The sequence below is a fragment of the Lithobates pipiens genome, unplaced genomic scaffold (assembly GCF_037356315.1).
Source record: "Lithobates pipiens isolate NorthernLeopardFrog02 unplaced genomic scaffold, aLitPip1_a1.2 Scaffold_13, whole genome shotgun sequence".
Taxonomy (NCBI): Eukaryota; Metazoa; Chordata; class Amphibia; order Anura; family Ranidae; genus Lithobates; species Lithobates pipiens.
This window is the reverse complement of record NW_027507718.1, coordinates 99,288,387-99,360,475: the sequence shown is the minus strand read 5'-3', so window position 1 is coordinate 99,360,475 and position 72,089 is coordinate 99,288,387. Positions and strand designations below refer to the sequence as shown.

The 72,089-nt window shown below is 45.3% G+C and overlaps 1 protein-coding gene across 2 annotated transcripts; it reads right to left on the bottom strand.

The window, feature by feature from the left end:
• Positions 1-25,974: 25,974 nt before the first annotated feature.
• Positions 25,975-58,394, bottom strand: INIP (INTS3 and NABP interacting protein). Of its 2 annotated transcripts, none has more exons than XM_077475329.1 (4): positions 58,233-58,394; positions 37,495-37,597; positions 33,176-33,266; positions 25,975-26,310 (listed from the first exon to the last, which is right to left on the bottom strand). In XM_077475329.1, exons 1-4 carry the CDS (start codon positions 58,267-58,269, stop codon positions 26,215-26,217), a joined length of 327 nt encoding a protein of 108 aa, XP_077331455.1. In that variant the 5' UTR covers positions 58,270-58,394; the 3' UTR covers positions 25,975-26,214. The 2 variants fall into 2 exon arrangements, with proteins under 2 accessions (XP_077331455.1, XP_077331456.1); XM_077475330.1 differs by having other exon boundaries at positions 58,217-58,297.
• Positions 58,395-72,089: the final 13,695 nt, after the last annotated feature.

Sequence of the window (72,089 nt, the reverse complement as noted above, 5' to 3'; positions counted from 1 at the left end):
TATTCTGTGGACAGATGAAACCAAAGTTGAGTTTGGAAGAAACACACAACACTATGTGTGGAGAAAAAGAGGCACAGCACACCAACATCAAAACCTCATCCCAACTGTGAAGTATGGTGGTGGGGGCATCATGGTTTGGTGCTGCTTTGCTGCGTCAGGGCCTGGACGGATTGCTATCATTGAAGGGAAAATGAATTCAAGTTTGTCAAGACATTTTGCAGGAGAACTTAAGGCCATCTGTCCACCAGCTGTAGCTCAACAGAAGATGGGTGTTGCAACAGGACAACAACTCAAAGCATAGAAGTAAATCAACAACAGAATGGCTTAAACAGAAGAAAATACGCCTTCTGGAGTGACCCAGTCAGAGTCCTGACCTCAACCCGAATGAGATACTGTGGCATGGCCTCAAGAAAGCGAATTCACACCAGACATCCCAAGAATATTGCTGAACTGAAACAGTTCTGTAAAGAGGAGTGGTCAAGAATTACTCCTGACCATTGTGCACGTCTGATCTGCAACTACAGGAAACTTTTGGTTGAAGTTATTGATGCCAAAGGAGGTTCGACCACTTGTTAAATCCAAGGGTTCACATACTTTTTAAACCTGCACTGTGAATGTTTACATGGTATGTTCAATAAAAACATGGTAACATTTTATTCTTTGTGTTATTAGTTTAAGCAGACTGTGATTGTCTATTGTTGTGACTTGAAGATCAGATCACATTTTATGACCAATTTGTGCAGAAATCCATATAATTCCAAAAGGGTTCACATACTTTTTTTTGCAACTGTATATGTATGAACACATAATGAAATTTATCTTTATTTCTATATACTGTTAGTATGCGTGTATCTATAGGGAGACAGGTCTATAAGATCAGATAATTAGAGCAAAAAGACTATACTACATATATATTGTACTTGTCCCTTTTGTAGCAAAGCTTTTTTGACAGTGTGTCTCAAAGCTACAAGTCAGACATTTTAGCTTTTTACATTGGTACGTGCCTTTGATGGATAGAAATGTAAAGGATGGTGTGGGTTTGGTTTTAGCAGTTTTTAGTTTACTGGTTTGCTACAAAAGGGAAAACCTATTCCTTAAATGAATTCTACAATTGTTCTTCTGAATTTGTAGTTTACTGTGTAACCTGTCCATGTGGCCTACTTTATGTAGGACGCACCATCCAGACCTTACGGAAAAGGTTCGGAGAGCACAGAAGGTCCTCTGACCTGACTATCCCCAAACATTTTAAAACCTTTCATCAGGGTTCTGCTGAACTTCCAGTTTGGGTTGCCGAACGGATATCCAGGACTCTCCCTGTGGCAAAGCGATTCAATTGTCTCTGCGAAAGGGAGACATTCTGGATTTATACTCTAGATACCCTGCATGCTGGGTGGATGGACGCCTCCCACTTGTCAGGCGTGGGGGCCACGGGGCAGGGCCCTCTGTAAACATGTGCCTATATAGGCTTGTGTTCTATGCAAGTAAGCAACCATGTATACTATGCTGCACCTGCTCAACTGCACCTGGGCCCATACTAGTTATAGTCAGGATTAGCCAAGTACATAGGCATCCAATGCAACCACTATGCTGCTTCAACAGCCTAATGCCTCTTCCACACCTGCACGACCCGTCCTGCGACCTGGGAGTACTCTTCACATCCATGCGACTTCAAGTCCCAGGGACCTAAAAGCAGCACCTGCACCACTCTGGTCTGACCTTGGCTTGACTTGAGGTCCATAAACCTCAAGATCACACAGCTACTGCTTCACGTTGCAGAAAAATCACATCAAAGTTGCAGCCAAAATGCGTGACTTTCAAGTCGCACAAGTATGAAAAGGGAGCCCAAAACTAAGCTATATAGCATGACTCCAGCATGCTATTCTGGAAACACAACTCCGTCAAGTGCACTAATACCCATGTTCTTCCAAACATGTGCTTATGCCACATGTATGTATGTATGTATGCAACATCTATGCAACACATGTTCAAGCATGCGTTTAGGTAACAAGCTTGCAAGCATGTATAATATGCTGCACCTGCCCAACTGCACTTGGCCCCATACTAGTTTTTACTAGTTTAGCACATATGCATGCCATGCAGCCTTTTGCAGACCAAATGCACATTATTCTGAACTTTGCAAGTATCCACATGTTCAACTGCACCAGGCCCCATTCTGGAAACCCAACACTTTAAAGTGCACTGATAGGGGTGTATCGACTAATGCTGCGTACACACGATCGCACTATCTGGCAGACCAGAGTCCGCTGAACAATCCGCCCGTGTGTGGGCTCCGGCAGACTTTTTGTTCCCAAAAGTCCGGTGGACTTAGAAAGAAGTCTTGACTCAAAATTGTCCCCCGGACAGTCCGGCAGTCCGGCGGACAATCCACCCGTCTGTGTGCTAGTCTGCCGAACTTTTGAACGGACTTGCCCACACACGGAGTAAAGTCCGTTAATTTTGAACGTGGCTCCAGGTAGACAGAACTAGCGAAGGAAGTGAATGTCGCCACCTCCATCGGCGAGATTGACACCTTGCTAGCCCCGTCACCTGATATGGATTTAAAGGGGAACCCCTACACCGAAAAAAACGGCGTGATGGTCCCCCCAAAGTCCATAGCAGACCCTTATCCGAGCACGCAGCGGTCAGGAAAGGGGGTGGGGACGAGCGAGCGCCCCCCCCTTCTGAGCCGTACCAGGCCGCGAGCCCGGAGGATGCTGGGACAGTGACATCATAAGGGGCGGGGTCGCCATGTGACATCACCCTGTGACCCCGCCCCCTATCCCTTTATAAGTCGCCACACAACGCGTCCATGCCATTACGGCCAGACTGGGCCAACACTAGTAAAAGAGCTGGAAGAAGAAAGTGGAAGCCCGGCAAGAAGAACCGAAGAGCGTGACAAGACCCCCGAAGTCGGAAGAAGACCCCTGGACAGCGGCGGCGACAAAGAAGAAAGCCAGGCTCCTCCACTAGTAAAAGAGCTAGCAAAAGAGCAGAAGATAGCAGAGGAGTCTGGCGAGAAGATCCCCGAAGCTGTCTAATAGAGTATTTTAAAAAACGGTGTTGTGTTTTTTAACACTTTTTTCCTCCCAGGTGAATGGGTAGGGGTACATCGTACCCCATACTGATTCACATAGGGTGGGGGGCCGGAATCTGGGGGCCCCTTATTAAAGGGGGCTCCCGGATTCTGATAAGCCCCCCGCCCGCAGACACTGACAACCAACGGCCAGGGTTGTCGGGAAGAGGCCCTTGTCCTCATCAACCTGGGGACAAGGTGCTTTGGGGTGGAGGGGTCGCTTGCTCGTCCCCACCCCCTTTCCTGACCGGCCAGGATGCTCAAAATGAACAGACTTTACTCTGTGTGTGGGCAAGTCCATTCATTTCAAAAGTCCGGAGGACCCCCGCCATAGTCTGGTGGCTTGTCCGCCAGAAAAGTCTGGTCATGTGTGGGCAGGTCCGCTCGTTCGGAAAGTCCGGCAGACCTCCGCTGCAAAGTTCTGCGGGTTGTCCGCCGGATAGTCCGATCGTGTGTACGCAGCATTACAGTTGTACAGGCCTGCCGGATTAAGTAAGTAAGCAGTATATAATCATGACTTGTCTGGTCACACAGTTCTCCCATAGTAAGTACTTACACTTCACTAGTAACCATCGGCTGGTGTTATGTCTCAAGAGGCCCTGCTGAAGCTGTGGACCGCATGGCCACCCTTCCACTTCCTGCCTATATAAAAAAAAAAATCATACTGAGCGAGCCTGTGCCCTCTATTAGCTGGAGGAGAAACTGCAGCCCAGACGACTAAGAAGTACACAGCATGATTAAACCGCGCACTCTCCAGTGGCCACTGGAAGAACAGACAGTCCGATCTCTCTCTTTTTTTTTTAAAAGAGAAAAAATGCAGACTTACCATTCCTGCTGCAGGATTTGGAGCATAACAGGAGTCCAATCTTCACCCATCACGGCGAGCTTTCTCATAAAATACCTTCAGGGACTGGGCCCCCCTTAATGTGGGGTCTACTCCCCATGGGTTGATGTCACATGGCGACAGTCCCAGCATCCTCCGGGACTGTGACATCGTAAGGGGGCGGGGTCACCATGTGACATCAACCCATGTGACATCAACCACTGACCCCGCCCCTTGTCCCTATATAAGTCGCAGCGCATCGTGTTCCTGGCATTGCGGCCGGAGAGAGCGTCGAGTCAACATCTCCAGGAGAAGGAGAAGAAGAAGAAGAAGAACGGAAGGCGGCGGCGGCGGCAGAAGAACCGAAGAGGGGGACAAGACCCCCGAAGTCGGAAGAAGAGGGGGCGGCGAGGAAGAAAGCCGGGCTCCTCCGCTAGCAAAAGAGCTAGAAGAAGATAGCGGAGGAGTTCCGGTGAGAAGACCCCCGAAGACAGAAGACCCCCGGAGCTGTGCAATAAACTATTTTATCTTGTGTGTTGTGTTTTTTTTGTACTTTATTTTACAGGTGAATGGGTAGGGGTACATTGTACCCCATACTCATTCACATAGGATGGGGGGCCGGTATCCGTGGGCCCCCTTATTAAAGGGGGCTCCCGTATTCTGATAAGCCCCGCGCCCGCAGACCCTGACAACCAATGGCCAGGGTTGTCGGGAAGAGGCCCTTGTCCTCATCAACATGGGGACAAGGTGCTTTGGGGTGGGGGGGCGCGAGGCCCCTCCTTCCCCAAGGCACCCCCCATGTTGAGGGCACACGGCCTGGTACGGCTCACGAGGGGGGGGGCGCTCGCTCACCCCCCTTTCCTGGCCGGCCGGGTAGCGTGCTCGGACAAGGGTCTGATGTTGACCTGGGGGACCCTCACGCCGATTTTGGGGTTCCCCTTTAAGTCCATACCAGGTGGCGGGGCCAGCGACGTCTTCTTCGCGGGCCCCGCCTACCGGGAGACCCGCTCCAATGAGCGGACTTTTCTCCGGGCGGGAATAGTCCGTTCATTTCAAAAGTACGGCGGACTGGCACACACACGGCCGGATTGTCCGCCGAGTCCGGCGGGAAGATTGGAGTGCAAAACTACTTTCTAAGTCCGCCGTACTTTCGGGTCAAAAAAGTATGCCGGAGGCTACACACGGGGGGATTGTCCGGCGGACTTGAGTTTGCCGGACTTTTCCACCCGATTGTTTGATCGTGTGTACGCGGCATTAGAAATAGGGATGGCCGAACAGTTCGCCCGGCGGTCGTTTTCGCTGTGAATTTCGGCTGCTCGCGGTCCGCCTGTTCGGCGGACTATTGCCGCTGTTCGCCCGGTGGACTTACATGTTTACTGTGTAAATGAACTTTGACCTATGATGGCACATCCATCATGGGGTACAGGACAGCCAATTGAGACATTACAGCACATGGACACTTGGACATTCCCCCTAACTTATAAATAGACCCGATCCGGTGGCCATTTTACATTCTTTCTTCTGTCACTATAGGGAGAGGTTGCTGTGTGGAGCAGGGAGAGACTGCAGTGACCCAAATCGCTAGCTATTAGGTCCACAAAAGTTCTTTTAAGGACTGGTATGGTATAGGTGTTAGGTGTAGTTCAGGATATAGGTTTGAGGCACTGCTATTCAAGTCATTGTTGCTGCAGCCTGTCTTTTGTCAGTGTAGAGAGAGGGACAGGACGCTGTGTGCAGCAGGGACAGTCAGTTTAATCATTAGCTGTTACTATTAGGTCCACAAAAGTCCTTTTCAGGACTGGTATGGTATAGTAGTACAGGATATAGTTTTGAGTGCTATTCAAGTTCTTGTTGCAGGAGCCTGTGTTTTGTCAGTTTAAATAGGGACAGGCAGGAAGCTGTGTGTGGCAGTGAGGGACAGTCAGTTTAATCAGTAGCTGTTACTATTAGGTACACAAAGGTTCTTTTCAGGACTGGTATGGTAATAGACTTGTACACGTATAATATTCTTTCTTCCAAATATAGAAAGAATATTATACTTGACTGCTGCCCTTCTGCTGCAGTAGTCCTTTATGAGTATAGGGACTGAGGTACAGTCTGCTAATCACAACCTACTAGTTGCACAAAGGTCCTTATAAGGACTGGTAAGGTATAGTGTACTACAGTACATAGGGTTGAGTGAGGTACAGTCTGCTATTCCTTAAGGACTGGGATAGGTCCACAATATATAGGGTTGAGGTGCACTACTACTGACTGCTGCCCTATTCTGCAGCAGTCCTTTATCAGTATAGGGACTGAGGTACAGTCTGCTAATCACAACCTACTAGTTGCACAAAGGTCCTTATAAGGACTGGTAAGGTATAGTGTACTAGAGTACATAGGGTTGAGTGAGGTACAGTCTGCTATTCCTTAAGGACTGGTATAGGTCCACAATATATAGGGTTGAGGTGCACTACTGCTGACTGCTGTCCTATTCTGCAGCAGTCCTTTATCAGTATAGGGACTGAGGTACAGTCTGCTAATCACAACCTACTAGTTGCACAAAGGTCCTTATAAGGACTGGTAAGGTATAGTGTACTACAGTACATAGGGTTGAGTGAGGTACAGTCTGCTATTCCTTAAGGACTGGTATAGGTCCACAATATATAGGGTTGAGGTGCACTACTGCTGACTGCTGCCCTATTCTGCAGCAGTCCTTTATCAGTATAGGGACTGAGGTACAGTCTGCTAATCACAACCTACTAGTTGCACAAAGGTCCTTAGGTCCTTCTAAGGACTGGTAAGGTATAGCGTACTACAGTATATAGGGTTGAGTGTGGTACAGTCTGCTAATCCTTAAGGACTGGTATAGGTCCACAATATATAGGGTTGAGGTGCACTACTGCTGACTGCTGCCCTATTAAGCAGCAGTCCCTTATGAGTATAGGGACCGAGGTACAGTCTGCTAATCACAACCTACTAGTTGCACAAAGGTCCTTATAAGGACTGGTAAAGTATAGTGTACTACAGTACATAGGGTTGAGTGAGGTACAGTCTGCTATTCCTTAAGGACTGGTATATGTCCACAATATATGGGGTTGAGGTGCACTGCTGCTGCCCTATTCTGCAGCAGTCCTTTATCAGTATAGGGACTGAGGTACAGTCTGCTAATCACAACCTATTAGTTGCACAAAGGTCCTTATAAGGACTGGTAAGGTATAGTGTACTACAGTACATAGGGTTGAGTGAGGTACAGTCTGCTATTCCTTAAGGACTGGTATAGGTCCACAATATATAGGGTTGAGGTGCACTACCGCTGACTGCTGCCCTATTCTGCAGCATTCCTTTATCAGTATAGGGACTGAGGTACAGTCTGCTAATCACAACCTACTAGTTCCACAAAGGTCCTTAAAAGGACTGGTAAGGTATAGTGTACTACAGTACATAGGGTTGAGTGAGGTATAGTCTGCTAATCCTTAAGGACTGGTATAGGTCCACAATATATAGGGTTGAGGTGCACTACTGCTGACTGCTGCCCTATTCTGCAGCAGTCCTTTATCAGTATAGGGACTGAGAGTTTTGTCACAGCGTCATTTAAAAAGTGACAGGCAGAGGAAGAGGCAGGCCCTTCCGCAGGGGTGGTAGGGTAGGGCAGGAGCAACAGGCTTGAGCCAAAGTGGGAAGTTGCAGAAGGTGCGTTCAATTACTTTAAAGGACGCACCAGACTTGGTTGAGTGGCTCACTCAGCCTTACTCTTCTGCACCCTCCTCATACTCTCGATCTGCACCCTCTTCTTCACTCTCTGCTATGTGCACCCCCAAAGACACTACCACCAACAACACCACCACCACCACGACCACCACATACCTTCCGCTTAAGTCACAGGAATTATTTTCCGATCCATATGAAGACATTTCTGATGCGCAGCCACTCTTGGCATTGGATCAGGAAGAGGAGGTAGCAAGAACCGCCACTCAGCAGTCTGACGACAGTACCCAGATCAGCCCAAGGAGGAGGTTGGTCCCCGGTGTTGCTGCCTACTCCGAGATCTCTTCTTATAGCGGTGGGGAAGGTGACGTCGATGATGATGTGTCTAGTGATGTCACGTGGGTCCCCACAAGAGAGGAAGAGGAGGGGAGTTCAGAGGGAGATATGGACCAGCAGATAGGGAGGAGAAGCAGGAATAACTTACATTGCAAAGGAGGGACAAAGCAGACTGCTAATGTATCAGGAGCGAGTCATCGACCATGTATGGTCACATCTGGCGCTCCCAGGAACGCCGGAACATGGCTCCGCAGTGTGGGCTTTTTTTAACATGTCCGCTGCTGACAATAGTGTTGCCATCTGCAATCTTTGCAGTCAATGCATTAGTCGCGGTAAGCCCAACACTCACCTAGGGACGACCGCCTTAAGAAGGCACATGAGCAGCCATCACCGAGCCCAGTGGGAGCAACGGAACACACAAAGCCACACTCCAGGCTCTAACCGTCCAGCCTCGTCTTCTACTTCTCCTTCTCCTCTCTCCTCACAATTGTCCTCCACTCCACCTTCCATCACGCCAAGCTCACGTTTTTCTGCAAAAAGGCAGGCTTCCGTGGGCCTAATGTTCGAGCATAAAAAAATGATGATGCCGGATAACCCTCTTGCCCAACGGTTGGCGGCTGGCTTGTCAGAACTGATAGCCCACCAACTACTGCCATATAAACTGGTGGACTCGGAGGCCTTTCGAAAATTTGTGGCCATTGGAACATCACAATGGAAAGTCCCAGGAAGGAAGTATTTCTCAGAGAAGGGCATCCCAGAGCTATATGGCCATGTTCAGCAGCAAGTGAATGTATCTCTGGCACACAGTGTCGGTGCCAAGATACATCTGACCACAGACACGTGGTCTAGCAAACACGGGCAGGGAAGGTATGTCACTTTTACTGCCCACTGGGTGAACCTTCTGACGGCCGTCAAGCATGTAACCTGTGGCACCCGTGTAGATTTGGTTTTACCGCCACGGATTGCATGCAGGCCTGGCTCTTCTTCTCCTCCTCCTCCATCCTCCTCCCTCTCCTCCTCGGCTGACTCCTCCTTTTCCGCTGCTAGCATCTCTTCTGCTGCGCCGCCCAAGCTCCCCAGAACCTATTCGACATGCCAGGTGAGACGTTGCCATGCCGTGCTGCGTCTGTTGTGCCTGGAAGCCAAGAGCCACACTGGCCCGGCACGCCTTTCAGCTTTGCGTTCACAGGCAGATCAGTGGCTAACACTGCTCAATTTGACAGTTGGTAAAGTGGTGTGTGACAACGGTGCCAATCTGCTTAGCGCATTGAAACAGGGCAAAATTACGCACGTGCCATGCATGGCACACGTCTTAAACTTGGTCGTGCAGCGATTCGTTGTCAAATACCCTGGGGTCCAGGACATCTTGCGGCAGGCAAGGAAAATCTCGGCCCATTTCAGAAGATCTTACACGGCCATGGCTCACCTTGCTGACATTCAGCGGCGACACAATCTGCCGGTCAGACGTCTTATTTGCGATTGCCCGACGCGATGGAACTCAACCTTCTATATGCTTGATAGGCTGCTCCAGCAGAAATGTGCAGTTAACGTCTACCTGTATGAACTCTGCGGCAGAACAGGTTCTGGGGAGCTGGGTTTTTTTCACCGCGCCAGTGGCTGCTCATGCGCGATGCATGCAGACTTCTGTGGCCATTTGAGGAGATCACCAAACTGGTCAGTCACAGCCATGGCGCCATCAGTGACATGGTACCTTATGCCTTCTTTATGGAGCGTGCATTGTGTCGTGTCATTGATCAAGCTGTGGAGGAGCAGGAGCGGGAAGATGAGGAAGTCGCAATGCTGGATGAATTCCCAGGGGAGGCTACTCTATCTGAGACAATTGAACAACAGGAGTCTGAAGAGGAGTCAGAGGAGGATGGTATCGGGACGGATGAGGAGGAGCAAGAAGAGCATGCTTTAAACCTTTCTGGGATCCCTGTTGTTGTGCGTGGATGGGGAGAGGAGAATGAAGAGGACGACATTATCCTGGATGATGAGCAGGAGCCAGGCCACCACACCGCTTCCAGTTTAGTGCAAATGGGGGCCTTCATGCTCCAGTGTTTTAATAGGGACCCCCGTATAAAAAGCATAAGGGTCAAAGTCCAGTACTGGGTGGCAACGTACTTAGACCCCCGGTACAAACACAAAATGGCGGAAATGTTACCGTCACAGAGGGCTGTCAGAATGGAGCACTTCTAGGCCTTGCTTCGAAAAATGCTGCATTCTGCTTTTGCGTGCGCTGGCAGAGGAGCAATTCCCAATCCCAGAGAAGGAGTTGCGGGTACCAATCCAACAGCGCCTGCAAGAAGAGGCCAGTTTGAAGATGTGTTGGTGACTTCTGATATGAGGTCATTCTTTCAGCCGACCCATCGACAGGTGCCATCCGGATCCAGCATTAGGGAACGCCTAGACCGTCAGGTGTCCGACTACATCGGGTTAACAGGCGATGTGAACGCTCTGAGAAGTAATGAACCCCTGGACTACTGGGTGGGCAGGCTTGACCTCTGGCCAGAGCTTGCCCAATTTGCAATTAAACTGTTGACAGTGTCCTGTCCGAAAGGACGTTCAGCGCAGCAGGGGGGATCGTGACCGATAAGCGTACTCGCCTAGCTCACCACAGTGTTAACTACCTCACATTTCTAAAAATAAATGAGGCATGGATCTCGGAGGAATTCAACACATGTGACCAATAGACCATGTATATGTCTATGCTGACATCCTCCTGGGGCTGCTTATTATGAGGGGCTCCCATCATCCCTGTGCTGTGCTGACTTCCTCCTGGGGCTGTACCTCTGTGTATATTATGAGGGGCTCCCACCATCCCTGTGCTATGCTCATTATGAGGGGCTCCCACCATCCCTGTGCTATGCTGACTTCCTCCTGGGGCTGCTTACGGTGCAGGTGTCAGTGCTCTCTATCATGGTGCTGGTGTCAGTGCTGTATATCACGGTGCTGGTGTCAGTGCTTTATGTCAGGCTGCTGATGTCAGTGCTCTCTATCACGGTGCTGGTGTCAGATCACTCTATCATGGTGCAGGTGTCATTGCTGTATGTCACGCTGCTGATGTCAGCGCTCTCTATCACGGTGCAGGTGTCATTGCTGTATGTCACGCTGCTGGTGATCATCTCCTGCACCCTCTTCTTTGCCTATCCTGACCTTCCCTCTCCTCCATTGCCTTCTTGCGCTCCACAGTCCTGAATTGTCACAATTTCACATATAAAAAAGGAATGCTTGTAGTTGTCGATCCCAGATTCACCTCATACATGTGTTATGTCATTGGCCATGTGGTGGGACTATTTGCACAGCTAGTAATTATTTTGTGGCTGCAAATTTGACCTGTAGGTTTGCAAAGATCGCCTCCCATTGAAGTCAATGGGGCCCGCCGCGAACGTTACGGTTCGCGAACTATCGGCCGCGCTTGCGGTCCACGTTCACGAAACGTCCCGTCGGAAGTTCGTCCATCACTAGTTAGAAACACCTAAAGGACCAACCTTGAAATATGAAGAATAGGCCCACAGCAAGACACGGGAAGCTGGAAGGATAGAAGAGATCATCGCCAGAGGGGAATGACTCTACTCAAAGGAAACACCAAGCCTAAACCAGCAAGAAGCTCTGAGGTCCTCAGTCTCTATGCGGTCGACATGCTCCTACACCTGGAAGATGCCGGCCTTTCACTCTAAGCTGCTCTGCAGCTTTTTAAACAATTTGGTGCATATTCCTGATTGCATATCAACTTGTCTAAGTCCCAAATTCTACCGCTGGATCTAGATGATCCCACAGCAGACCAAGCTGCAGTCCCCCTGCCAGTAGGATTAGATACCTAGTTGTACAACTTTCACAAACCCCCATGGACTACATAGGCCTAAATTTAGAACCCCTATACAATCTCCTAAAAACTAAACCCCAGACCTGGTCTTGACCACCCCTCGGAATTATGGGACGTATTAATTTGGTGAAAATTATACTTCTCCCCAAATTGTTATACCTTTTCTGGCAAGCTCCCCCTATACAAATCTTCAAATCCATGGAATCTATCCTTAACACATTCGTTTGGGGCCCCTCCAGACATAAATTATCATGGCGAGCTTTGAAGTGTCCTGTCCATTTGGGTGGCACTGCTTTACCTGACCTCGCCCTGTATTATATTGCCTCTCAATTATCCTATTGCTACTACTTTAACCAAGCAGATAGGGAAAGGTACTCCACCTTTGTATGCTCTTCTGTCTCTAGCCCAGTGCTCCATCCCTTTCAGGTTCTATTCTGTGGCAACCGTGAGTTGCCTCATATGGGCAACAGGTGTCGCATGCTATTCCATAACTGTAATATCTTGCAGATGGCTATGTCCAACAATAAAGACCCCATATTCCACATCCACACACCATTGTGGGACAGTCCCCAATTTCCCGAATTGCTGACTGTCCCCGATTATAAGCTATGGATTGCTCGGGGATCAAATTTCTCTAACAGGTCATAGTCAATGGCTCGCTTACATCATTCCAGGCTCTCAAGGATGATTTCGGTTCACCTAAATATATATGCTCTTCAGATACCTCCAACTCTGCCATGCTCTCAATTCCCAATTAAGTGACTCCATCCCAAGTTTTGATTTGCTGTACCTGGTGGAAGTGGTCTTGGTACAGGATCCCAAGAAGTTGATTTCCTCATTTTATAATCACCTGTTACCCTCGGCCACTGCTCAAGCGTACCAACTGAAATCCAAGTGGGAGGCAGACTTGGGAGACGTGGTGGAGGAGTATTGGGACGAGGTATTGGCTTCCTGTAAACTGGTGTCCCCTAAGTTCTATACAATTCTACACAGGTCTTACCTCACACTGATTCAAATACAAACTGGGTCACAGCCCAGCCTGCCCCAAATGTGGAGACCCTGGGGGAACATTCCATCACCTAATACGAGCTTGCCCCTCCCTTCAGGGCTACTGGTTACATTTGGATAAATTGCTTCATGACCGCATGGGTTCCCCCCTCACTCTTTGCCCCAGCCAGTGTCTATTAGGTCTCCTCTCCATCTCTGAAGAGGAAAAATACTTAAGTATATTTTTTCAGGAGTCCTTGTTCTTGGCTAGAATGCAAATAGCTCAGTCCTGAATCAAGGAGTCATCCCCTACTATTCAGCAATGGATTCGGGCCGTTAATGCTATTCCCCCCCTAAAAAAAGTACTGTATTTACACAGGGACTGCCTGACCAAATACAACAAAATATGGGACAGGTGGTTGGAGTACTCCTCCACCTGCATCGATGAGGTGTAAGGTGCAAAACTCTACGTATCCCGTGTCACACACTCCCATATTTACCTTCACTGTTTGCCTGCTGCCCTATGGTGAGGTGTACCAACAACCTTGCTGCACTGTGCTGGGCTGTCTACTGACCCCCCACAGGGGTCATGTCAGGTATGGGTCTTGATTATCCTCAGTAACTAGACCTTTTACTCTTTAAACTTAATACAGTTATGTCAATGCTTTATCCTTTTGAATAGTGCCTGTTGCACTTTGTATTTGTTTATATATACTTTTAATATGCTCAATAAACTTTTTTCATGATTAAAACCAGCAGGAAGCTGTGAAAACAAAAACACACCAAAATAGGTGGAACAACACAATGAAGGAAGAACAGACCCACAGCATGACAAAATCAACAGAAAACAACAGCGGGGCAATCCCCATGAAGAACAGGTCTTCAGAGGGAAGAAATCAGTTGGTCTACATAGAAAGACCTAAGCCTTATAGTCCTAACTCTTAGGAATATGTGAATGAATGCATAAAATCATTGAAGCAGATGAAGGTCTCACTGAATATACAGGTAACGCACAGGAGAAGAGCTGTATGAGACACCATGTACAAGACTTACAATAAATAAAGAATTAAAGGCCAATGGGCTCTGAAACAGAACAGCCAAGGATGAGATTTGCTCTTTTGTGGTACTCAAGGTCAGATGCTGATCTGGAGTAAAGTGTAGAAAAGCCAGGATATGTCCAACAGAGTGTTTTCTAGGATGGCACTTCCTAGCCACCCACAATCCAAAATAGGCTTTCTAGGTGTGATGGTAGACTTTCAAAAAAGTTGATTTCTGAACTTTCAAGAACGTAGGGATAACTGAACCCTATAAGCCACTGGCCCCCTGGACCTGGGCTTCAACAGCCAAGCTGAAAACCAACCACAGAGGTTTGAAAAGGCATAGATCAGGTGGAACTGATTCCAGACATCTATTGAATAGGTCCATTGACCGGGCAAAAAACCTGTCCAGTTTGTTGTTGAATCTGAACACTAAAATATCCATGTCTGGCAGCCCCCACCTGAAGCAAAGGACTGCAACACTTCCAGATGGTGTACCCATTCTCCTGAAATATATGTAAACAATTAATTGTGTACAATTAGTGTGCTGCTGTCACCCTTTGATATTAGCACAGTTGCCACCTATATACAATCAGTGCGCATGTGAATGTACTCAAAACTAGTAAATCAATACGTGCAAAAATAAATAAATAAATGAATGAATGAATGAATGAATAAATATATATCTTCCGTGCCCCAAAAAATGTCCATCCAATAGTGATATCCACCTTAAAAATGCTTATTCACCTTCCACCACACTAGAAACAAAAAAAGTTTTCTATCATATTCACATGCATGTACCGATCAGATTGACTCCAATCAAAGATGGGCAGAGATAAGGTTCTCCCAAACCCCTTTAAATGTCTGTGCTCCTCGCTGCAAGAAAACTCTACTCCTCACTCCGTAGAAGCTGGTTCTCAAAAAAAAAAAAAAAAAAAGGATAAATAATTATTTTTTTGAGAACTGGCTTCTACGGAGTGAGGAGTAGAGTTTTCTTGCAGCAAGGAGTCAATCTGATCGGTACATGCATATGAACATGATAGAAAACTTTTTTTGTTTCTAGTGTGGTGGAAGGTGAATAAGCACTTTTAGGGTGGATATCACTATTGGATGGACATTTTTTGGGGCACGGAAGATATATTCATTCATTTATTTTTATATGTTTATAGCTAACCTAGTTTTGAGTACATTCACATGGGCACTGATTGTAAATAGGTGGCAACTGTGCTAATATCAAAGGGTGACAGCAGCGCACTAATTGTACACAATTAATTGTGTACAGATATTTCATTTAATTCATAGTGAGAGATCACTTTTATTGGTTGCAGCAATGTCATATAGTTAATTTTTATTTCTTATTTGGTATTTTTTCATTGTTTAAATTTTACCAGCGCTTATCAGAAATTTACCCATTCTCCTGGATCCAGATGCTGATTACAGAGGAAGTCTACCTGCCAATTTACCATGGAATGTGGAGGGCAGACAGAGCCATAACACAAAGTTTTGGCAAAAAAGAGTCAAGTCGGCTTGCTTTTGAGTGGTTCAACATCTGGTGCCTGCTTGATATTTGATGTAGGCCATAGCTATGGTATTGTCCATCTGGATTTTTGTCAGGGAGAGCCTGAGCTTGCAGATCATACTCATGGGGCTGTCCTCAAAATTAATCTGCTTGTCCCATGCTGCCAGAATTTGGAGTTGCAATGGTCTGGAGTGAAAATGGTGTAAGGTACTGCCATGAAAGAGGTTACCATCACCTCTGAAACCTTTATACAGGCAGAAAATGAGGGTCAGTACAGGGAATGAAGTGCCTGGGCATGAAAGCAGAGAAGCAGAAGTTTTTCCCTGGGCAGGAAGATCTTGGACAGGACTGAATGTAGGTCTTCTTAATGGCAAGACAGTATTAGTAACGACCTCTGCAGATTGAGGATCTAATGGACGATCTGAAGAGTCTGCACTGTCCACTGGGATAAGGAAAACTGATCTTTAGTAGGAGAGATGACCCACAAGATGCATCCCTGGGAATAGAGCAAAACTAAGACCAGGGCCAGAACCTTGGTGAAAACCCAGGAGGCCATGGAGAGGCCAAAGGGAAGGGGAAAAAAGGTTACACAATCATGGGGAAGACTGACAATTTGACAGTTGTCCAGAAGACAGTTATTTACACCCTCCACGAGAAGGGTAAGTAACAAAGGGTCATTGTTAAAGAAGCTGGCTCTTCACAGAGCGCTGTATCCAAGCATATTTGTGGAAGGAAAAAGTGTGGTAGAAAAAGGTGCACAAGCAACAGGGATAACCACAAGCCTTGACAGGATTGTGAAGCAAAAGCCATTCAAGAAGTTGGGGGAGATTCACAAGGAGCCACCACAAATACAGTAGCTGTATCCAGAACATGGGCTAGAACTATCGTATTCCTTGTGTAAAGCAACTTCTGGACCAGAGACATCTGTGCTAAGGAGGAAAAGGACTGGACTGTTGCTCAGTGGTCCAAAGTCCTCTTTCTGGATGAATGTAAATTTTGCATTTCATTTGGAAATCAAGGTCCCAGAGTCTGGAGAAAAAATAAAGAGGAAAAGAATCCAAGTTGCATGAGGTCCACTGTGATATTTCCATAGTCAGTGATGATTTGGGGAGACGTGTCATCTGCTGGTGTTGGTCCACTGTGTTTTATCAAGTCCAAAGTCAGCGCAGCCCTCTACTATGAAATTCTAGAGCATTTCATGCTTCCCTCTGCTAACCAGCTTTTTGAAGATGCTGATTTCATTTTCCAGCAGGACTTGGCACCTGCCCACACTGCCAAAAGTACCAATACTTGGTTTAATGATCATGGTATAACTGTGCTCGATTGGCCAGCAAACTGGCATGACCAAAACCCCACTGAGAATCTGTAGGGCAGTGATGGCGAACCTTGGCACCCCAGATGTTTTGGAATTACATTTCCCATGATTCTCAAGCACTATGCAGTGTAGTGGAGTATCATGGGAAATGTAGTTCCAAAACATCTGGTGTGCCAAGGTTTGCCATCATTGCTGTAGGGTATTGTCAAGAGAGACACCAAACTCAACAGTGCAGATGAGCTGAAGGCCGCTATCAAAGCAACCTGGGCTTCCATAACATCGCAGCAGTGCCACAGGATGATCGCCTCAATGCCATGTCACATTGACACAGTAAATCATGCAAAAGGTGCCCTGACCAACTATTGAGTGCTTCTGTAATAAAAGTGTTTTATTTTTTTTATTGGGCTTTTGTAATATTTAAATTTTCTGAGATACATTACTAGATTACTAGCTGTAAGCCATAATCATCAAAATTAAAAGAAATAAATGCTTAAAATATAATACTCTGTGTGTAATGAATCTATATAGTATACAAGTTTCACTTTTTTAAATTGAATTACTGAAAAAAATGTACTTTTTGATTAAATAAATTAACTTTTTGATGATATTCAAATTTTTTGAGGTGCACCTGTATATAAAGTGCTCAGCATAGAGTACATGAATACACCCCAACAGATTTGGCAGAAAACTTCTACTCTCCTTTCAAAATCAGCATTTTCTATGGGGCACTATACTACAAAATTCTCCCACAAATGCCCCTTGCTTGCTGGCAACGCTCCTCTGTCCTCAGTCCCTGTCTCTCTGTATAGACCAGGGATATGCAATTAGCGGATTTCCAGCTGTTGCAGAACTACAATTCCCATGAGGCATAGCAAGACTCTGACAGCCACAAGCATGACACCCAGAGGCAGAGGCATGATGGGATTTGTAGTTTTGCAACAGCTGGAGGTCCGCTAATTGCAGATGCGTGGTTTAGACCCTTGATATTTCACCAAAGCTGTCCCCCCCCCCCCAAAAAAAAATATTGTAAACAATAAAAATAAAAACCACTGACACCTTCCACTGCCCTACCTGCACTGATCTCTGCTCTACTGACACCCTCTACTGCTATATACGTGTGTTTGCGCTCTGGGGTGCACACCCTAATGGAATAGGCTGCGCACACCAATGATTTTTTTCTAACAAATTCATTCAAGAATATGTAGAAAACATGAATACACCTCAATAAAAGTCTTAGGAGCAAAGCTAAATTTGAGACAACAAAATCCTAATTAACAAAAATTCAACTACAGATGAGTCTAATTATTCATTAAACAGGTGTCTAGCAGACAGTTAATTATAAAGGGGCGTTACTTAACCACTTGAGATCCGCGCTATTGCCAAATGACGGCATTAGCGCGGATCTACTTTTCTGGGACTACGTCTATTGACGTCGTCCCGGTTACGAGCGGCCTGCGCGCCCCCTGAGGGGCGCGCGCGGCGCGCGCGGCGCGCTCTGTGATCGGCGAGTGCACGAGACTCGCCTGATCACCGATCCGTGCAAGGGGTCGATCCCGACCCCTTATCACGTGATCAGCTGTCAGCCAATGACAGCTGATCATGTGACAGAACGGAGCCGGTAATCGGCTATTATTCCTCCTCGCGCTGACAGCGCGAGGAGAGAAAAAAAAAGCCGATCACCGGCGGCCGTGATCGGGACATCTGTCCCGATCACGGCCAGCAATACAGCTGACCACCTGCCTCCTGCCAGTGCCCACCTGCCCACCGCAGTGCCATCCTGAATGAAAGTAAGTGCCCCCCATCAGTGCCCATAGTGCCCACAGCGCCACCCACAATGCCACCCACAGTGCCATCCAGCAGTGCAACCAACAGTGCCACCCACAGTGCCCACAATCTTCCTTAAAGGTGCTGCACCCCAGTGCCGCCCATCAGTGCCCAGCAGTGCCGCCCATCAGTGCCCAGCAGTGCCACCTATCAGAGCCACCTATCAGTGCCACCTATCAGTGCCCATCAGTCCCATCTATCAGTGGTACCTATCAGTGCCCATCCGTGCCACCCATCCGTGCCACTTATCCGTGCCACCCATCCGTGCCATCTTATCTGTGCCCATCTTTGCCCATCGGTGCCGCCTTATCTGTGCCTATTAGTGCCGCCTTAACTATGCCTATCAGTGCCCACCAGTGCAGCCTATCAGTGCCCACCAATGCAGCCTATCAGTGCCCACCAATGCAGCCCATCAGTGCCCACCAATGCAGCCATCAGTGCCGCCTAATCAGCGCACTTCAATGAAGGAGAAAAATGACCCGTTTGCAAAATTGTATAACAAACTATTAAAACATGATTTTTTTTGCATCTTTTTTTGTTTGTTTAGCAAAAAATAAAACTCCGAGCTGTAACTAAATACCACCAAAAGAAAGCTCTATTTGTGGGAAAAAAATGATAAAAATTTCATTTGGGTACAGTGTTGTATGCCCGCGCAATTGTCATTCAAAGTGCATCAGCGCTGAAAGCTGAAAATTGGTCTGGGACTGAGGGGGGTTTAAGTGCCCAGTAAGCAAGTGGTTAAAGAAAACCCCTTCCCATTTCATGCTGTCAGAAATAGCACCACATGTAAGAGAAATGTCACAAGGCCAGAGAAAGAAAATAATTTCTTTACACACGAAAGGTGAAGGCTACAAGAAGATCAGCAAAGCTTTACTTATCAGTCAGAATACTTTAGCAAAAGTGATACAAAAATTGAATTTAAAGATAGAATTGCAACCATCTCACAGAGACGTGCAGGTTGGCCATGGACGTTATGCCTCGACAGGGGTGTCTTCTGATGAAAAGGGTTGAAGAATATGGTCATGCATGTTCACTGTAGTTGGCTAAAGTAGTAAAAAGCCAAACTGGGGTGATTGTTTCCTGTGACACAATACAGCGTATACTGCAGAGGAATTGAATACATGGGTGTCATCCACAAAAGGAAGACTCTCCTAAAGCCCATGCACAAAAAAGCTTACCCAGAATTTGCCAGGGGTCATGCTGAAAAAGAAGACTACTGGGAATCTGTACTCTGGAGTGATGAGACCAAGATAAATATTTTTGGAACTGATGCCTTCAAAACTGTATGACATTGCAAAAGTGAGGAGTACAAAGAAAAATGCATGGTGCCTACAGGGAAACATGTTGGTGGGAGTGTCCTTCTGTGGGTCTGAATGGGTGCTGCGTTTAATTGATGGTATCATAAATTCAGAGATGTACTGCTCTATATTGAAAGAGAAGATGCTAGCATTACTCTGTGCCCTTGGTTATCTTGCACTAAGGTCACTGTTGAATTTTTGAAGAACAGGGTGAAAGTGATTCAGTGGCCAAGTATGTCTCCTGATCTGAACCCAATCAAACACGTATGGGGATTTTGAAGAGACAACTTAAACATCACTCTTCATCCAGAACTTAGGCTCTAAAAGAGGTCGTTCTTGAAGAATGGAAAAAGATAGATGTTGCAATATGTTGCCAACTTGCTCATTCCATACCTAGAAGACTTGGTGCTTGCTGTCCTTATAAATCATGGAGGTCATACAAAATACTGTATTGTAGTAGTTTTTGTTGTGGGGTGTATTCATTTTTGCATTTACTAATCTGAGTAAAAGATTTTGTAATCTAAATTATATTATTAATCTTACTTTCATGTAATAATCTAAACAAATGTTCTATAAAACTCAGTTTTGTCAAAATTTTGGAAAATGTTCTTGTGCTCATTGAGATATAGATTAAAATCTTACTTCTCAAATGGAGTGTACACATTTATGCTGAGCAATATATATCCCTTTTGCCTTCATCTGGACAACCTGCTGCTGGAGGGTTTCAGTCACTTTAGAATGGCTCACCATCTTGTAAAGTAAGTGAAAACTGGAAGGTTAGGCTGCCAGGGAAATAGGGTTTGTCAGATAATTAAAGAAATTAGCGCAAAGTGCCAGATTAACACCAATAACTGGTATCTGAAAGTGTTTTCTCATTTTGATCAATGTTATTTTTCAAATCTCATTGAAGTTTTTTATTCTGTGCTGCAAAATATATGTAACTCATGAAATATGCTTAAGAAAACTGCTCTTTTACTCCTATTTAGATCATTTCAAATAGGACTAAGCAGTTACCTTGCAACTTAGGAAATTGGAGGTTGTTTTCTAATTTTGATCTCCAGTGTATATATACACACACACATTTACATACATACACACTTTCTGCACTACTACCAATGAAAAAAATAATACATGCTGACAGCACCACTTAAGAAAAGAATAACAGAGATAAGAGGAGCACTGAAATATCTGTGTGTGATCAAGATCTGTGTAAAATACAATTCACATAATTAAAATGAAACACACTCCATGTAATGTAAACACAGCTGAATTCATTATCCCCAACACATGCAAAGTGAATTCATCAAAGTCCATCAATCTTCCTATAGGTGTGCAAGATTTTTAAAAATTCACAATAGGTGCTAACACTCTCTTGAAAGAGTAAAAACAATCTACAAGATACATCTAGAAAACTTCACAAATCCCAGCTTTACGTGTGTTCCCTTAAGAATGAGGCTGTCGGGGGGCTGGGCTCAGCCCTGCCTTCTCAAAGCGTGCCTGCTCAGCTGTCGGCTAATTGCCAGCTCCTATCTCTCCACAGTGACTCACCTGTGTCTGATATCCTGCTCGTCAGTCCTACCTACTTAGGCCCCTTTCACACATGTGGACCGTATGTCCGTATTTCATCCATCCGTTTGTGGATGAAATACGGACATACATGCATTCCTATGGGATAGCGAGTGTCTGCAGATGAACAATTGCAGACACCCGATATAGTCCACCTCCGCTATTGTTCAATTCTGCAGACGGAGGAAAATCCTATTTTTCTATCCGTCTGCAGAGCGGATCGGATGAACACGGACAGACGGTCTGTGTTCATCCGATCCCCCCATAGAGGAGAGCGGAGAGCTGACAGGGTGGTCCCTGCACAGTGTGCAGGGACCGCCCTGTCATCCGTCAAACCTGTCCGTCAAACCGACTGCCCTGTCAAACCTAGCGATCCCCGCTGAGCAAGCGGATCATCACGGGGCAGATCATTACTGATCCGTCCCGCGAGAAAGGGGCCTTAAGCTGTCCAGTCTAGATCCTCTGCCTTCGCCTTGGTCACATCTATAGATGCTCTCCTGTGTTCCTGTTAAAAGACTTGCTTGGCTGAGATTCCTTTGGCTTCAGCGTTTTGGCTTGTCCGACTATCCGTTCTGGTTCCTGAACTCCAGCTATGTTTTGACTTTTACCTTTTTTTATTATTAAACAAGTGTGATTTAACTGTAGTCCTGTCTCAGTCTGATTCATGGTTTGACGGAGGCTCATATTATAGAATGGACCTTAAGCTTACAAATGGCAAGGTCTAACCATGGTTTTGGTCCACACCACAATGAGCCTCAGGGGATATGGTGCAACCAGGAATTTTGATAAAAGAATCGCCCTAGAGAGAAAAAATTTCCATAGAAAGGGAGGTAAGCTTCTCTCTCAGTAGAGAGAAAAGAGGTCCATCGCCCATAGACACTATCAAAGAACTGAAACTAGCTGAGAGTGGGAGGGGTATATAGGGGGATGTTTCTGCAGCTTTCTCTTTTGCCAGTGTCCTCGCAGAAGCTGCATATAACCCATGGTTTAACCGCTTGCGCACCACCTGCTGCAGTTTTACTGGGGCAGGTTGGCAACGCTGCGCAAAATCACGTTATTGTACGCGATCTCACGAGGCTTGGCTAGCGGGCGCATATGGCCTCCACGAGCCCGACCACAGGTTCCACGGAGTCTATGTCCATGGGGGATACCCGTGACCGCCTCACAGAGAGGAAGAACCAGGAAATGCTAATGTGAACAAGCATTTCCCCGTTCTGCCTGGTGACACTGTCACTGATCACTGCTCCCTGTAATTGGGAGCTGTGATCAGTGATGTGTCACACATAGCCCCTACCCCACCAGTTAGAATCCCTCCCTAGGATACACTTAACCCCTGCAGCGCCCCTCCTGGTTAACCCCTTCACTGCCAGTGACATTTAATTTTTTTAATCGCACTGATCGCTGTATGAATGTAAATGGTCCCAAAAAAGCACCAAAAGTGTCATATGTCGCATTCACGATAAAATAAAATAAAAACGCTGATCGCTGCCATTACTGGCAAACCAAAGCTTATTGCGTTGTTTTTTTTTACCAAAAATATGTATTGGCCCAAACTGAAGAAAAAAAAACTTTAATTTTTTTTGGTGATATTTATTATTGCACAAAGTAAAAAATAATGTGTTTTTTTCAAAACTGCCACTTTTTGTTTATAGCGCAAAAAATAAAAACCGCAGGAGGTGATCAAATACCACCAGAAGAAAGCACTGTGTGTGGGGTAATAAAGGACGTAAAAAAATTTTGGGAGCCATATCGCGCGACCGCGCAATTGTCAGTTAAAATGATGCATGGCCGAATCGCAAAAAGTGCTCTGGTCTTTGGCCAGCCAAACGCTCCGGGTCTGAAGTGGTTAAAGTGGAACTTTAGTCAGAAATTAAAGTCCTGGTAGATCACTTCAGGCTGGCTCCTTTTGCAGCTATAGCTAAAACATGAAAAATAAGTGTCTATACTGTTAAAAATCCAGTAATACACAGGTTCATCCTGCTCTGTACATGCTCAGTTGCTCTCTATTTTTAAGCAGAGTTTGTAGAGGCTGATCCGACAGCCCTAAAGCAGAATTAAACCCTCCTTATCCTTTACAGCCAAGGAAGTTGCTTCTGTTTAATCTTCAACTGCCATGGTGCTGCACATATGATCAGTTAGGACACCAGCCATTTGAGAGTTTGACAGTTTGGTTGAGGACACAAGCAAATGTGATAGTTAGCAATCCCGGCATTCCAGGAATGTAACTATTTTTTGAAAACGTTAAGACCCTTTCAAACTGGCACCACTCTGCGTTAGCGGTAAAGTGCTGCTAGCAGGGGAGTATTTAACCTCCACTAGTGGGGGGCAAAGAAAGGGTTAAATGCGCCTGAAAGTGCCACTGTCAAAGCGATTTGCTGGCGCTTCGGCAGCGATACCATTCATTTCAATGGGTAAAGTTTTGCTTTAAGACAAAGATCCTGTGCCCTATACTGCATGACTAGGATATATAGCAACATGATTCAACATGGGAATTTTGTGATGCTCCCTTTAGAAAAGTACTTTGTGCAAACCTTTTTGTATATACTGCACTAAGAGCTAAATTTCTCATTCTGTCCAATATTGTTTCCCCTGCTACTTGAGCTACAATTAAAAGCAAAAAGGGTTTGCAGAACAGGCAGACTATATAACAGTGCACCAATACTGTGATATTTTGGCTGCAAAGAGCAACATTAACTTCTTGCACCTGTACACCCTTTATGGACCAGAGCAATTTTTACATTGCTGCGTTAACTTTGTAGTTATTTAAGAAAACAAAGCAATGCATATATTGTTTTTTCCGCTAAAAACAAGGCTCTCATGGCAACTTGTCTTGGATAAATTATTTTGTTTCATATGCAATCTATAGACAAAAATAATAAAAATGTTTTCCTAGTTTGGCCAATGTTAAGACCAAATACTAGTGTTACTGCAGATGAAAAGTACACACTATTCTCTAATTTGTTCCTATTATAATGAAATAAAAAATTAAGATTCTATTAAAAAGCATTGCAAGCCTATTTTTTTAATTTGATAAAAGCTTTTTTTTGCTTTTAGTGTCTGTTGAATGTGTCACTGAAAAAATAAGGAACAAAACAAATAAATGCGAGAATTGAAATGTGCAAAGTGGAATAGCTCAAACCAGATATGTCAAGTCAGTAAAAGCTTAAACTGAACTGGCTACTAGGGGTTACTGGGCTGCATTCATACCTGCAAAACACTGCTTAGTGAGGGAAAAAAGTATTTGATCCCATGCTGATTTTGTACGTTTGCCCACTGACAAAGAAGTTATCAGTCTACAATTTTAATAGTAGGTTTATTTTAACAATGAGAGACAGAATAACAACAGAAATATCTAGAAAAAAAAAACGCATTTCAAAAAAAGTTATAAATTAATTTGCATTTTAATGAGTGAAATAAGTATTTGACCCCTTTGCAAAACATGACTTAGTACTTGGTGGCAAGACCCTTGTTGGCAATCACAGAGGTCAGTTTCTTGTAGCTGGCCCCCAGGTTTTTGGATTTTGTCCCACTCCTCTTTGCAGATCCTCTCAAAGTCATTAAGGTTTTGAGGCTGACGTTTGGTAACTCGAACCTTCAGCTTCCTCCACATATTTTCTATTGGATTAAGGTCTGGAGACTGGCTAGGCCACTCTAGGATCTTAATGTGCTTTTTCTTGGGCCACTCTGTTTGCCTTGGCTGTGTGTTTTGGGTCATTGTCATGCTGGAATACCCATCCATGACACATTTTCAATGCCCTGGCTGAGGGAAGGAGGTGCTCACCCAAGATTTGACAGTTCATGGCCCTGTCCATTATCCCTTGGATGTGGTGAAGTTGTCCGGTCCCCTGACCCCCAAAGAATAATGTTTCCCCCTCCATGTTTGATAGTGTTCTTGGGGTCATAGGCAGCATTCCTCCTCCTACAAAAGTGGCGAGTTGAGTTGATGTCAAAGAGCTTGATTTTGATCTCATCTGACCACAACTCTTTAACCTCCTTCTCCTATGAATCATTTAGATGTTCATTAAAAGACTTCATACAGGCCTGTACATGTGCTTTCTTGAGCAGGGGGACCTTGCAGGCGCTGCAGGATTTCTGTCCTTCACGAAGTAGTGTGTTACCAATTATTTTCTTGGCGACTATGGTCCCAGCTGCCTTGACAAGATTCTCCAGTGTAGTTCTGTGCTGATTTCTTGGCAATGGTCTTGTAGAGCATTTCAGCCTTGTGCAGGTCTACAATTTTGTCCCCGACATCCTTGGACAGCTCTTTGGTCTTGGTAATGGTGGAGAGATTTGAATCCGATGGATTGATTGCTTCTGTGGATGGGTGTCTTTTATACAGGTAACAAGCTGAAATTAGGAGCACTCCCTTTAAGAGTGTGCTCCCAATCTCAGGTCACTTGGGAGCCAGAAATCTTGCCGATTGATAGGGGATCAAATACTTATTTCACACATTAAAGTGCAAATTAATGTATAACTTTTTTGGAATAATTTTTTTCTAGATATTTTTGTTGTTATTCTGTCTCGCACTGTTAAAATAAACCAACCATTAAAATTATAGACTGATCATTTTTTTGTCAGTGGGCAAATGTACAAAATCAGCAGGGGATCAAATACTTTTTTTCCCCTCAGTGTATATATATGTAATTGTACACAAGCTCTCACAGAATACATGCATATACATACTACAAAACAAAGCAAGTTCATTTTTATTCCAAAAAAACATAGCAAAAATGTGGGTCCTTGCATTCCATTCCCCAGGCTTCTCATAACCTATTGGTTTGTAAGGCAAATTTTGCCATAGTGCCAGTCTCACATGATTAACATGAACAAATATGTACAATTGTTAAACAGAGTCCTCAGCTATTTCATATAATATTTGCTGCAAACGCTGTCTCTGGAAGACCTTGATGACAGCGACTACCGTCACTCAGCTTCCAAACGTGGGATAACTGGGAGAATGAGATTTCCAAAAGCAGAATCTTGAGTTATGAAGTATCCTGAGGAATGTGCATGAGCATGCTGTAGAGAGAGAGAGAGCACAGGGTTAGAAAGTATCCTTTTTATCCTGAAGACAGGTATTAGATTAGGTCACGATAGAGCAGAGACATGAAGTGAACAGTAATAAATTAACAGACATTAACTTCAAGTGACAGTATGCAAAATGTACCCCTGAAACTCAAGCCCAAATTTAACCCAAACCTCCTTTTTAAGAGGGTAAGGAAGGGTTAGAAACTGTTGTTTCTTTATGTCCGAGTTCAAAAGAAAAGGTTATTTTGACAAGGCAGGAAGGTTTCACTTAAAATTTAGATCCACAGATGTGCACGAGAGCAGAAGTGCTCTACTCTCTCTCTCTTCTCATTGAATTAAACACAGCAGTGAGAGCCATTGACTCCCACTGCTGTCAACAGCCAGTAAGGAGGGCAAAGTATCTTATACACACAGAGCTGGCTTGGGAGCAACCCGCTTGCAAACAGTGGGGAGAGGGGGAGCCAGGAGTGCCAGCAATGGACCAAAAAGCAGGATTGGGGCTGCGCTGACCAAAATATTTGCACAAAGCAGACACGTATGACATGTTTATTACTTTTTTTTTTTAAATAAAAAAAGTTTGCCTTTGTAATATCTTTAGAAAACAGAAATTTAGGAAAGTCACAATCATCTCCACAGGACTTGAGGCAGTAAACTGCAATCTGGCCTTGGAACTGGCATGCCACATGACTGCAAACAGGGATGTTGCCTAAAAAAGTTCTATGGTCACAGTATACAATTTGATTTTACAGCATCAACATTGTAATAACAACAGAAACAATACTTTCTAAATACAAGCTGACTTGAAAAATCTCCTTTCATGTTGTGAGTGTTGCCTGCCTTTCCACAACTTCCTGGATTCCCTGCATGCTTTGCAGCTTTTCCTCTGCTGCTTACTTTCAATTTCCAGGGACTGCATAGCCCATGGTACCTTGCTGCCTGCAAGCTGTGATTCCCATACTGACCCTGTCTTCTAAAAACTCCTCTCAGTACTTCTGAAGTTCAGAAGGCAGATTCTCTGAATTCTTTGGTCAGCAGTGCCTGCTTACATGGCATAGTGAATACGTGTCACAGAATTCAAGAAAGTAAATGTGTTGAATAATTCACAAAGTAAGTAAATGTGTTGAATAATTCACAAAGTAAGTTTACAATTTCAAAAATTGTTCAGATTAATAGGAGTAGGTTAGGAATAGTTGAAATTGAATTTGGAAGGGAACATAAATTTATATTTTGAACACAGATACACTTTAACTAACTTCCTCCTTTACAATGTGATCACCATGATTGGCCAATTCATAGAGTGGCACCTGTCCATGCTAGCAATTGTAAATTCATTAACTTAGAATAGGCAAAATGGAAGGAGTTCCTGTAACTAATCACATTCCAGTTGACCTTTTTTTCTGCACAGGGTAGAAAATCAATTTTTAGAATAAAATGTGCCGCTTACAAAACTTCTAGTCCCATTGTATTGATCTTAATATATGCATAGCAAAAACAAGCAATACTTAATAAAAAATAAAAAAATAATAATAATAATAGGATTTTTGTACTCACCGTAGAATCCCTTTCTCTGTAATTCACCGACTGACAAATCCTCTAACAAAATGGGTTGTTAGCCCTATCACTGGAGATTACTAGACAAAGTTGTAATACAATACTTCAGAACTTTTAGTTCCGCCCAGGGGGCGGTCCCTAGGCTACAATCCCCACAGTCTGCCCTAGCAGCCTCAGTATGTCAACAAGCAGTATAACGCAAGAGAAAAAAAAAAGGAGGGACGGGTGCTGTGTCGGTCAGTGAATTACAGAGAAAAGGATTTTACGGCAAGTACAAAAATCCTATTTTCTCTTATATTCACCAACTGACAAAGCTCCTCTCTGTGACAAAATGGGATGTCCCCAAGCAGTGCCAAACGAGGGGTGGGAAAAACGGCATAAAAACGTCATCCACCATGGCAAGTGGGAACTAGTGAAACTAAAACCACAAAAAAACAGCAGTGTGTGGAAAAACCACCACCAAATAACCGGGTATCCTCAACAGGAGTGATCCCCAAGACCGCAACCAACTGCGGAAGTAATGCAACAGTGCATTAACAAAACAATACTTTATTTTTTTTTCGAAAAAAACAAGAAAAAATATTGGATTGCATATTCTATTGCAACTACACGGCCATCTGCAAAACTTTGCGGCCAAAACAGGCATCCGCCGATGCACAGACGTCTACTTTGTAGAACTTGGTAAACGTATGGACAGACGACCAGGTCGCCGCCTTACACACCTGAGCGACCGACGCTCTGTGACGAGAGGCCCATGACGTTACGATTGCCCTTGTGGAGTGGGCCGTGACCGGAAAGGGGGGCACCTGCCCCTTCAAGGCATAGGCTTGTACTACAATCTGTCTGATCCACCTGGAAATGGTGGCCGACGAGAACGCCATGCCCTTCTTTGGACCAGTACCCGAAACAAACAGTGAGTCTGACTTCCTAAAGGGAGCTGTGGCAGACAAATACACCTTCAGGGCCCTAACCACATCCAGAGCGTGAAGGGCCACCTCCTTGGGGTGCTTCAGCTTAGGACACAGCGATGGTAATACAATGTCCTCATTGATATGAAAAGCCGAGACCAACTTCGGTAGAAAGGATGGTTGCGGACGCAACACCACCTTATCCCTGTGGATAACCAGATAGGGCGACTTGCAAGACAAGACCTCCATTTATGAAACCCTCCTGGCCGATGTGATGGTCACTAGAAAGACCACTTTCTGGGAAAGAGTCAAAAGGGGAATCTCCCTGATATTCTCAAACGGCGGTTTCTGAAGCGCCGACAACACCAGGTTCAAATCCCATGGGGGTAACGGTGGACGCACCAGAGGGACTACGCGTCGTACCCCCTGAACGAAGATACTCACTAAGGAGTGCGATGCCAGGGGTCGTTGGAAAAAGACAGCTAAGGCTAAGATTTGCCCTTTGATGGTGCTTAATGCCAATCTCTGGTCCACACCCTGCTGGAGAAACAGCAGGATCCTGGATATGGAAAAGGATTGTGGATGCCATCCTTTCTCCTCACACAGGGAGATGTAGGCCTTCCAGGTACGATGGTATATCTTCCGAGAAGAAGATTTCCGTGCCCTCAAGATAGTTGGAATCACCGAGTCCGACAGACCCCAGTTCCTCAACACCTAGCTCTCAATAGCCATGCCGTTAAAGCCAGCGATGGTAAAGCAGAATGGAAAATTGGACCGTGAGATAGGAGGTCCTTTCGCAACGGCAGTCGCCAGGGAGCGTCTGCCACCAGACGCACCAGGTCTGCGTACCAAGGACGCTGAGGCCAATCTGGGGCAACCAGTATTACTGGGATCCCCTTGGCTTCCACTCTGCGAAGCAGACGTGGCAACAGTTTCAGTGGAGGAAAGGCGTAGATCAGCTGGTACTGATCCCACGGAGCCACCAGCGCGTCTGACGCGTCTGCCTACGGATCTCTTGTCCTGGACACGAATCTTGGCACCTTCCGATTGAAACGGGATGCCAGTAGATCCACATCTGGTGTTTCCCACTTCAGGCACAGCAGCCTGAAAGTCTCCGGATGCAATGCCCATTCTCCTGGGTCCAGCATCTGTCAACTCAGATAGTCCGCCTGCCAGTTCTCCACCCTCGGGATGCAAATGGCCAACAGGGCCGGTACGTGGCGCTCTGCCCACCGAAGTATGTGAGCGACCTCCCGAGCAGCGGCTGAGCTTCTTGTTCCCCCTTGGCGATTTACGTATGCCACAGCCGTGGCGTTGTCCGACTGTATCCTGATCGGAAGCCCTTGAAGACTCACCGCCCATGTGTGGAGACACAGCCTGATCGCTCTCAATTCGAGCAGATTGATCGGCAACTCAGATTCTTTCGTCGACCAGAGGCCCTGAGCCGACTGAACCCCCATCACTCCACCCCAGCCAGATAGACTGGTGTCCGTAGTGATCACCGTCCATTTCAAAGGAAGGAACGATTTTCCCGACAGAATCACCGGGGACCTCAGCGACCAGATCAGAGGGTCCCTGACTGGCTGGCTCACCTGGATCTGTCAATCTAGGGACAACTGAGATTTGTCCCATTTTAACAAGATCTCCTTCTGTAGCACTCTGGTGTGGAACTGGGCGTAGGGTACTGCCTAGGCTACCATGAGTCCCAGTACTCGCATGCAAAACCGGAGCGACGACCACTTGCGGTTCATCAGTAGTTTGACCGTGGATCTCAGAGTCTGCAATTTGTCTGAAGGGAGAAAAACTCTTGCTTCCCTGGAGTCCAACAGCAAACCTAGGTACTCCAGACACTGGGTCTGTACAATCACCGACTTCTTTAGGTTCAACAGCCACCCAAATTCTTGCAGGGTCTGCATGGTGATCGCCATATCCTCCTCTATTTCTGAGGCGGAAGATGCTCTCAGAAGGAGATTGTCTAGGTAGCTCACGATCGCGATCCCACGTTGTATCAGCAACGCCAATACTGGAGCCAGAACTTTGGTAAAGACTCGGGGGGCTGATGCCAGGCCATAGGGAAGAGCCACAAACTGGTAATGGGCTTCCCTGACTGCAAAACGCAGAATTTTTTTATGCCGAAGGCATATGGGTATGTTCAGGTACGCATCCTGGATGTCTAAGGACACCAGGGAGTCCCCTTGATGGAGCGCAGCGACTACTGAGCGAACCTATTCCATTCTGAACCTCTGCACTTTTACAAAGTGATTGAGGGCTTTCAAGTCCAAGATCGGACGTTCCCCTTCCTTCTTGGGAACCACAAACAGATTTGAGAAGAATCCCTGGAAGCGTTCCCATTCCGGAACTGGTACAGTCACCCTGCGATTCAGCAAATCTCTTACCGCCCCCAACAGGGCCTCTCGGCGAATCGGGGATACGGGTATGCTGGAGGGGAAGAATCTGTTTGGCCAAGAGAGAAACTCTATCTTATAGCCTGTGGAAACCACATCGCAGACCTATTGGTCGGATAACCGGGAGGACCACCAGGCTGCAAACTCCCGAAGGCGACCCCCCACCTGAGACATGGGTGGAGGCAAACCTTCACGTGGTAGCAGTTTTATTCGCAGGCTTGTTAGGCTTGCGGTTCCAGGGATGTTTTTGACCGTCCGTGGGCATCCTGTCGGGCTGGGGACGTTTCGTCTAAGCTCCTGGCGGACGAAAAAGCCGCTTGTGAGCGGGAAAAGAGGGCCCTTGCCTATGGTGTGGCTCCTTAGCTTTCCTGGCCTGTGGGAGTAGTGCACGCTTACCACCAGTGGCATTTTTAATAATGTCATCCAACGAGGCTCCAAAGAGCCGGTCGCCAAGGAAAGGAAGGTCCGTCAGGGCTTTTTTGGATGCCTGGTCAGTAGACCAGCATTTTAGCCAAATCAGGCGCCTCAGCACCACAGCTGACACAGTAGCCCTGGATTACAGAGGGAAAGTATCCAGGGCCACGTCACAGATGTACTTAAGGCCTTGCACTAGTTGGTCTGCTAGTTCCACGCAGACAGGGGAGGCCTGTTGCTCTCCCAATTCACAGTGAAAAAGTTTTGCCCACTCAGTCAGTGTCTGCGACACCAGTGGGATGCCAGTACAGGTCACACGGTTGACCCCACAACCCTAAACAAGGAACGAGCCACCGGGGGAGAGAAGAGAGGGGGGTGAGGGGGCCCCCGAATCAACCTCCCAGGTAATGCTCAGCTGCTTAACCCTGCCGAGTCAGGGAGAGCTGTACTTACCAGTCCTGAAGAGCTGGGAGACATTCCATTGTTGCCAACTCCTGACCAGTACAGGGAAGTCTACTGGCCCGGCATACTGTGACATCAGTAGCCCGGTCATATGTATGCCCTGGAGCATAAAAGCTCAAGACCACCTCTGGAGCCGAGGTATGCCGTGGCCTGCCGAGCCGTAGCTGCGACCTGCACACGCTCGATGGCCGGACTCGGGAGACTACAAGGATAAGTGAACCAGCCTGTCACCCAACCGGCTGTTGACAGATCACAGGATCATTCATATTGCTCAAAAGGCCAAGCTTCAGCATCAAAAAACATGGACCTATGGGCCTGCAGGGTTCCTAGGTATATCTCCTACACTAGGCAAAATAAAACTGAGGCTGCTAGGGCAGACTGTGGGGATTATAGCCCCGGGACCGCCCCCTGGGCGGAACTAAAAGTTCTGAAGTGTTGTATTACAACTTTGCCTAGTAATCTCCAGTGATAGGGCTAACAACCCATTTTGTTACAGAGAGGAGCTGTGTCGGTCGGTGAATATAAGAGAAAAAAAACAACACGTTACTCTCACCTGCTTTGTGCAATGGTATTGCAAAAAAATGCCCCAAACCTCCTCTTCTGGGGTCCCTAATCAGCACTCTTGGCTCTTCCTCTTCTCTGTATGCCCCCATAGCAAGTCGCATACTGTACTTGTGGGTGCACTCCCCAACCAGGCTGTGTGCATCCATGGACAAACACAGCAAGGCCCGGCCCAACGCTCACAGGATTTGACTGGTAACAGTAGCGAGAGAGAAAAAGTTTTGGCTTTGGAACCACTTTCAGCAGATTATCCCTCGTTAGTTACGTACTATAAAGGAAAGTTATCAAAAATGGAGCAGACAGAATCTGCAGCAGCTGTGCATAGCAACCATTGCTACTTTTACTAAATAATTTCTGAGATTGCAAAGGCATTTGATTAAACAAAGTGAATTTACATGCAGGTGTTCAATATATTTAAATTGAAAAATGTGTTCCATAAAATGGGGATATAGTATGTAGCACAGAGTTTTTGTGAAGAAAAATTCCCTCCATTAATTACTGATTAATGGAGAGTGTTGACCAAGGCAGTATTATTTCAGATGCTAATATATGTACCTGAAGTGCTGCCTTTTGCTGGGCAGCTATATGCTGTTGCTCTGCATGGTCACGGAAATCCTTGTTGACATTTGGTCTTGAGAGGGCTATGCTGTTGAGAAGGCAAAGTCAAAGCATATTATTATATTTGTCATCTAGACAAGCGATGATAAACTTAACATCAGGTAAACAGCTAAATACAAGTGAAAACTTAAAAGCGAAGTTCCACACAAAAGTTGAGGCACCACTTACCTGCTACCTCCCGCCCCCACATTTGGCACCTTTCGGGGGGGGGGGGGGGGAAGCTTAATTGACGGTTTCCCCTACCACAACTGGCAGGCAGCATTCGAGAACCGGTGGAAACATCAGCTGGGGTGCCAACATCACTGGATTCCAGTACAGGTAAGTGTCCTAATATTAAAATTCTGCAGCTACAGTATGTGTAGCAGCTGAGTTTAAATTTTTTGCTGGGGGGGGGGACTCTGCTTTAAGTGAGACTTTTTTCAGCCAAAGATTTTTTTATTTCTGACCATCCAGTTCTGAGATTTTTACAGCCCTGGCACAAAACACAGCCTTATCTGGAAGGGCAGGAGACCTGACTTTTCACTGCTGCGGTTAAGTAACACTTACAGAATTTTTTTTTCCTATTTCAGACTGTAACTGCATAGTGAAATGGAGATAGAGCACATTGATCAGATCATTAGTGTCACTGTGCTCTTTCCACCTACTATGTACATACTATGTTCCTTGTATGTGCATTGCAACACAACGGATGTCTTTCACCTGAGTTTTTGACCTTAGTTAAATCTTGCTGTCTGCTTTTCCTTTTCCCATTTTTTTTTATATACAAGTTTCAGTTTTTTGAGGGGGGGGGGGGATTGCAATCAGATTCACATGATGCTGGCTCAGAATAGAATAGAGGTGAATTCCAACATCACTTTGGGAGAAGGGCGTTTTTCTTTCTTTCTAGTAAACCAAGCACTTAGAGCAAATTCTGCATATACATATTCAGTGTCTGATTTCATCAGATGTTGTCGTGAAAGCAACATTAAATCCAAAAACAAAATTTTATATACTGCAGCTTACCCATCTGTATATGTGGTGGCTGCATTCGTTTTCTTTTTTAGGCTTTTTGCTTTATGTATTTTCACAAAGTGGTCTTAGCAAGTCTGTTATTTTTCAGATTCCTTTAACAGACCAAATTGTCTAGCAAAAGTGTCAGTTAGAATGTTGAGACAAACCCATGACAGAATGCTTACAAGGGTCAGTATTTATTAACTTATGTAAAACCTTTATCACAATAGGAAGAAAAAAAAAACATTTGCTTAAGACCCCTTTCACACTGCAACGCCCATAGCGTCTGCAGTAAAACGCCGGCGTTTTACCGTCGGATTTGCAGCGCATCTCGGTGCTTTTACCCCCGCTAGTGGCCCCGAAAGGGTTAAAACCGCCAACAATACGCAGCAATAGCGGCATTTTGCCGGTGGTATTGCAGCACTTCCCCATTGATTTATATAGGGAGCAGCGGTAAACACACCGCTCCTTCATCGCTCCAAAGAAGCTGCTGGCAGGACTTTTCCCGACGTCCTGCCAACGCACCGCTCCGGTGTGAAAGCCCTCGGGCTTTCACAATGGAGACAATGGTGCAGCAGTTTGAGGGCTGATTGCACGCGTTATTTCGAACGCTATAGCTCCTGCAAAACGCCCTCTGTGTGAAAGGGGTCTAACTGCTTGTAACATGTTAGATGGAGATAAGCTTTATTTGTTAGTCGTCGATCTAAATCTGCTAGTCTAAGGCCAGTCATACAAGGTTCGAACCCTTAATGAGCAGGCTGAATGTACCAAATTGATAAACTTGGGTACAACCAGCCTGCTGGATTCTCTTGCAAGTATCGCCAACGGCTGCTATAGCCGCTAGCGATAATCACTGCCTTCTCCCACCTGCCCCTGACCCCCCCAAAGACAATGGCCCAACAGGAAGGATACCCACCTCAGGACTGTGTTGATGGGAGAAACTAACAAATTTCCTTTTTTGCAACTCATGGTTGCAGGAAAGAAATTCATTCCGTGTATGGCCAGCCTAAGACTACCCTACCTCAGAATTAGAATGCTGCTGTCCAAAGGTGTCTCCTTTGCTCCTCCATCCAATGTGGAGACACTCTAAGACACGAAGTTTGCTACTAGCGAGATCACCAAAGAAAAACTAAAGCTGGGTATACATGGATAGTTTTTGTTTTTGTTTTTTCGTTTGGCCAGGAAGCTAAACAAAAAAACAAACAAAAAACAAAACAAAAACATACTTCCCCATCCACACAAGTGAGGTGCATGAAGGAATCCTCCCAACTTTATTCTGACAGCATTACTCCTCCTCTGTCAGAATACATTGATCAGTGCTGCAGCTGCTGATTGAAAGAAAGTCTTTCAGTATTATTAACGCATTAATACACAAAAAGGTCAGAATGGGCAGAGTTCCAGATTTAACGTCTATTAAATGAATGGGTTGCCTAATGTGAGAAATATGTTTTTTTACTGCATATGCATTAACATACACTAACACTTTGAATCTGCTATAAGGCAGAATAAGATTTGCCGTAAGAACACATGGCAAACATATCTACAAGAGTTACATGATGCTATTGAGACAACATCCTTAAGAAATGTGTGCAGTACCTTCAATAAGAAAATTTCAAGAGGTAGTTCTCTTGACAGACTTACAGCTTTTGTTGCTCACTACACATCTAAAAAAGGTATGCAAAGGATGTTGTATTTCTGAAATTACCAAAGGAATCTAAAGCCTCATTTACACAGGTTAATTTACTGTATGTGCACAAGTTCAATTTATGCACAAAATTCTGCTGAAACTGTCAGGCAGAAAAGAATGCCCCCAAGTACATGCATTTATGAGTGTATGGTTTTGACTAAATGCATTCTAGTAGACAGAATAATACATTTATTTTGGCCACTGGAATACATTGACACGTGTATGTGTGTCAATTTTGCTCATAAGCTCTTCTCATAATGCAGCTTTGGTGCTTTTAGCTCACACCTTAGTTTCTGCCTGCCTCGAATCTGACCCACTCAACTCATGGTGCTTGCCTGCATTGCGCACTGTTCAGTGTGGCTGGATTTAGGGAGTGATGCGCCTGTCTGCCTCCATGGATGCTGTTCCAGCCCGGTAAGTTCCTTCTCCCATCCCACAGAGCACACAGGCTGGGCAGAGGGCATGCAGGAGAGATCTTTGTCTTGCAGACAGGCTCCAACCGCACATTATTTAGCTGCTTGCTATGTTGCTGTTCTGACCCGTGAAAGCCCCAGACTGGAACAGCAGAACAGCTGCAGTAGCCAGATAAACAATGGCAAGTGGAGGCTGTGTCCGTAAGAGAATCTGATCTAAGCTATGTGCTGTGTGGGGACAAGGAACTTTGCCGAGTGACCTGCTAGCAATGACCTTTGGTCTCTGCCCTGCTGACTTCTATCCTCCACCCTGTTAACCCCATTATCTGCTTTACCAAAGCCTGCACACTGCCCTGCTGACCCTCTTCTCCATCTTGCTGACCCCTGCCCCATGCCCTACTGACCCCTGTACACTGCCCTGTTGACCCGATCATACACCCTGCTGGCACCTGTCCTATTCCCTGCAGGTCCCTCTACACTGCCCTGTTGGCCCTTGTCCTCCTCCTTGCTTGCCCCTATTCACTGCCCTGTACTTTGCCCTGAAAACTGCTTACACCATCCCCTTCCCTGCTGACCTCAGATCCTCTTCCCCCCTGACATTTTTACTGCACCTTCACATCAGACAGGCTTGATCTGGCCCTGGTGTTGTCGTATGCCCCAAGCTGCCTGCTCTCATTTTGGACTGGTAATTAACCAAACTTTTGAGAACTACTAATTGAAAATTGCAGGAAATGGTCTGCAGAAATAGGGACTGATCTGAGGTGTGAAGGTGCAGGAACTGGGGTATGTTTAAGGTATAAAGGTGCAGAAATTGGGGTGGATCTGAAAGAACCCTATTAGGTTGACCCTTATCAACTCACAATTTATTTCCAACTGTATAACTGAACATGTCAGCCGGGTAAGGGTACCAGTTACTATTTACTTTACCACTTACCATTGAGCTCTGAAAACTCAAAGATCATTTTTCATTATCTATATCATTTACATTATAAAAATGTGTTTGTGTGATTGAGTGTGAAGTTGACATTCTTTTTTCTGTAGCTGGCACTCTCAATTTCTTTGAAAAATATTTTTCGGCACACTATGCTCAAAAGGTTGCCCACCCCATGTTTTATAACATAATGTTATGTTGCCATTTAACTACAAAAGCAGCAGATGTGCATTACCTTGCACCTGGGCTGTTGGTTCCAGACTGATTTTGAAGAAGCAATTTCCTCTTCTCTTTGTCGAGTTCTGCTAAAATAGCAACTCTGTTTTTGTTCGGAAAACCTGAAGAACAAACACAAATTCATGGAATGGGCAGGCAATTAAACTTCCTAGAAATTATCTTAGTTTGTTAAATGAAAAAAGAACCAGCGTAATTTGTATTGAAGACAAGATAAAGAACCAATTTAACATTTACAGCTATCGGGTTTAGAAGGGAATGTTATTTTATTAAAGATGCAGAGGACTATAGAAATAAAAATGATTGACAAACCTGACTGCAGTTATACAAAAATTAAATCTATGACAAAGCAATGACATTTATTCTGAACAACTAAATACCTTTGGTAAATGTGTATCAGTAGAATGCCAAATGCTGCAGTCATTATCACTACTGACCTACATAAGCAATGCAGCAAAGCTGGGAAGAAAATTTGTAATCAAGGCAGGTTGCAAAGGGCACTCATGGAAAAGTTAGATAGAGGCTATTATACTTTTACACGTTATAGCGCCAAAAAACATGCATGTATAGGCAATATTTTGTATTCTAGTTTTGGACAAATGTAAGAATAGTTAGCCCACTGTCAGGATATTTTTTGCTTTATCCTTGCTGGAGAGATTAACAGATTGAGGCCGGGGTCACACTGGTACGACACAACAGTCGTACCACTTTGGATCCAACTTTCCTCTGCGACTTGAAGTCTGACATGTGTCCAACTTCAATGAACAGGGATCAGACTTTGATCCCTGACAATACCAGGCACTGTGTCTGGTATGAATCTTTAGGGGGAACTCAACGCCAAATAAAAAAAAAAAAAAAAAAAACAATAAAAAAAAAAAACGGCATGGGTTCCCCCTCCAAGAGCATGGCAGGCCCTTCGGTCTGGCATAGATTTATGGATTTAAAGGGGAACCCCTCACGCTGAAAAGACAGGGTGGGAGTCGTCCCCCCCCCCCCAAAATCCACACCATACCCTTATCTGAGCACACAGCATGGTAGGTCAGAAAAAGGGGGTGGGAAGGAGCAAGCACCCCCCCCCTCCTGAACCCTACCAGGCCACATGCCCTCAACATGGGGGGTTGCTTTGGGGCAGAGGGGCCCTGTGACACCCCACCCCAAAGCACCCTGTGCCCATGCTGATGAGGACAAGCGCCTCTTCCCGACAATCCTGGACGCTGGTTGTCTGTGTCTGCAGATTCTCCCCTCCCCTATGTGAGAGTATGGGGTACCCTAACCATTCACCTGGAAAAAAAGTCTCTAAAATAAAAAGACAGCACAGAGTGTGTTAAAGTAATTAAGGCAGCTCTGGCATCTCTTCCAACTTCTTCCCCGCTGATGTCTTCTAGTCCTCTCCAGTTCTCTACTATCGCTCCGGTTTCTGCGCCCCCCCCCACCACAAAGCACCTTGTCATGTTGATGAGGACAACCCTAGCCGTTTGTTGTTGGTGTCTGCGGGCAGGGGGCTTAACGGAATCTGGAAGCCCCTTTTAACAAGAGGGCCCCCAGATCTCGGCCCCCACATTGTACCCCTACCCATTCACCTAAAAGTGTCAAAAATAAAACACATTACACGTGTTACACAGAGGGTTAGAAGACATCAGGGAAAAAGACCCAGTGAGGGGAGATGAACCGGCAGAAGAGCTGGAGTGGGGAGAAGAGATCGGAAGAGACGACAGAGCTGCTTAATAAATTACTTTAAAAACACGTGTAATGTGTTTTTTTTTTTTTTTTTTTTTTAGGTGAATGGGTAGGGATCTGGGGGCTTCCAGATTCCTCATCAACATGGAGACAAGATACTTTGGGGTGTGGGGGCACAGGGCCTCCTGCCCCAAAGCATCCACCCCCCATGTTGAGGGCATGCCGCCTGGTACGGTTCAGTAGAACTCGCTCGCCCCCACCCCCTTTCCTGACCTGTCGGGCTGTGTGCTTGGATAAGGGTCTGGTATGGATGTTGGGGGGGATCCCCACGCTGTGTTTTCGGCGTGGGGTTTCCCCTTAAAATCCATACCAGACTGGTATGCTCTTGGAGGGGGAAGCCATGCCATTTTTCTTTTTTTATTTGACGTGGAGTTCCCCTTCAAGATCATCAGAGCACAAGTCGCATGCCAAAGTCGAATCAGAGAGATGAGGGCAGTGGAGGAAGATGAGTGCAGAGGCGGGGGGGGATTGCTGCAGAAGCCAGAGTCACTCCCCTAACCCCTACACTGTATGTAGCTCACTCCTCAACCCTGCACACAGCGCACTTCTGAATACTGCACTTTGTATGTAGCTCACCCCTAAACCCTTCACTCTGTATGTAGTGCATTGCTCAACCCTGAACTGTGTACACAACACACCCCTGAACTCTGTAAATCACATACTCCTAAACCCTTCCCTCTGTATGTTGCACACCCCTAAATTATGCACTTTGTGTGTAGTGTGCTTCTGAACTCTACATACATAGTTTTTCAGCTACAACTGGCCCTTTGAGGGCAACCATAATGCTGATTTGTTTGACACCCCTGGTCTAAGGGCTTGTTCATACATGTGTTGATAATGAAAACTTAAGCAATGCTCATTAATGCACCGAAAGCATTTTGACACTTAAAGAAGAAAGCTTGTCAAACGTGCATGAAAGTGTTGTTTTTCTAGGGGGAAAATGCTTAGTGGGAAAGTGATGTAGAGGAAATGATCGCTTTCAGATGTGTTTAGGTTGTGGATGGATAGCAGGCATTTCTGTGATTTCTCTGTAAGGTGGAGTCTCAAAATTTGATCTCTGACACTTGGTTTGGCCCAGCTCATGATGATCATGGAAAGATCGGGTCACTTGCTGAGACACAAAATTGCTGGCCAAAATCAGTGTTTGGCTTCCCTTTGCCCTTTTAACCCAGAAACGTGCATCTTCCTTTCCCGTTGACCCACAAACAATATGCACAGCATTGGGGAGGAGGTGATGTCACCAGAATGAGGAGGAAGTGGAAAAGCACAGAAATTCAGGGCTTCAACTTGCCACTCTTCTGCATGTCCCTGGAAAGGTGACAATAGGGAACAATGTTGGGGTATGCAGTGTCAGAGTTGCTAGCTGACAGAAAGGTACACTGTGTGTGGGGTGTATTGTCAGGGGTGCTTAGTGTAGACCCAAATGAAAAAGCTATCTACTTGTAAGCCTGCAGGGAGGCTTCTCCAACTGAGTGCTACCCAATATGATGCATCAAGTGGACCATATTGCCCACTAAAAGGGGACTTTAGTTAGAATGGGAATAAAGGTCATTAGGATTAGGTTATTTGAAAAAATGTTTGGCCTTTAGGCCTCCTTCAGACCTATGCATTGTAGAAATGTGCATTTTATCACAACAGTAACACAAGGTATGCTGTGTGGTGCATTTTGTTGCCATTTATTTAGAATTGCATCCGAATGGCACATGCCAAACTGCATTTCAAAAATCTGCAGGTCTGTTTTCCCACTGTCACGCAAAGGTGTCCTAAAATGTCACATCTAATAATCGTTAGGAAAATGTATTTCCTAACTTTTTAGGTGGTTCGTTGTAGCAAAATTATACACAGGACTCTATAGACAGCCTGAAATGTTTAGAATAACAATACACTAATCTATAATGTTTGAACTAGGAGTAAGGATTTCTCACCTTTCCCCTAACTACCTTCTTCCTCCAAACATATCCCAATGTTCTTTATCTTTCATCATGTGTTAGCCTTCGTACACACAGTCGGATATTCCGATGGACAATGTCCGATAGGACCGTGTTGTCGGATAATCCGACAGTGTGTGGGCTCCATCGGAGTATCCGACAGACCAAGTTTTCCAACTTGTCTATAAAACTTTCTGACAACATGCTCCGATCGGACTTTGATCATGTGTAGAGAATTCCAATCGGACAAAGTGCCACGCATGCTCAGATCAAATTCCTAGACCAAAGCTATTGGCTACTAGCCTGAACGTAGCCCCATCGTAATGAAATAACGTCATCACGTTAAGTACGATCGGATTTTCTGACAACTTTGTCCGACTGTGTGTATGCAACAATTTCAGACAAAATCCTTTGGGCAAAATCCGGACAAAATCCGACGGATTTGGTTGTTGAAATGTCCAACCATGTGTACAAGGGCTTAAAAGTCTAGAGAACAGGGCCATTGTGTATTGTGGTGTTTTATCCTGAAGGAAAATTCCCTGAACAGTATTGAAAAGTGAGCCTGAGCATTGTGACAGGGGATTAGTCAGGTGCCTAAATACATTTGTTAGGCTTTGGGTGATAAATGGATGAACTCAAGTATGGCTGAATCGATAGAAACCTGCCACATCAAGCATTATCAATATTTCACGTATTGGTACGGTTTTGAGATTAGGATGTGACCAGCCTATATCAGGAATTCTTACTGCTGACCTAAAGAGAAACTTCACCCTTATCTTAAAAATTACAAAAAAGGCACCTTTAGAAATGTTTAGTAATGGTAATCTACAAACCCCCAAGGCCATTATCACTAAGGCTCCTTTCAAACTAGTGGAAAATTGGGCCCATCTCAAAAACTGACAGGGGGACCAAATCTGACTCTCCAGTCTCCTCTAAGGAGCGGTGGGTGTCTGGGTATGTGTCTACTGACACCTGCCGACATCCGATCCACTAAAAACAGACGGATGGGGATTCATACCCCATCCAACTGGAGGATCGGATCAGATGGCATTTGGGTGTAAATGGAAAGGCAGTCAGTTTATATCCGACCGCCCATAAAGAAGTGGCTGTGTCCACTCTGCATAAGTGGAGCGGAAAACGGACCAGCCATCTGCCTGCTTAGCGGGGATCAGCAGACAGATTCCTCGATGAGCAGGCAAACTGCAACGGAGCCCCATTCAGTAAGCAGAATGAATCAAAAATAAAGTCATTAGACACTCTGCACTTAACACAGGAGATAGTCCTTTTTTTACTTTGAGAATTATATACATATTACGGTATATAAAAACCCATGTTGTTGAACCAGTGTGCTAATGGACGTAAAATGAGAAGCCTGCGTCTCTTAATAGCAGTATATTTGTAGCTGAGTGCTGCACAAGTAGATTTAACAGAAACAGAAGAATGTTAATGATATAACATGTCTATTGTATTAAATCACTCATACTGTTGACATTTTGCTCAAATAAGTTTACAGAAATACTTGAAAAAAAAAAAAAAAGTACATAATGCACCTATAAAAACAGTCATGCAATAGTAATATCACAAGATGTACTCTAGCTATATCAGGGAATGTTAAGAGATCCATCACTGAAACCACAAAAACACCATACATATTTAACTGCCAGGTCAAAGTGGCAGGGCAGCAGAAGTGAGGATTGGTCGATATTACCAGACCAGGAGAACACGCAAATACATCTAATAAATACTCTATTTTTCCACTAAAACTAAAGTATTGATTCGTCAAGCACAAAGTGATTGTCAAGTCTATGAGAGAGCGGAGATAGGAGAGCACAGCTCTGGATCGATACAGGACTCAGGTAAGTATAAAAGGGGAGTGGGGGGGTGGACAGACACTAAAAGGTTTTGTACCCTAGTGGCGACATAACACATATAAACAAACATATTCGTTAGTATGGGACCCGGGCTGTGCGGTGCGCTGCGAGTACAAAGGGCAGTATGCATATTTGCGACCCCACTGAAAAAAGCCCAGTGCAGTGGGGCCACATATACAGTGCTGTAGAAAAGTATTTGCCCCCTTCCTGATTTATTTATTTTTTTGCATATTTTTCACACTTAAATGATTCAGATCAAACAAATTTTTATATTACACAAAGATAACCAGAGTAAAGCCAAGATGTAGATTTTAAATTATTTCATTTATTAAGGGTAAAAAAGCCGTTCAAACCTGCCTGGCCCTATGACAAAAAGTAATTGCCCCCTCCCATGCTGAATAATGAATGAACTGTGATTAACCACAATGTTTTGGAAAGCGGAGTTAAACTTCACTTGCCACGCCCAGGCCTGATTACTGTCAGACTTGTTGAATCAAGAAATCACATAAATAGAAGCTGTCTGACAAAGAGAAGCATACTAACAGATCACAAAAAGCCACACATGCCACAATCTAAAAAAATAAAAAATAAAAAAATAAAATCAAGAACAGATTAGAAACAAACATGTATTGGTCTAGGAATGGTTTTAAAGCCATTTCTAATGCTTTGGAACTCCAGTGAACCACAGGGAGAGCCATTATCCACAAATGGAGATAACGTGGAACAGTGGTGAACCTTCCCAGGAGTGGCTGACCTACAAGAATTACTCCAAGAGAATGACGACGACTCATCCAGGAGGTCATAAAAGAACCCAGAACAACATCTAAAAGAACTGAAGGCCTCACTTGCCTCAGGCAAGATCAGCATTCATGATTCAACAATAAGAAAGAGACTGGGCAAAAATGGCATCCATGGCAGAGTTCCAAGACCAAAGAAACTGCTGACCAAAAAGAACACAAAGGCGTATCTCACATTTACCAAAAATCTTGATTATCCCCAAAAATTTTTGCCAAATATTCTGTGGACTAATGAGACAAAATTTTAACTTTTTGGAAGGTGTGTGTCCCGTTACATCTGGCATAAAACTAATACAGCATTTCATAAGAAGAACATCATACCAACAGTCAGACATGGTGGTGGTAGCGTGATGGTCTGGGGCTGCTTTGCAGCTTTAGGACCATCCATACGGCTGGGTTCACACTGCTGCGAATCCGCTGCGGGTTCCCGCATCGCATACCTCCCGGCGGCAGTTCACACTGCCCTATGCGAACTGCTGGGAGTGTCAGTGAAATGTTAATGACACCCCCAGATCAGTTCGCATATCGCAGTGCGATCTGCAAACTTGGACAGGAATCATATGGCATGGTGTGAACACCCATGCGATCCGATTCTGCTGCGGACCAAAAAAAGGGTCCTGTGCGAGTTTGGGCCGAATGCGATGCAAATTCAGCCATACTATCTGTATGGCTGAACTCACATCACACAGAGATCGGATGTGATTTGCACTGCGGTGCGAATCACATCCAATCTCGTCACAGCAGCAGTGTGAACCCAGCCTAATCGATGGAAACAAGAAATCTGAGCACTACCAGAAAATCCTAAAGGAGAATGTCCGGCCATCAGTTTGTGACCTCAAGCTCAAGTGCACTTGGGTTATGCAGCAGGACAATGATCTAAAACACAACAGCAAGTCCACCTCCAAATGGTTCAAACAAACCAAAATTTAGGTTTTGGAGTAGCCTAGTCCAATCCCGGACTTAAATCCAATTGAGATGCTGTATCATGACCTTACACAGACCGTCATTGCTGGAAAACCCTCCAATGTGGCTGAATTAACACAATTCTGCAAAGAAGAGTGGGACAAAATTGCTACCCAGCAATGCGAAAGACTCATTGCCAGTTATCGCAAACGGTTGATTGCAGTTGTTGCGCCAAGGGTGGCACAACCAATTATTAGGTTTAGGGGCAACTACTTTTTCACATAAAGCCAGGCAGGTTTGGACAGCTTTTCTGCCTTAATAAATTAATCTGGATTTGAGTCATTTAACCACTTGCTGACCACCGCATGTAGATTTATGTCAGCAGAATGGCACGGCTGGGCAAATGGGTGTACAGGTACATCCCTTCGAATAAGTCGTCGTGTGCGCACCCCTCAACCCTACCGGGAGCTCCATGAGTAGGATTGCGAGTCCCGTGGACTCAATGTCCACGGGGATACCCACGATCCTCTTACGGAGCTGAAAAAACGGGGAGATGCTAATGTAAACATCTCCCCATTCTGCCTAGTGCCACTGATCATAGCTACCTGTGATCGGTGAGTGGTGATCAGTGAAGTGTCATTCGTAGCCACGCCCTTCCACAGTTAAGATCACGCCCCAGGACACACTTAACCCCTCCCTAGCCCCCTAATGGTTAACCCCTTCACTGCCATTCTTACAGTAATCAGTGCAATTTTATAGCACTGATCGCTGTAAAAATGACAATGGTCCCAAAAATGTGTCAAAATTGTCCGACGTGTCCGCCATAATGTCGCAGTCCCAATAAAAAAAAAAAATAAATAAAAAAAAAAAAAAAAAAAACGCAGATCGCCACCATTACTAGTAAAAGAAAAAATAATTTAATAATAAAAATGCCATAAAACAAACCACTTTATGTAGACGCTATAACTTTTGCGCAAACCAATCAAATGCTTATTGCGATATTTTTTACCAAAAATATGTAGAAGAATACATATTGGCCTAAACTAAGGAAATTTTCTTTTTATATATTTTTGGGGGATATTTATTATAGCAAAAAGTAAAAAATAATGCTTTTTTTTCAAAATTGTCGCTCTATTTTTGTTTATAGCTCAAAAAATAAAAACCGCAGGGGTGATCAAATACCACCAAAAGAAAGCTCTATTTGTGGGGCGGGGGAGGACGCCACGTCGCAAGACCACGCAATTGTCAGTTAAAGCAGTCAGTGCCGAATTGCAAAATGTGCTCTGGTATTTGGCCAACAAAATGGTCCGGGGCTGAAGCGGTTAAGTGTGACTAATATGCAAAAAATAAAAAATAAATATAAATCAGAAAGGGAGCAAATACTTTTTCACAGAATTGTATGCTTATCTCCCTATGTGGTGGGAACCCTCCGCACAGCGCGCTCCCAGCACAGAGACTGGGGTCGCCGAGAACCCTAGCCCTGTGCTTACGATCAGGACCTGGAACTCCCGACTCCGGGTCACCTAATTGCTGTGGTAGCCTCTGATTGGCTACCACAGTGATCGGTCATTGTGAACCCCAGTCCTGTTTCTCTCTCTCTGAATGGAGAGGCAGAGGGGAAAAAAAATGTGTATAAAAGAAAAAAAGAAAAAAAAATACCTAGATCAAGGTTTGATCTAGGTCAGTGCCAGAGTTAGTGCTTGGGTCAAAAGTCAGGGTCAGTATATTTTGGGCAGGAATTTTTTTTTAAATTGGCATTAGTGACATTTATTCTCAGTGTGTTTTAGGTAAGATGAAAAAAAAAAAAAAAAAGAAGTGCACTATTGTTTCTGGCTGTACTACGGGTACAAACAACAAATAACATACATGTAGCGGCCATAACCTGTTGCAGGGCGGCCTTGACTTTATGAGTTTACCAGTTACCTTCTCTTGGCCTGCTCTTCCGCTTCTAGGGGTTCCCAGGGTTGATACTCAACGATTTGAACACTGACACAGATAAAGTCCTCTTTAAAAGGTTTTATTTTGCAGTAAGAACTCTCAATTAACAGTCCCTTAGGGAACAGAGGGCACGGGTGAAGAACTCAGGCACCTTAACCTGGTCACAGGTCCTTGGTATTTTGCCGCTGTGAGAAGGAGATTGCGGTAACATCTCGTTACCGCTTAGTGTACACACCAAACACACTGATTACCCACCCCCCCTAATAAAGAGGAGTACCCAAGTACCTGTCACCAGCCCATCCAAGTACCCGAGTACCTGTCACCAGCCCATGGGGTAATTTTGGGGATAATTCCATTGTGCTGGTGCTCCATGACATTCAAAACTGTGATAGGTAGGAATGAAATGAGATGTGTAATTTATGCTCCTAGAACGCCTGAAGGTACTACTTCAATGTTGGGCCTCATTATATGGCCAGGCTGTGTAAGTCTCACACATGTGGTATCGCCATACTCAGGAGGAGTAGCAGAATGTGTTTTGGGGTGTAATTTTTGAGATATAGATTTATATATATATATATATATATATATATATATAAAATCTTATAAATGGACAACTTTGTGTAAAAAAAAAAAATAATTTTCATTTTCTTTCCATGTTTTCTGAAGATTTGTGTAAAAAAAAAATGAACTGTTCAAAAGACTCATAATGCTTCATAGAATATACTTTGGTGTGTTATTGGGCAATTCCATTGTCCTGGTGCTCCAGGGCCTTCACAAATGTAATAGGTGTCATTTCTGCTCCTAGAACCCCTGACGGTGCTCCCTGCCTGCTGGACCTCTCTGTGTGGCCAGGCTGTATACAAGTCCCGAGTGGTATCGGCATACTCAGGAAGAGTTGCAGAATGTATTTTGGGGTGTAATTGGAAGTATGCATATGCCGTGTGTGAGAAATAACTTGTTATTATGACAATTTTGTAAATAAAAAAAAAAAATAAAAAATTATTTTTCCCAAGAATTGTGGGAAAAAAAATTACAACTTCAAAAAACTCACCATGCCTCTTACTAAATACCTTGGACTGTCTACTTTTCAAAAAGGGGTCATTTGGGGGGGGGGGGGTATTTGTACTTTCCTGACATTTCAGAGCCTCAAGAAGTGAGATCAGTGCATCAGGTGTGATCAATTTTCAATGATTTGCACCATAGATTGTAGACTCTAACTTTCAAAGAGACTAAATAATATCCACTAATTTGGGTTATTTTTACCAAAGAGATGTAGCAGTATAAATTTTGGCCAAAATTTATGAACAAAAATGACTTATTTGCAAAATGTTATCATAGAAACTAAAAAAAAAACTAAACAAAAAGTGTGTTTTTTTCCTAAAATTTTCGCTCTTTTTTCACTTATGTCGCAAAAAATAAAAAAACCCAGTGGTGATTAAATACCACCAAAAGAAATCTCTATTTGTATGAAAAAAAATGATAAAAAAATTTTTTTGGTACAGTCTTGCATAATGAGTAATTACCATTCAAAATGTGAGAACGCTGAAAGCTAAAAATTGGTCTGGGAAGGAAGGGTGTATAAATGCCCTGTATTGAAGTGGTTAAAAAGAAATATGCTTAGGCATTAAGATTTGTTCTACCCTTAGACGTAAAAGGGGTTAAGGTTTAAAAAAAAAAAAAAAAAAAAAAAAGGAATGACTTTAGAACCACTTTAAAGCAGTATTAAACCCAAAAGAAAACATTGATTATTTTGCAGCTTACCAATTCATAGATGTGATAGCTACATTATTTTTGTTAGACTTTTTTTATTTATTTATTTACACCTGATCTGGCCAATAAAGCCGGTGTTCTGACAGATAGTGTCCTGCCATCATATAGTGTCCGCCCCGTACTGCGCATGCGGACGAAGCTTCGGAAAATCTACGAAGATGAACGACGCTTGCGCCGTGAGTGGAGGTGGTAGCCCCACCATCCAAGCGGACATAGGGTTGGGAAAATTAGAGGGCCCCTCGCGGGCTCGCTTCGCTCGGCTCTTTTATATTCCAACTCTATGTCCACTTGGATGGTGGGGATGTCCATCTTCGGGTATTTTCGGAATCTGTGTGTGCTGTGTACTGCGCAGTACACAGCGGACACTATCCGATGGGGGACAGTATATGATAGGACACCGGCCATACATGGGTTGAATTCTGAACGAATTTTCTTTCAAGAATCATAATTATGAATTTTCATTCTAATTTCGCACCATTAGTAGGCCGCAGCAATGGTTGATTTTCACGCGGCCATTAAATTTGGGTGATCGGGCATGTTGGAATTTTTTTTAAAAACAAATTTCTTATCAATGTTGGGAGAATTGTGTGAGAAATATAATTGAAAAAGAAAATGTGCATGAGCTGTGACCTGGAAAGAAAAGAAGATTCCCGGCCATGAAATTTGAAAGGTGAAATTGAAGGCTTGGGTTGGTGGAATTCTAAATCAATGGTAGTACCATCAGATTACAAAACGCATAAAATTTCTGGATTTTTGAAAATTTGTTCGGAATTCAAAAAAAAAAAAAAAAAAGTCAAAATGTCTCAGACGTAAAGATGGGTAGAGGTTCACGAGTATGAAAAACTGTATCTAAAAAACGTCAGAAAAATGTTCCTCAATGTAAAATGACAAAGACTAAGTATATGATCATCTATAGTACATAATATCATCCACAGATTCTGAGAATCTGGAGAAATCTCTGTGCAGGGGACAAGGTTGAAACACAAAATATTGGATGCCCGTGATCTTCAAACCCTCAGACTACACTGCATTAAAAACAGACATGATTGTGAAGGACATCACTGTATGAGCACAGGAATACTTCTAAAAATCATTGTTTGTGAACACATGCCATCCAAAAATGCAAGGCAAAGTTTTTCCCCTCTCTCCTAAACAAAAACAAAGCAACTAACTCTTGCAGCAGGGCTGTAATTTTCCTGGAGTTGGGCTTCATATAGTCGGTATCTGCCCAGAAGCCTGGACCGGCAGCTGGCTCCGCCTTTCAGCAAGCTGCTGAGAGCTTGAGCCAGCCGTTCCCCACCCCCAAGTCTAGTGCTGAGTGATTAGTGGTCTTATGCCCCATACACACTATCCGTTTTTCTGCTGAGTTTTACCATCAGATTTACCAAAACCATATACCGTATTTATTGGCGTATAAAACGCACCCTTTCCCCCTAAAATCAGGGGGAAATTGGGGGTGCGTGTTATGTGCCAACCCCCCCACTATTTTTAACCCTGTCGCTCTCTGTGGCTTCAGGGTATTTTCGGCCGTTCGACGGCTTTCGGAAAGCCAAAAGCCGACGAGAACGGCCGAGTGTGGCCGAAAATAGGCGAGAACGGGCGAAAATAGCCGAGAATGGCCGAAAATACCCGAAAGCCGCCGAGAACTACCGAGCGCCGCCGAGATGCACAGGACATCCGTTCTGTATCTCGGCGGCACCATTTTTAAATGGCAAAGCCACAGACAAAACTGCAAATGACTGACAAGGCTAAATGCAAGGCTGCAAATGACACTGACAAGGCTGCAAATGACACTGACAAGGCTGCAAATGACACTGACAAGGCTGCAAATGACACTGACAAGGCTGCAAATGACACTGACAAGGCTGCAAATGACACTGACAAGGCTGCAAATGACACTGACAAGGCTGCATTGATGGGCATTTAAATGTAAGGTTTTTTTTCCTTAAACTTCCCTCCGAAAAGTTTTTTTCTTTTAAATTCCCTCCTAAACTTGGGGTGCGGGTTATATGCCGATAAATACAGTAATATGAGGTCAAACCTTAGGAGTTTCAATTTGTATGCAATCAGACAGGCCCTTGCACTACATGGTTTCGGTAAATCTGAAGGAAAAAAATCTGCAGAAAATCTGATAGTGTGTATGGGGCTTTAGAGGTAGTGGGGGATTGATGCAACTTGGATCAGTGCTGCAGTCATCTGGGTAAGTATGATTGTTTATTTCTTTCTAATCCCATACTTCTCTTTTAAGTATTAATAAAGAGCATTCATCACCTGTACAATATATTGCATTATTATTGCCAACATATTTTTCTTACTTTGAAAATGTGTACATATCCTGAATTCTATCCCTGTAGCTGCAGGTTGTAGCTGTTGTTTTTTTGGCTCTTTGTACGCACCTCTGTTTTGTTGGACAGCTTCTTTTTTTCAGATGGGCGCCGACACCTGTCTTGCGTGCAGGCTCCCTATATTATTGTACCTGCATCCATCCCAGGCTGCACGCAGGCAGCTTATAGGGGTGAATGCAGATGCAGCAGCTGTAAAGACAGAGTCACATGTCAAACTTTGACATAAGGGCAGTTAAAAATCTATTACTGGGGGACGCTGACAAACAAAGTCGGCTTTGCTAATGCTACGGACAGACTGCATCATACAATGGGGAAAATAATTATTTGATCCCCTGCTGATTTTGTAAGTTTGCCCACTTACAAAGAAATGAAGGGTCTATAATTGTTAGCATATGTGTATTTTAAATGATAGAGACAGAATATCAACCAAAAATCCAGAAACAAAAACATGATACATATGTTATAAATTGAGTTGCAGTTCAGTGAGCAAAATAAGTACTAGATCCCCTATGAACCAACAATAATTCTGGCTCCAGTCTTGCCAACCGGCTCACGCTGATATACGTCGGCAGAAGGGCATGTACAGGCAGATTAACATACCTGTACGTTGCCCTTTAAGAAGCGGTTTGCGGGCACACGTGCCCACCGCAGTGAGTGTGATCGTGGGTATACCGGAAAAATGCTAATGTACAGTCAGGTCCATAAATATTGGGACATCAACACAATTGTAATATTTTTGGCTCTATACACCACCACAATGTATTTGAAACTAAACAAGATGTGCTTTAAAGCGGGAGTCCACCGGGACTCCGCGTTTTTTTTTTTTTTTTTTAAAGCCAGCAGCTACAAATACTGCAGCTGCTGACTTTTAAAATAGTGACACTTACCTGTCCAGCGCGCCCGCGATGTCGGCACCCGAAGCCGATCGCTAGGTCGTCTGTCGGGTCCTGCCGCCGCCATCTTGGGTATGGGAATCAGGAAATGGAGCCTTTCGGCTTCATTTCCCGGTTCCCTACTGCGCATGCGCGAATTGCGCTGCGCAATAAGGACGCTCCCCGCTGCCTCTGGGAGCTGTGTGTTTCCCAGCAGGCAGCGGGCACTTGCGGAAAGGGGCGTAAGTTACGTCCCTTTCCGCAGAGAGCTGTCCCGGAAGTGGGTGCAGTTACCTGGATTATCCAGGTAACTGCCCCCCCCTCCCCCCTGAAAGGTGCCGATTGTGGCACCGGAGGGGGGGAGGGTTCCGATGAGCGGAAGGTCCACTTTAGGGTGGACCTCCGCTTTAACGGCAGACTTTCAGCTTTAGGCTGGGTTCACACTGAAGCGATGCGGGAACGCCGCGAATCCGCCTCCCGGCGGCAGTTCACACTGCCCTATGCGAACTGCTGGGAGTGTCAGTGAAACGTTAATGACACCCCCAGATCAGTTCGCATATCGCAGTGCGATCTGCAAACTCGGACAGGAATCGGATCGCATGGTGTGAACACCCATGCGAGCCGATTCTGCTGCGGACCAAAAAAAGGGTCCTGTGAGAGTTTGGGGCGGGTGCGATGCAAATTCAGCCATACTATCTGTATGGCTGAACTCGGATCGCACAGAGATCGGATGCAATTTGCACTGCAGTGCGGTGCGAATCGCATCCGGGTCTCCCAGCCGCAGCAGTGTGAACCCAGCCTAAATTTGAGGGTATTTACATCCAAATCAGGTGAACGGTGTAGGAATTACAACAGGTTGTATATGTGCCTCCCACTTTTTAAGGGACCAAAAGTAATGGGACAATTGGCTGCTCAGCTGTTCCATGGGCAGGTGTGTGTTATTCCCTCATTATCCCATTTACAAGGATCAGATAAAAGGTCCAGAATTCAAGTGTGCCATTTGCATTTGGAATCTGTTGCCGTCAACTCTCACTATGAGAAAATCAAACCCATCAGAGAGATCGCAAAAACATTAGGTGTGGCTAAATCAACTGTTTGGAACATCCTTAAAGGGATTGTAAAGTGAATTTTTTTTTTTTTTTTTTTTAAATAACAAACATGTTATACTTACCTCCACTGTGCAGCTCGTTTTGCACAGAGTGGCCCCGAACCTGCTCTTCTGGGGTCCCTCGGCGGCTGTCTCGGCTTCCTCCCGCAGGTGCTTCTCACGTTCATGCGAGCTCCCTCACATGGTGAGAAGCATCTGCGGGCGCGCTCCCGTGATACACTTGGCGGCTATAGCCGCTCACTGTATCACACGGCCCCGGCGCTCCACGTCAGTGGATGTGATTGACAGCAGCGCGAGCCAATGGTTGCGCTGCTTTCCATCCATCCACTCCAGCCAATCAGCGACCAGGCTGAACGGTGGAAAGGACGTCGGGGGACGAGCGCGGGACTTTCGAGGGGTGAGGTAAGTAAAACGGGGGGGCTGGGGGCGCAGGCACTGTCAGATGTTTCTTCACCTTAATGCATAGATTGTATGCATTAAGGTGAAAAAACATTTACCTTTACAACTCCTTTAACCGCTTGCCTACTGGGACTTAAACACTCCTCCTGCCCAGACCATTTTTCAGCTTTCGGTGCTCTCACACTTTGAATGACAATTACTCAGTCATGTAACACTGTACACAAATTAATTTCTTCTCCTTTTTTCCCCACAAATAGAGCTTTCTTTTGGTGGTATTTGATCATCTCTGTTTTTTTTATTTTTTGCGCTATAAATGAAAAAAGACCTAAAATTTTGGGGGGGAAAAAACGAATTTTTCTTTGTTTCTCTGATAAAATTATGGAAATTATAAATTTTTCTTCATAAATTTTGGCCACAATTTATACTGCTACATATCTTTGGTAAAAATAACCCAAATTAGTGGATATTATTTGGTCTTTGTGAAAGTTAGAGTCTACAAGCTGCGGTGCGAATCATTCAAAATTGATCACATCTGATGTATTGGTGGCCGATCTCATTTCTTGTGACCCGAACAAGTCAGGAAAGTACAAATACCCCCCAAATTACCCCTTTTTGAAAGTAGACATTCCAAGGTATTTACGGTAGTAAAGAGGCATGGTGAGCTTTTTGATCTTGTCATTTTTTCCCACAATTCTTTGCAAAATGAAGAATTTTTTTTCCCCACAAAATTGTCATTGTAATAGGTTATTTCTCTCACATGGCATGTGTATACCACAAATGACACCCCAAAATAAATTCTGCTACTCCTCCTGAGTATTACAATACCACATGTGTGGGACTTTTTCACAGCTTGGCCACTTAGAGAGGCCCAAAATGCAGGGAGCGCCATCATGTGTTCTAGGAGCATAAATTACACATCTAAATTGTTGACTACCTATTACACTTTTGAAGGCCCTGGAGCACCAGGACAATGGCACTGATGCAGATGGCACTGATACGTGGCACTGATGACAGATACCACTAATATGGGGCACTGATGACAGATGGCACTAATATGTGGCACTGATGACAGATGGCACTTATACGTGGCACCGATGACACGTGACAATTATGACAGATGGCACTAATACGTGGCATTGATGACACGTGACACTGACGGGTGGCACTGATGAAAAATGGCACTGTTTTTTTTATGACCGCTGCAGCCGTTCATCTCTCCCTCCTCACACGCTGTCTGTAAACCATTGGTGAGCCTCAAAAAACAGGAAAGCCAGATTAGAGTTTGCCAAACAACATCTAAAAAAAGCCTTCACAGTTCTGGAACATCATCCTATGGACAAACGAGACCAAGATCAACTTGTACCAGAGTGATGGGAAGAGAAGTGTATGGAGAAGGAAAGGAACTGCTCATGATCCAAAGCATACCACCTCATCAGTGAAGCATGGTGGTGGTAGTGTCAAGGCGTGGGCATGTATGGCTGCCAGTGGAACTGGTTCTCTTATATTTATTGATGATGTGACTGCTGACAAAAGCAGCAGGATGGATTCTGAAGTGTTTCGGGCAACATTATCTGCTCATATTCAGCAAAATGCTTCAGAACTCATTGGACGGCACTTCACAGTGCAGATGGACAATGACCCGAAGCATACTGCGAAAGCAATCAAAGAGTTTAACCACTTGCTTACTAGGCCATTAAACCCCCCTCCTGCCCAGACCAATTTTCAGCGCTGATGCACTTTGAATGACAATTGCGTGGGCATACAACACTGTACCCAAATTAAATTTTTATCATTTTTTTCCCCACAAATAGACCTTTCTTTTGGTGGTATTTAACAGCTGGGAGTTTTATTTTTTGCTAAACAAACAAAAAAGATGCAAAATAAAAAAAAATAAAAAAATCATGTTTAATAGTTTGTTATAAAATTTTGCAAACAGGTCATTTTTCTCCTTCATTGAAGTGCGCTGATGAGGCGGCACTGGTGGTCACTGATAGGCATAGTTAAGGCGGCACTAATAGGCACAGATAAGGCGGCACTGACAGGCACAGATAAGGCGGCACTGATGGGCACAGATAAGGTGGCACTGATGGGCACAGATAAGGTGGCACTGATAGGTACCACTGATAGATGGGACTGATGGGCACTGATAGGTGGCTCTGATAGGTGGCACTGCTGGGCACTGGTAGATGACACTGATGGGCATGGATATGTGGCACTGGGGTGCAGCACCGTTGTTGAGGCAGATTGTGGGCACTGATGGGTGGCACTTATTTATTCCTGAGGTGGCACTGGCAGGGGGCAGGTGGGCACTAGTAAGCTGGCCGTGATCAGTCCCGATCACGGCCGCCGGTGATCGGCTCTTTTTTCTTCTCCTCGCGAGGAAAAATAGCCGATTACCGGCTCCGTTGTATCACATGATCAGCTGTCATTGGCTGACAGCTGATCACGTGGTAAGGGGTCGGGATCGACCCCTTGCTCGGATCCGTGATCAGGCGAGTCTCATAGACTCGCCGATCACAGGGCGTGCAGGCCGCTCGTGCACGGGACGACGTCAATAGACGTAGTCCTGGCAAAGGTGGTCCGCGCTGTAGCCGTCATTTGGCTATCGCGCGGATCTCTAGTGGTTAAGGGAAAGAAGGGGAATGTTATTCAATGGCCAAGTCAATCACCTGACCTGAATCCGATTGAGCATGCATTTCACTTCCTGAAGACAAAACTGAAGGCAAAATGTCCCAAGAACAAGCAGAAACTGAAGACAGTTGCAGAGGTCTGGAAGAGCATCACCAGGGATGAAACCCAGTGTCTGGTGATGTCTATGCGTTCCAGACTTCAGGCTGTAATTGACTGCAAAGAATTTGCAACCAAGTATTAAAAAGTGAAAGTTTGATGGATGATTGTTAATCTGTCAGATTACTTTTGGTCCCTTAAAAAGTGGGAGGCACATACAGTATAAAAACTGTTGTAATTCCTACACTGTTCACCTGATTTGGATGTAAATACCCTCAAAAAAAATAAAATAAATAAATAAATAAAATCGCTGATCGCCACCATTACTAGTAAAAAAAAAATGTATTAATAAAAATGCCATAAAATGATCCCCCGATTTTGTAGACGCCATAACTTTTGTGCTAACTAGGGCTGAAACGATTAATCGACATTATCGATAACAATCGATAATGAAAACCGTTGTCAACGATTTTCATTATCGATTAGTTGGTCCGCACCATGCGATCTGTGGAGCGGTCTGTGGCAGCGGCCTTAGGAAAGACCGCGGCTTCGGCCTACCCCCGGAGATGGCGGCCATCTTGACACACCCGGCGGCGGCGAGCTGCGCGCTGACGTCACCCCCATCCCAAGTTGTTCAGCCTGTGTCAGCCCAAGTGAATTCTGGAGAAGTCCCGCTGGATGCCTTGCCTGGGTTGTAAATTTTTCTGCGACCCATGAAAAAAAAACTAACCCCGTCACTTCTGGTGCGGCTCCGTCACTGAAACAGCTGACGCGCATGCTCCACTTCAATGCCATTTACAGCGCATGCGCAGGATATTTCTTTAGCGGTGGACAAAAATGATGGACTCAAGCGGGCGGAGATAGATGGTTAGAACATCAGCAGCAGCCCCGCCCACCCAATTAACATGCCCCCGAATCGCGCATGCGCGGGATATTTGTTTACTTGTCGAGAAAAATTATGGACGCAAGCTGCTATTAACAATGCATGTGCGGGATATTTGTTTAGCGGTCGAGAAAAATTATGGACTCAAGCGGGCGGAGACTTGCTGGGAAGGAGAGATAGAGCGTAGCTTGGAGAGGGGGGGTGGGGCCCCGTGCATAGCACTGACTACATGTACAGTACATTGTTCTGCCAATAAATACGCCTCACTGTGCCCAGAAAGTACTCTACATGTAGTCAGTGCTATGCACGGGGCCCCGCTCCCCTCTCCAAGCTCCATCTCTCCCTCCCAGTAAGTCTCCGCCCGCTTGAGTCCATAATTTTTCTCAACCGCTAAACAAATATCCCGCGCATGTGCTGTTAATAGCACTTGCGTCCATAATTTTTCTCGACCAGTAAACAAATATCCCGCGCATGCGCGATTCGGGGGCATGTTAGTGGGGTGGGCGGGGGGCTGCTGATGTTCTAACCATCTGTCCAGCTCCGCCCGCAAGTCTCTGCCCACTTGAGTCCATAATTTTTCGCTAAAGGAATATCCTGCGCATGCGCTGTTAATAGCATTGAAGTGGCGCATGCGCGGTAAAGGGCCGCCGTCAGCTGTTTCAGTGACGGAGCCGCACCGGAAGTGACGGGGTTCGTTTTTTTCATGGGTCCCAGAAAAAATGACAACACCTGTCCTCATTCAAAACTTCTTTTAAGCAGGTACCACTACATATATTAGCTAATCTAATCACTAACTACTATCTATTAGATAGTAGTTAGTTATTATCTAATCCTACCCCGGATATCTCCTAAAACTACACGGTTTAGGAGATATCTCCTGTATTTGCATGTGCCGATATCATCGGCACATGCGCACTGACACAAACTGAAGCAAGGGCACATGTGTGGCGTTGCTTCAGTGAGTGTGCCGTTACCGTGCGCATGCATGGGGGTGTGATTGGCCAGAGCCGCGATACCCAGAAGTAACCCCCGGGAGTAACGTCAGCCGCCGAAGCGGTGTACGGGGCACCGCAGCGAGGGCTTCGATCTCAGGTGAGTATTAAATAATGAGCTAGTATGCTAAGCATACTAGCTCATTATGCCTTTGTCTTGCAGGTGTTTACTTTTTGTTTTTAAAGTGGGTTTACAACCACTTTAAAGATGCAGTTTTACCACACTCTTAAACGCAGCCATACAGCCAGAGGGGGTTTTGCATGCTGTGGTGTTTTGCACTTTGGCAAATTTAAATGTCAAGCTGCAAGCACAACCATCTGTCGAACTTGTCCATTCGCGTCAATAGGGGCCCCTTTTGCCTTTACGTTTCAATGTCGCCTGCTGTAGTGTTACCGAACCATCAGAGGAGGGAACACCATGAAGAAGCTTCTATGTAAACAATGAGCACTTACTGCACATCCACATTACCTGCTGCCGGTGGTGGTGGTGGCGCCGCTGCCGCCATATTGTTCAGCCTCTGACTAGAGGAGGGGGCGGGTTTAGGGTTGCTTGGCAACCCGAGAACGCCGCTGCCGACATTGCCCTCTCCCCAAAATGTTCGTGAAGAATTACAACGGATATTAACGATCGGGAAATCACTCTTGGCATGTTTTTTTTAGTAGCGCCCTCTGCTGTAGCATCGTTTGCTTACTACACGTGCGGGATTGATGCCCTGAGCAAAAATGGCCGGCGCCATATTAACGCAGAACTAATTTTGTCATAGAGCTTTACGGAAACGCTCTTTGGTGAAACGAGAAAGTTTGTATTACTAGCGCCCTCTACTGGTAATGTTGACAAATCTGAGTATTACTCAAAATTCTGATCTCGCTTAGTAAATAGTTTTAGCTTTAGGTAGAGGTTTTATCTACTTGCTTGGGCATTTTTTTGAAAATAGATGTAAGTTTTTTTTTTTAACTGTATCCAAACCATTTAAAGCGGGAGTCCACCGGGACTCCGCGTTTTTTTTTTTTTTTTAAAAGCCAGCAGCTACAAATACTGCAGCTGCTGACTTTTAAAATAGTGACACTTACCTGTCCAGCGCGCCCGCGATGTCGGCACCCGAAGCCGATCTGTAGATCGTCACTCGGGTGCTGCCGCCTTTCGGCTTCATTTCCCGGTTCCCTACTGCGCATGCGCGAGTTGCGCTGCGCAATAAGGACGGTCCCCGCTGCCTCTGGGATCTGTGTGTTTCCCAGCAGGCAGCGGGGCACTTGCGGAAGGGGGCGTAATCTACGCCCCTTTCCGCAGAGAGCTATCCCGGAAGTGGGTGCATTTACCTGGATTATCCAGGTAACTGCACCCCCCTCCCCCCTGAAAGGTACCAATTGTGGCGCCGGAGGGGGGGAGGATTCCGTTGAGCGGAAGGTCCATTTTAGGGTGGACCTCCGCTTTAAGCTTTTAATGAGGTGGAGGAATACTATAAACCATACCTCCCAACATTCTGAGATAGGAATAAGGGATACCTATCAGCAAAAGTATGCAAGCATAGGACACACCTCTTGACCCACCCCCTTAAAGGAGACGTGCACAAAAAAAACAAGATTGGTTAAATGCACAAGTGCTTTTTTTTACGACTACTATTGCTTTATATTGGCTTTTGGAAATTACAAATGCAACAATTTAGAAATCAGACGAAAGATTTAGCACTGGGAAACACTTTTTGATAGATAAAAAATAAATTTTATATACATCTTAATAGATCAGACCAAAATGAGGGACAAATGAAGAGGTATGAGGGACAGAGGGACATTGCTCCGAATCAGGGACAGTCCCTCGAAATCAGGGACAGTCGGGAGCTATGTATAAACTCTGCCTGCTTTTTATTGCTTTACAAATCCCCAGTGGGAATATTTCTGCTCACTTCCTTCATATGCGTTGCTCCCTTGTTGGCGGGATGAGCTAGGTGTCACTCCATTCTTGACAAGTGATATCCTGTAGGGATGAGCCTGCGGTTTGAGTCGAATGTAAGTTCGTCTCGAACATCGGGTGTTTGTTTGTCCTATAACAAACCGAACATATGGGGCATCGCAGGAAATTTGAGCGCCGCGGAATGCCCCATGATGCACTGCGAGATCACAGTGCATTGCTGTATGATGTTTGGCCAAAGCATGCACCTGACCTGCATGCTTTGGCCAATCACAGAGCGCTCTGCTGAGAGAGCCATATTTGGCCAAAGGCAAAGTGCCTTTGGGAAAACATGGCTCAGGGGGACTAAGTCCACGCTCAACACTATATAAGGCAACTTACATAGCAGACATGTATTGTATGCGTGGACGGAGATAGATTGAGCTTGATTAAGCAGTCAGGTTAGTTAGTGGCAGTGTATTTGATATATAATATATATATATATATATATATATATATATATATATATATATATATATATATATACAGTATCTCGCAAAAGTGAGTACACCCTCACACTTTTGTAAATATTTTATTATATCTTTTCATGTGACAACACTGAAGAAATGACACTTAACTACAATGTAAAGTAGTGAGTGTACAGCTTGTATAACAGTGTAAACTTGCTGTCCCCTCAAAATAACTCAACACACAGCCATTAATGTCTAAACAGCTGGCAACAAAAGTGAGTACACCCCTAAGTGAAAATTTCCAAATTGGGCCCAAAGTAAATATTTTGTATGGCCGCCATTATTTTCCAGCACTACCTTAACCCTCTTGGGCATGGAGTTCACCAGAGCTTCACAGGTTGCCACTAGAGTCCTCTTCCACTCCTCCATGATGACATCACAGAGCTAGTGGATGTTTGAGACCATGCGCTCCTCCAGCTTCCGTTTGAGAATGCCCCACAGATGCTCAATAGGGTTTAGGTGTTGAGACATGCTCGGCCATTCCATCACCTTTACCCTCAGCTTCTTTAGCAAGGCAGTGATTGTCTTGGAGGTGTGTTTGGGGTCATTGTCATATTGGAATACTGCCCTGCGGCTCAGTCTCTGAAGGGAGGAGATCATGCTCTGCTTTAGTATGTCACAGTACATGTTGGCATTCATGGTTCCCTCAATGAACTGTAGCTCCCCAGCGCCAGCAGCACTCATACAGCCCCAGACCATGACACTCCTACCACCATGCTTGACTGTAGGCAAGACACACCTGTCTTTTTACTCCTCACCTAGTTGCTGCCACACACGCTTGACACAATCTGATACAAATATGTTTATCTTGGTCATATCAGACCACAGGACATGGTTCCCATAATCCATGTCCTTAGTCTGCTTGTCTTCAGCAAACTGCAGGTTTTCTAGTGTATCATCTTTAGAAGACGCTTCCTTTTGCGATAACAGCCATGCAGACCAATTTGATGCAGTGTGCGACGTATGGTCTGATCACTGACAGGCTGTCCCCCAACCCTTCAACCTCTGCAGCAATGCTGACATCACTCATACGTCTATTTCCCAAAGACAACCTCTGGATATGACGCTGAGCACATGCACTCAACTTCTTTAGTCGACCATGGTGAGGCCTGTTCTGAGTGGAACCTGTCCTGTTAAACCGCTGTATGGTCTTGGCCACCATGCTGCAGCTCAGTTTCAGGGTCTTGGCAATCTTCTTATAGCCTAGGCCATCTTTATTTAGAGCAACAATTCTTTTTTTCAGATCCTCAGAGAGGTCTTTGCCATGAGGGGCCATTTTGAACTTCTAGTGAACAGCATGAGAGAGTAAGAGCTATAACAACAAATTTAACACACCTGCTCCCCATTCACACCTGGGACCTTGTAACACTAACAAGTCATATTCTGACTCCGATTATTGTAAAGCGTTTTATCCCTTGTGAGACCTCTATGCCTGGCCTGTATAAGCTATAATCACTGAGGACTATCCTCATCAGATAGTTTGAACTCACCAAATACTGATTACATCCACAGAGGTGCTTTTATTCTGAACATCAGGTTACAGCAGATGACAGGATACAAACAGATGAATAGGTTGTAGGATTTATGCGGTCAAAATATGATATTGTCTGTAGCTTACAATGCAGAATACATGTGCCCTGCTACATGTGGCTTGTAGCTGCATCCATGCCCCAGGAAGTACAAAACTCAGGAAGAAGGGTGGAAAATTACATACAAAGGAAATGTGTCATAACATCGGGAAAGGAAACATGAGAAAAACGAGAAAAACAAGTGCATTAACACAAAAGGTCACTAGATGGCAGCATGTGAACTAAATATAAACGTCCATAGAAAATGGTTAGGAAAAAAGTCTATATAAATTCTATGCCCAGTTGGGGCAGCACACTCCCCATCTGACATGGTAAATGTCACTATATACATCAGAATGGTAGTTATGCAACTGCAAATAACAAACAGTGTAATTTGCTAGATGTCTTAAATACCTGAAAGACATAAAAAAGAATATGCATATAATGCAAAAACAATAACTCTAAATATAAGGCTTCAAGCAGTGGCGCCCCCCCCCCCCCCCCCCTGTAGTCACAGAAAAAAAAAAAAAAAAGTAAAAAAAAAAATAGGCCCTTTAAGACATTTTTTTTAAAAAAAGAAAAAAAGTAATTTAACATAGTGAACTGTGGCGCCGGTTGCAGTGCACTATGGGAAGTGCCACATCAATGCAATCACAAGATTGCATCCATGGCACTTCATTTACGGGTATTTAACCCACCTTGTGGCGCAATGCAGAATGCCAACTAGCTTCCGCCCATAAAATCACTGTGATTCTAGGGGCAGGAGCATTGTTGTTCAAACCCAGGAAGGTCACTTCAGTGTTTCGTGAAGCAGCCGAAAGCCGGAAGTGACGTCGGCGGCTCCGTTCCTCAGCCCAAGCGGAGCTGCAGTAAGGTGAGGTGGTCCTGAAATGTTCTGTCTAAGGGAAAAAAATATTTTTATGCTCAAATCTATTTAAATGCACCCCGGCCTTTACAAAGAAAGAGTCTGAGACATTAGTCACACTGTGCAGGAATGTGAGACATTTTTAATCTTTTTTTAGAATATATAATTGAGCAGAAAAATAACATAATGCCTGCAGTTGCAGGAGGAGATAATGTACATGCCATGCGGTATTCTTATTATCAGCAAAGTCAAGTGCAAACAAAGTAAATGGTCTGCTCTGCTGCTTGTTACTCACAATAATTTGCTGGCAAAGACTAAATGATTTAGCTTGGTAACATAATTTGTGTGGCTTATACAACTAATGCGACACTGCACTGTCCCAAAATAGCAGCCAACACGCTAAAACATGGAATTTTTTTAGCAAAGATACAGTGGATATAGTATAAAGTGCAGCGCTAAATAATAGTGTTTAAAAAACGTGACAAAATCACGAAAAGAATTATATACAAAATACACCATATGATGTTAATTGCAACTAAACAGTTACACAAACATTAACATGTCATATAACAAAGTGAATAATTAAAATGAAATCAAAACAATGTGAATAGTACTTTGTGCATAAATTGAGGTCCCAAATGAAATAAGGATGTGCTAGTTGCCATCCAAATATGATTCCTCTGGAAGCTTCACCAACGTGCTAATTACCACCACCTTAAAAGATGTTGGCTTACCAGATAATATTGACACAATTGAACGTATATTCCAGGGGTCACCAAAGGCTTGCTGCTCCAATTCTGGGGCACTGGCTTTCCAGTCGCTGGTCAATAGATCACACCTCAAAAATAACCCTTCTCCAATTCTTGGGTTTATGTAGTCATAATCATTGAAACGACATCTCCGACGGCAACCAGAATTAACATGAAATGGAAGGATACGGCCAAAATAGCATAATAACGTTTTAATTTTTTTTTAATTAAAAATAAGATAGTGAACTCAGATTTAAGTAGTTATTTCAAGCGCTTAACAGTAAAATCTGAGCAGTAGTGGAGTCTTCCCGGCACGTTTCATCCGCTAGGACATCATCTGGGGTGTCAATAATTATAATTTGTATGGCTTGTTGGGTGCTCTGTGCTAATAGGAGTGTGGAGCATTTTTACAAACCTTTTTTGCATTTTAGTGTAAATATGAGATCTGAGGACTTTTTGACCCCAGATCTCATATTTAAGAGGACCTGTCATGCTTTTTTCTATTACAAGGTATGTTTACATTCCTTGTAATAGGAATAAAAGTGACACCATTTTATAATTTTTTTTAAACTGTGAAAAAATAAATATAATAAATAAGAAAAAATATTTTTTAAAGCACCCAGTCCCAACGAGCTTGCGTACAGAAGCGAACGCATACGTGAGTACTGTGCTCGCATATGAAAACGGTGGTCAAACCACACATGTGAAGTATCGCTGCGATCGTTGTGAGAGAGATCAATAATACTAGCCCTAGACCTTCTCTGTAACATAAAAGATGCAACCTGTAGAATTTTTTTAAACGTTGCCTATGGAGATTTTTGAGGGTAAAAGTTTGACGCCATTCCACGAGTGGGCGCAATTTAGAAGCGTGACAGGTTGGGTATCAATTTACTCGGTGTAACATTATCTTTCACAATATAGAAAAAAATTGGGGTAACTTTACTGATGTCTTATTTTTTTAATTCAAAAAAGTGCATTTAAAAAAAAGAAAAGTGTGCTTGTAAGACCACTGCGCAAATACGGTATGAAAATAAGTATTGCAATGACCGCCATTTTATTCTCTAGGGTGTTAGAAAAAAAAAAAATAATGTTTGGGGGTTTCTAAGTAATTTTCTAGCAAAAAAACCTGTCCTGTGATGTTGGGACTGTATACTCTGTCCTATGATCTGAGCTGTATACTCCTGACACCATGGGTGGAAGGAAGTGGAATACAGGGGACGGATTGGGTGGATTATATAAAGGGTGTGGTTTATGAGAAGTGGGACGGGGCAAAATGATGGGCAGAGTCTGGCGCCCCCCATCCAAAAACTTCACCAGCCGCCACTGGCTTCAAGTTATGTCAACTAAAGTTCAAGACACATTCTTCTTGAAGTCACAGGTAGGATCCAGCAGCGTAGGAAAACAAGTTCATTCTCCAAAGGGCAAGAGCAGATTAAGTTCCGTGATAGGTCTAATGAAAATCTTTACAGTCCCTTGTCTTGAAACCTTCACCTCCACCTTACGTACCTTACCATGATCACTAGGAATGCTCTTTAAAGTAAGTCCCATGGGCCATTCGATTCTTTCAGCTTGCTGGTCCTTAAGCAGAACAAGATCTCCAACTTGTATGTTAGGGTTCAGCCATTGCCATTTCCTGCATCCTTGCAGAGTAGAAACATACTCCATCTTCTAACGATTCCAGAAGCAGTTGGCGAGGTGTTGTACTCATTTCCACTGTTCATAGCACAGATTTTCTGCTTTAAGTTTTCCAGGTGGAAGAGGAACAGACCCAAGCTTCTGGGTAAGAACAGTAGCTGGGGTAAGGATAGTTGGGGTCTCTGGATCTTTGGACAATGGAACAAGTGGTCTTGAATTAATTATGGCAGATGCCTCTGCCAGGAACGTAGTTAGAATCCCGTGGGTAGGTCTTGTGGAATTAAAGTCCATAAGTATAGAATCCAATATTTTATGTGTGATGCCTATCATTCTCTTCCATAAGCCACCCATGTGGGAAGAATGAGGAGGATTGAAAATCCATATACAGCCTTTTTCAGCTAAAAAGTCTTGGATTGAACCTACTCCATATAGCAGTCAATAGCAAAACGTCAAGCATATTCCTGGGAACAGACACCAAGAAGGCATTCGACTGGGTAAACTGGAAGTTTATGTTCAAGATGCTGAAACACATAGGTCTGGGGAATACGGAGACGTTCCCGATCACAATTATTCGCCCTGACCCTGGAACCATTCCTGTGCCACGTCTTACTAAACCCAGACATCACCGGAATAGGAGCCAACGAAACACGGTATATGCGGACGACCTCATGTTCTCCCTTTCAAACCCCGAAACCTCCCTACCAAACCTCCTACGAGAGTTCGACATCTACGGCCACCTCTCTAACCTAAAGATTAATTTACCAAATCAGAGGCTATGGGCATAGGGACATCACAACACCAGCTTAAGCGACTTAAAGGTAGCTTCAACCTGAAATGGACTGACTCAGTGTCAGGTCACCTTGAGGCGAGGTGACAGGTGCACACCATAGGATCAAGAGTGCACCGCAAGGTTGTGGACCCTACGGCTGACTGCTGAAGACGGGGGACAGATCCCACTGGGGTTAGAGCGTAAGATTCCCTGGGGAGCGGAGTCTAAGAGCCAGCAGGTGTTCACCAGCGCCTCTGGTGGTGAGGATGGACTTGGCTGCAACTGGCTCCAGGTCGCGACCCCCAGGGTCCCCCAGCTCCCACCCACAGTAGGCAGTAGGAGGATAGGGATGGTGAGGGACAAAGCCAAGGTCGAGGCCACAAGCAGACAAGAATAGTCGGGGACACGCCAAAAGGTCAGGATCACAGGCAAACAGGGATAGTCAAAACACGCCAACGTCGGTAACGGAAAACAGTAGCAGAGCACACGGCAGGAAACAGAAAGCTAACACACAAAGGAATACACAATGGTTGATCAGCCCTGATGGCCTGCAGTGCACAGGTTAATATAGGGCTCCCTGATAGGGCCTGGGGTGGAGCCATGCTTAGAGGAGAGGTTATAAAAACCACCAGGTGGAAGTGGCTGGCCTCTTAGGCTGAAGACATGAGGGGAGGTAAGCAAACACAGGAAGATCACTGCATAACCATGACAGTACCCTCCCTCTTACGAGGCCTCCCCCTCCCCCGCCTGGGTCCAGGCTTAAAGGGAAACTCCAGATGGAACCTCCTTAACAGACAGGGAGCAAAGACCTCAGATGCAGTGATCCAAGAACTCTCCTCAGGACCCAACCCTTTCCAAAGTACGAGGTATTGAAGAATGCCTTTACGGAGTCGGGAATCCAAAACTTGACTAACCTCATATTTTAGATTATCCTCAGAGACCGAAACAGAGGTAGGGAGAGGACGAGAGGACTTGAGGACAAAAGGCTTTTTAGGAATGGGTAAGGTCATGAGAAGATCAGGAGTCTGAGCAGGGACCCCCACACCCTTAAAGATTAGCTGGGCATCCATAACAGGACCACCAGACTGGGCAGAGGTCAGTGGATCCCTGAGGTCATGTTGGTTAGAAAGTGACATGTCACAAGAGTCAAGCTGGGTAGCTGCAACACAAACAGAATGCAGAGAACCCTGAGAAAAAGATTGAAAACCCCTCCTGGCCGAATGAGGTATTCTATCCAAAGGATGGATTGAGCCTCTTATACGGGTTTGAACGGACATTGTAGCAGTAGGGTGAGGCCAGGTCACCGAAGGTGCTAAACAAGAAGCAGGAAGCTCATTGGGCATGGGCTGGACTGGCATAACTGGTGCAGGGGTCGACTGAAAAGTATTGTCAGGTGTAGCGACCATCTCAATTGCATCACAGGGCATAGCAACTGTGGAACTTGCATACAAGTTAGTCTGGCTGTGCGTCCAAGGGAAATTAGGGACAGGCAAAGGTAAATGGTTATGCGAACTGGAGTGAATGATCGACTTAGGTTCATAGGTGGGCCCCTCATCCAGAGTACCACATGACCTAGAGAGTGCATCAGTCCAATTATGCAGGACGCATCCCAGAGATCGCTATATACAGCGGGAATAGCAGAAGATACTGGGATGGTGGTACCAGGAAGTTTCTCTTTTGGGGTACCCTTGAGTAGGCAGGAAGAGGAACAGGAGGAACCCCAAGCCAGGACCTGACCGGCAGACCAGTCAACGTGTGGAGAATGGAGTCGTAACCAAGGAAGACCTAATATGATAGGAGATGAAGCCTTAGGTAAGACAAGGAAGGATATCCACTCCTGGTGGAGTGTCCCTACTGACATCTTAACAGGAAGAGTCTGGAAGCGGATAGGGCCCCCTGGGAAAACAGTGCCATCAATCGCCAAGACCACCAATGGCGTTGTAAGGGGCAAAAGGGTAAGTCTCATGGAGGATGCAGTTTCCCAATCCATGAAATTGGCAGCGGCTCCGGAATCCAGATGTGCTGAGACCGAACGAGAGGAAGCACCGACATGAAGCAACATGGAAAGGAGAAGACTAGAAGGTGAAGGTGATATTTCAGGGTCTAATACTCCACCTTCCAGATGTATTAGCCCTGAGCGTTTTTCCGGATGAAGAGAACAAGTATCACGGAAATGACCTTTGGCCCCACAATAGAGACATAGGCCCAGAGTTCTGCGCCTAGCACGTTCTTCGGGAGATAACTTTGTCCGGCCCAACTGCATAGGTTCCTCAGCAGGAAGGGGGTGCTCCTCGGATCGAAGAGAAGGGACTGGGGGCTCAGGCTGCCTAAAGAACGGGGAGTGCTGGCGTCTTTTTTCCAGGGCCCTCTCCTGACAGCGAATATCGATCTGGTTACACAAGGTGATGACACTGTCTAGATCAGCAGGAAGGGATCTTCCTGCTAATTCATCCTTCACTCTATCAGAGAGGCCATGTAAAAAGGTTGCAACTAGGGCCTCATTATTCCAGCTCAATTCAGCTGTGAAGATACGGAACTGAAGAGCATACTGTCCCACAGACGTGGACTCTTGACGGAGACGTAAAAGAGCGCTAGCCGCTGAGGAGACACGACCCGGTTCCTCGAAGATATTCCGAAAAAGTTTCAAGAAATCAGACAGGCTAGAAACCACTGGATCATTCAGTTCCCACAGAGGGGCGGCCCAGGCTAACGCCTCGTCGGACAGGAGGGATATGATATATGCGACTTTTGCCCGATCGGACAGGAAGTTTTGGGGCAGAAGTTCAAAATGAATTGTGCACTGGCTAAGGAACCCCCTGCAAGCCTTGGAGTCCCCAGAGAAACGGACCGGAGCTGGTAGTTGTAATGAATGTGTGGCTGCGACTGATGCGATAGGTGCAGCGGCAGATAGCGGTTGAGGTTGTTGAACCGGGGGTCCTAATGAGGCCTGAACCTGTTCAACACGGGATGCCAAATCCTGAAGGAATCGCATCACCTGGGTCTGATGCGATTCTTGGGTCTCAAGTCGCCGAACAAAGCTCTGCAATGGATCATCTGCAGGAAGCGGCACATCAGCCGGGTCCATGGCTGATCAAACTGTCAGGTCACCTTGAGGCGAGGTGACAGGTGCACACCGTAGGATCAGGAGTGCACCGCAAGTTTGTGGACCCTACGGCTGACTGCTGCAGACGGGGCACAGATCCCACTGGGGTTAGAGAGTAAGATTCCCTGGGGCGCGGAGTCTAAGAGCCAGCAGGTGTTCACCAGCGCCTCTGGTGGTGAGGATGGACTTGGCTGCAACTGGCTCCAGGTCGCGACCCCCGGGGTCCCCCAGCTCAAACCCACAGTAGGCAACAGGAGGATAGGGATGGTGAGGGACAAAGCCAAGGTCGGGGCCACAAGCAGACAAAAATAGTCGGGGACACGCCAAAAGGTCAGGATCACAGGCAAACAGGGATAGTCAAAACACGCCAAAGTCGGTAACGGAAAACAGTAGCAGAGCACACGGCAGGAAACAGGAAGCTAACACACAAAGGAATACACAATGGTTGATCAGCCCTGATGGCCTGCAGTGCACAGGTTAATATAGGGCTCCCTGATAGGGCCTGGGGTGGAGCCATGCTTAAAGGAGAGGTTATAAAAACCACCAGGTGGAAGTGGCTGGCCCCTTAGGCTGAAGACATGAGGGGAAGTAAGCAAACACAGGAAGATCACTGCGTAACCATGACACTCTGCTCTGAAGTATCTAGGCACCTACATACCCACCTCAACATCCCAATTGTTTAAGCTCATCTCCCCCCCCCCCCCCGCCACTGAAAACAATTCAAAAACTACTGGACGGATGGGGCAACAGCCTCCACTCGTGGCTCGGCCGTTGTAATATCCTCAATACTCCCCAAATTCCTCTACCTCTTCCAAGCCCTGCAAATTCTTATACCCTGAGACTATTTCAAACAAGTTCACTCCACATTTACTCGATTTCTCTGGTGGGGAAACACCCACGTCTAAATAGAAAACTACTCTCCCCCCCAAAAATACCGGAGGTCCGCACATACTACCACGCAGCCCATCTTAGTAGACTGCTGGACTGGTGCCGACATAAAGACACCAAACTATGGACGCAATTAAAACAGGACCAATGTGACATACCCCTACACAGAGTCTCCTGGTGCCATACCACTCTACCACCTAAACTCAAACGCCACACCCTGATAATAGGCAACACAGCTAATGTTTGCTCGCAAATAATGCCGAAATCCTGCCTCTCAACTCCCCCTTAAGACCCGTAATCAGTCACCCTCAATTTGAACTGGGATTGCATGACAAGATGTTCCATGATCTTTGAGTCGCAGGACTCTATCAAGCATCCCACTTTAGCACCTTGGGAAGGTGGAGGACATATACAGAACTGTCAGACCCCAACGGTCTATACAAATTAGACTTTATGAGAGCCTTACAACTCAGCCACTTCTTCAGCGGACTCTTGCCCCCCTCCAACGACTCACAACAACCCCTAACGACCCTGGAGGAGCTCTGCACAGAGACTGGGGTGATCACACATACACTCTCCCTGACATATGCCATTCTGACCGAGCCACCGCGAGACTACCAACTCCTGCCCCTCACCAAATGGGAAAGAGACTTGAACTGTCACTTCACTGACAATAAAAAACAACACATAATCAAATTCACTCACAAATCCTCCCTATGCTCCAGAACCCAAGAAACAAATTACAAGATCCTTACACGCTGGTACAGGACCCCCGCCCTATTACACAAACTCTTCCCAACATCTTCAGATCGTTGCTGGTGGTGCCAAACAGAGGAGGGAACCCTCCTACACATATTCTGGTCATTGTCATGGTTTTGCAATAGTTTGCTTACCTGTTTCCATGTGTTCATCTCTAGAGACCAGCCGACCCTCACCTGACTGCTTTTGTAATCCATCCTCTGGCATGACTCCACCCTAGCTCCTATCAGAGAGCTCTATATTAACCTGTGCACTGCAGGCCAACCCTGCTGATCAACCTTTGTGTGTTATCTTCCTGTTACTTGCTGTGTGCTCTGCTGTTGTCCCGTTACCGACTTTGGCGTGTCCTTGACTATCCCTGTTTGCCTGTGATCCTGACCTTTTGCCGGGTCCCTGACTATTCCTGCCTGCTTGTGGCCCCGACCTTGGCTTTGTCCTTCACCATCCCTATCCTCCTGTTGCCTACTGTGGGTGCGAGCTGGGGGACCCTGGGGGTCGGACCTGGAGCCAGTTGCAGCCAAGTCCATCCTCACCACTAGAGGCGCTGGTGAACACCTGCTGACTCTCAGGCCGCGTACACACGCGGGGACTGTTCGCTCAACTTTGTTCGTCAAACAGTTTCAGCGGACAGTCCGCTCAAAATTAGCATGGACGGACTTGCCCACACACGACGAATGAACAGTCCGCTGAAACCGTGCGCGATGACGTGAACGGCACGTATGACGGGACTAGAAAACGACGTCTTATACACTGCAATGCAACCTTCGGCGTGTAAATTCTTTCTGAGCATGCGCGAGACTTAGTTTGACGAACAAGCCTACACACGGGCGGACTGTCCGCTCAAACCAAGTTTCAGCGGACAGTTTTTCGGAATTTCCGAAAAACTTTGTTCGTCAGACTGTCCGCTGAAACTGTTGATCGAACAGTCCCCGCGTGTGTACGCGGCCTTAGACTCCGCGCCCCAGGGAATCTTACGCTCTAACCCCGGTGGGATCTGTCTCCCGTCCGCAGCAGTCAGCCGTAGGGTCCACAACCTTGCGGTGCACTCCTGATCCCTACGGTGTGCATCTGTCACCTCGCCTCAAGGTGATCTGACAGTTTGATCAGCCATGGACCCGGCTGACGTGCCGCTTCCTGCAGTCGATCCGTTGCAGGGCTTAGTTCGCAGACTTGAGACCCAAGAATATCATCAGACCCAGATGATGTGATTCCTTCAGGATTTGGCATCCCGTTTTGAACAGGTTCAGGCTTCATTAGGACCCCCAGTTCAACAACCTCAACCGCTATCTGCTGCTGCACCTATCACATCAGTCGCAGCCACACATTCATTACAACTATCAGCTCCGGTCCGTTTCTCTGGGGACTCCAAGGCTTGCAGGGGGTTCCTTAGCCAGTGCACAATTCATTTTGAACTTCAACCCCAAAACTTCCTTTCCGATCGGGCAAAAGTTGCATATATTATATCCCTCCTGTCCGGCGTGGCGTTAGCTTGGGCTGCCCCTCTGTGGGAACTGAATGATCCAGTGGTTTCTAACCTGTCTGATTTCTTGAAACTTTTTCGGAATATCTTTGAGG

Bases quoted from the DNA above. Each gene is read 5' to 3' on its own strand.
- INIP (XM_077475329.1), bottom strand. From the start codon at position 58,269: ATGGCGGCAGCGGCGCCACCACCACCACCGGCAGCAG. The intron at 37,598-58,232 runs GTAATGTGGATG...TTTGTTCTTCAG, and splicing joins ACCACCACCACCGGCAGCAG to GTTTTCCGAACAAAAACAGA. The intron at 33,267-37,494 runs GTAATGCACATC...CCTTCTCAACAG, and splicing joins ACCAACAGCCCAGGTGCAAG to CATAGCCCTCTCAAGACCAA.